The sequence below is a fragment of the Calidris pugnax genome, unplaced genomic scaffold (genome assembly GCF_001431845.1).
Source record: "Calidris pugnax isolate Ruff unplaced genomic scaffold, ASM143184v1 scaffold82, whole genome shotgun sequence".
NCBI lineage: Eukaryota > Metazoa > Chordata > Aves > Charadriiformes > Scolopacidae > Calidris > Calidris pugnax.
The window spans coordinates 2,245,161-2,304,413 of NW_015090833.1; the positions used below are offsets into that span (position 1 = coordinate 2,245,161).

The 59,253-nt window shown below is 45.6% G+C and overlaps 1 protein-coding gene across 1 annotated transcript; it reads left to right on the forward strand.

Moving 5' to 3' along the window:
- Positions 1 to 6,364: 6,364 nt before the first annotated feature.
- On the forward strand, positions 6,365 to 29,514 carry TMEM201 (transmembrane protein 201). Its single transcript, XM_014941436.1, has 10 exons — positions 6,365 to 6,481; positions 7,098 to 7,292; positions 9,123 to 9,299; positions 10,114 to 10,505; positions 11,555 to 11,758; positions 22,788 to 23,005; positions 24,089 to 24,160; positions 25,141 to 25,431; positions 25,929 to 26,060; positions 26,507 to 29,514. Exons 2-10 carry the CDS (start codon positions 7,134 to 7,136, stop codon positions 26,602 to 26,604), a joined length of 1,743 nt encoding a protein of 580 aa, XP_014796922.1. The 5' UTR covers positions 6,365 to 6,481; positions 7,098 to 7,133; the 3' UTR covers positions 26,605 to 29,514.
- The last annotated feature ends 29,739 nt before the right edge of the window (positions 29,515 to 59,253 follow it).

Below are 59,253 nucleotides of genomic sequence, written 5' to 3' on the forward strand. Positions count from 1 at the left end.
TTTGGAGGGGGCGGCGGGAGGGTGCCGTAGGAATAACCCCCCTGTCATGGGGCTCGGGGAGGCGGCGGGCGGGCAGAGCCATCAGCCGCCCAAAGCCTCTGGTCGTTTGTTTCTTAACGGCACAGAGTATTTCTGACCTCAGAACAAATTTAAGCAGGTCAGGTGGACACGAGGTCTGGAAAGCATCGGGAGGGAAGTCAGGATACAGATCTCATAAGAGGAGTGAAGCTTAATTTGGTAGATTTTAATCTAGCGTAGCTTGCAATGAATGCAGGAATATATGGAATAAGAGGTGCTTTAGACTGTAAACCAGAACAGACTTAACGAGTCTGCTCGTCTATCGGTGCTTCTGTTGCAGAAAAAGGCAGTCCCAAGGGCTCGTTGCATTAAGGTTCACTTCAAGTGTGCAGATTGAAATAGAAGCATGTTTCTGCATCTACAGCAAAATATTTAAGGTTTGCTCTAACGCATTTGCTGTTTATTAAGCCATATGAATGGTCTGTGCTATATTAGCCCATATATAAGACTTGGCATTTCTGTGGCATATTTAGGGCAGCTAAGAAATAGTAGTGGCCTGAAGCAATCCCCAGCGTTTCTTTGACCCAGTTGACACTAACGTGTCTTTTGAGGGAAGAGATTGGATTTGTTTTGCTCAAGTACATGGAGAGGTCTCTGGAATGGAAAGCATTTCTTCCCAAGTCCTTGAAAAGTGCTGGTGGGCTGTACATATTTTCAGGACGTGACCTTGATAATTCTTTGGGGCTACATATTTGTGTTTCTCAATAGTATTCTGTAATTACCTGATGTCTTGTTTTGCCTTAGTTAAATGAATCTTCCTCCAAAGTCAGCTTTATAAGGGACTGATCCAAGCACAGAGGTGATACTGCCTTTGCCGTTAATGTTATGGTACAGCTCTGCTTTGCTCCATTTTCAGCATGAGTGCACTTACCTATCTAGCAAGATGCCTCCACCACCACCTATAGAAAAGGAAATAAAATAGAACAACCTAGTGGAAAGTAGTTCTGGAATAACTGTAAATATGTGGGGTTACGTTGCTGTGACTGTGCCAGCATCTAAGACTGTGTGTTTTGTATCAGTGAGAAAAAAATATGATGGCCAGATATGCACGGAAACTCCTTGAATCTTACGAGTATGGGTCAGATAAGAAAACTGGTATTTTGTGATCTTTCTTTGAGATCACAGCTTGGCTGCTTGATTTTTACATTTAGTTGGAAGTCAGGTTGCTGAGCTCAGACCTGCAGCTGTAGCCACATTTCCTGCATCCTCTGTGCCCCTCCTGACTGTTGGCTCTGACTTGTTGTCAGTACTAACACAGGGTACCCCGTGAGGATCTCTCTCAGGACTCTGGGTCGGTGATGGCAGGGGCTGCTCCTTCTACAAGTCAAGTCAAAATAAGCCAGTGCTCTGAAAGAGCCCGGTAGGAATTTGGGAACTGCCATGCAGCCAGTTAATTTAGTTGAGAAGCCTGTCACAGGTACTGAGATGGCAAAAACAGGCACTTTTTTTGGAGGATCCTGACCTGATGGTCAGCATTCTCCAGAGTATTAAAAGCCGCTACCTCCTGTTGGATAGAAGACAGGCTTTGATGGGACAGCACAGGAGATGGTTGTGAGTGTGGATCTGTGCCTAGGTTCACTGCTCACCTTTTTCCCTGTTAAGAGAACTCTAAGACTGGCTCTTGGGAAAGGATAAGCTGCATAATAACCTGTCACACTGTACTAGAAATCCAGTCTTGTGGCTGAATCTTCAACCCCATCTAGAACTGCTAGCTCTGAGCAAATGCATCTGTGATTTAGTTTGCCTGCTGGAATCTAGACAGCTGTAATGTGTTTTTCTCACATTGGAAAATGGGGTTTAGCATTGGGTCTGCACTGGCAGACCCCGTTATTGACAGGTGATGGACATGGGCACAGCTTGGAACTATGAGCTGCCACGCAGGAGCTTCCCTGCCTGTGAGATGAGCAGGTTACCGGGTCCAGTGAGTCCCTGTGAACTCGGACATGCTGACCATGCTGTGCCAGGGGCTCGCTCTAGAGTTTGGAGCTTTGGCAGCTTGGCTATGTCAAACTGCCATCAGATGTGGTTCTGATCACTCTGCAAAAGAGCTCCTCTTCCTGGTGTATTTTTTTCCTTCAGATTTGCTGGCATAGCCATTTGTATAATTGCTTCATAATCCCATTGTGCCAGGATGAAGAGTGTTGCTTTAAATACTCTTAATGGAGAGTTGTTTTTTCTTTTGATCCTTGGCAGAGGATGGGGGAAACCCAGAGAAGAACCATGCATCTAATAGTGGCCTCTTTTAAGAACATGGAAAACCACACATCTTCATCTTCTGACCTAGCAGTAAAGGAGGGAGGGAATAGATGTAAATAAAAATATTTAGAAATCCAGTTTGTTATTATCAGGTAACTGATTTGATCTGCATTTATCAGGGAGACTGTTTTGGCAATACATTAAAAGAGTGGACTTAAGCATGACCTTAAATCTATGTATAAATGGGGAATAGCGGAGAGTGTTGGGAGTTGGAAGGAGCATAAGTTCCTTCTTATGTTACATGAGAGGCACAAACTAGTTGCTAACCAGTGTTTGTCAATGAGTGTACCTGCAGCCTGATTTTTGCAAGCACTGTGTACAGGACAGAAACATTGTTAGGAAAATAAAGGATTCCCAATAACTTCTCACAAAGGAACGTTTTGTCATATTGTCTGAGCAGTATCAGACATTTAGGTGTTGATCTCGTAACTGAGGTTACTCCAGGTGTGTCCCCAGAGTGTTGTCTTAAGCACAGATCTTCTACCTGCAAAATAATGTCTCCAAACCTGGGATTTTTTCCCAGCTTGTTTGGGTGTTCGGGCTCCGTGCTGAGTGAGCAGAGCAAGTCAGCTCCTCATGGAGCCTCTCTCTGCAGTGATTCATTCAGTCACTTCTTGCTGCTCAGGTTTTATTTTGCAGGCTGGTTCTTTGTCCAGTGAAGCTCATTCAAGTTAATACAGTGTTAGATTATAAACTCCTTAGAGATGATTTGCTGAGTATTTTGCAAGGGATTGAGCACATGGCAAATGCTTATATGGGGGTTTGCATTTTCTGTCTCCTCATAACAGAATGTCTGACTTTAGAAGCAATGTGTGCTCTAGCTTCTTATGTTCAGCTGCTACCTGAATTCACTCAAGGTATATGTAGCTCCAAAGTCATTAAAACTGTCTTTCTGAATCCAGTACTTGTTTTTTGTTTTTTAAGTCCTAACCAATTACTAGAAAATTAGCATTCCACATACATGTTCTTGCCTCAAGTGACCTTATTTTTTTCTTTTTCATCCAGCAGGTTGGGAACTTACGATTTTTTTTACACCTATTTCTATGGCAACAGATTATAGGTTCACAAAGGGAAGGATTATTGCTTTTTATCCTGAATAATCCATGACTTTTGCATATGTTGTGAGAATGAAGGGCTGCTATTTAACCCTTGGTAGCGCTTCTTCAGCCTCAGGAGTGAGAAATGGAATCCTGTTTGGAAAAGATGGAAAGGTCTTGAGTATTTGGTTTCTGATATTAGCAAGTTCTCAAATAGCATTTGGCATTGGTTCTTTTTTTGCTGTATACAAATTATAGCTAGTTTTTTGGCCTATGTTTTTCACTTCTGTGTTATCCTTGAAATCAGTCCTTCTACCTACTCTGTCATGACATGGAAGTAAAGAGACTGGCAGTAGATAGAGACTGAAGTGTGGGGTCTCTTATTTCCATGGGTGCCTGACCACGGGGGCATGAAGGTGGGATTGTAGCACTTTCCACAGTACCTGGGGCCTGTGCAATAACCTGCAGCAGAGGATGGAGTTCTGGTTGTGCTCACTGTCAAAGTCTGTGCTCAAGGTGCAGTGGGATTTGTATTTTGGTGGTTAACATGCTGCAGCCCATGCATCATATTTTCATAGCTCTTACACCCTGATAGTGAGATGAAACTAGCACAGGTGTTGCTGTCCATCCTTCCTATGGCTGTTTTGACCTGTGGTTTGCGTGGCTTTTGGACAGGGGTAGCTCATGGATAACTTGGACCAGGGACCTAGATTTGTGTCTGGATTAAACCTTTTTTTTTTTTTGCCTGTCAGTTTCAAAGGTGGTATTTTTAACTCGGCTCACTTACTGTTTTGAGCCCCCTTGGCAATGAAGAAAGTTGAGCAGTGAATATTCATTTTAAGAGGGGTGTGGGCGTATGCATCTATTTTGAGATGAGAATCTGTCACCCTAGAAGCTCCAGCCATTTTCTTTCAGCATCTGGCAGGGAATCCTCTGTGCACTCAGGCTTTTCAGGCTTCTTTCTGGTGCTTCATTTCAAGCTTATCCTCTTCAAGCATCACTTGAGGGGTTGATATTTTATCAACCGAGTTTCAAGACATGGTCTATGGAAATGGGGAAGAATGTTAATTGTAGGCATCCTGCTGCAAAGGTACTCATGCTACTGAGAGAGAAACCAGCTTAACTAAGGGGAGAACCACCCCTTCGCTTGCAGGGTGCATTTCTGCAGCATTCAGAAGATGTTTTGCTATAGAATACTGTAGCAGCAGAGAACTTTTCCTAGAGCAGGAGGAAGAGAAGTTGCTCTCAACTGGTGAGCACTTTGGTTACTGTTATTTGCTTTCCAGGACCTCCCTGAGCCTCCCTGCTCAGCTGCTTTGGCTGCTGCTTGGAAGCTGTCCGGCGGGAGGCTGGTTGCTTGGTGGATTTTGGGAGCAAGCAGGGCTGGTGGCAGCTGGGCCCATCTGTCGGCGTGTCTGCCACAGCCTGTCCCTGCCTGGCTTTGCCCAAACAGCTGCCCTCCCTTGGAGCTGGGACTGGTTCTGATAAACCCAGGCAGCTGGGCTGTGTCGCCTTGACCTGCCAGGAAACTTTCTTAGGGGTATTCCACCAAGTTTCAAGACAAATGCAGCCCTCCTTTAGCAGGCAGGATCAAGGGCTGGGTCACTGAAGTTGTTTGCTCAAACATCTGTCACAACCTGTTGCAGTAGGGCCACCTCACAGCTGTTTCTCTTCTGATGACTCTTATTTTAATAGGATTGTTTTAAAAAACAAGGGGCTCATGGATCCAGGTCATTAGTCTTTGTCTCTTCAGTTCCAGTGCATAAAAACATGTTGATTCCTCAGTTCTTTCTGATGTATCCTAAAGCTGTGAAGAAACAGCTATTTACTGTGCCTGAAACTTGGGATAATTTGATATGACCTTGTCCTTGAAAAAAATTTGTGGAAAGCAGGGCAGACAGAACTGTACATGTGAGCCCATTTCCTAGGTTCTGAGCACCATCATATGCAGTTCTTGTGGGTCGTAACGGCTGTTTTCCAGAATCTTGTGTATTAAGCAGCAACTCTGCTGCACCCTTCGCATATATTAACACTGCTGATTATCTCCCTTGGAGCTGGGACTGGTTCTGATAAACCCAGGCAGCTGGGCTGTGTCGCCTTGACCTGCCCAGAAGCTTCTTTAGGGGCATTCCACCAAGTTTCAAGACAAATGCAGACCTCCTTTAGCAGGCAGGATCAAGGGCTGGGTCACTGAAGTTGTTTGCTCAAACATCTGTCACAACCTGTTGCAGTAGGGCCACCTCACAGCTGTTTCTCTTCTGATGACTCTTATTTTAATAGGATTGTTTTAAAAAACAAGGGGCTCATGGATCCAGGTCATTAGTCTTTGTCTCTTCAGTTCCAGTGCATAAAAACTAGGGAAGACATGTTGATTCCTCAGTTCCTTCTGATGTATCCTAAAGCTGTGAAGAAACAATGTTGATTCCTCAGTTCTTTCTGATGTATCCTAAAGCTGTGAAGAAACAGCTATTTACTGTGCCTGAAACTTGGGATAATTTGATATGACCTTGTCCTTGAAAAAAATTTGTGGAAAGCAGGGCAGACAGAACTGTACATGTGAGCCCATTTCCTAGGTTCTGAGCACCATCATATGCAGTTCTTGTGGGTCGTAACGGCTGTTTTCCAGAATCTTGTGTATTAAGCAGCAACTCTGCTGCACCCTTCGCATATATTAACACTGCTGATTACGGGGAGGACTTCCACGCCCAAATATGCCTCTGAAAAACAGTGAGTTATTCACAAGGTTGATATTAAAGTTCTGGCATGTCCATGCTACTGGCACAAAGAGATACAAGCATCAGGCAGAATTTATTTCTAATTCAATAGCCCATCTTTTCATTGCTAAAATGCCTACTATGAGTCATATGGTTAAATGGGAAGATTGATTGTTATTCCAGCCCCTCTTGCATTTCCCTGTTTGAAAGCCATTGCTTTCCTCTACGTCAGCTGGATTCAGTGTTCATGCCTGCCATGTTTCCTCTCCTTGCAGGAAGAAGCCCACACACGTGACCGTGAACTGCTGGTTCTGCAACCAGGACACGGTGGTGCCGTACGGGAATCGCAACTGCTGGGATTGCCCCAACTGTGAGCAGTACAATGGCTTCCAAGAGGTACGGTGACAAACGGCTGGGAGGGTGCATGCCCCGTGGAACAGGGCTTGCAGGAAAACCCTGCTCCTCATTTCAGATGGTACAGGCCTAGTGCAGAGGAATATCCAGTGGTTTGACAGCTGGCAGCTCACGCTGAGCACCCATGGACTCAGCAGCTGATCAAATTGGAGAAAGAATCCATGAGTACTGGGATGTGCTGACATAGAATGATAGAGACAGATTTTCCTTTCTTCCTTCATAGGGCAAAAAAGGGCCTTGACATTTTCACCAGTATCTCTTAATAATCTTTTTTTAATATATGGAACAATTCTTCTCTGCTTTTGTATTTTGGAAGAGCTGAATTGCTTTATTTAGGGTATTAAATAACACAGTCAGTCTTAAGAAAAAATCCACCACGAACAGCTGCTTGCAATAGGTGTAGAGAAGTAGATGGGGTACAAGGTTTGAAGCATTTTGACTCTTCTTTACTGACTTATTTTGTTACATAGGGGAATGTGTGGAGTACAGAGCTCCTGGCAGAGCTTAGGGAACCTTGTTATCAACCAGAGGATACTCAGCTTTGATTCTATGATCTCACCTTTGCTTTCCCTCCTGCCTCCCTTTTGCTTCTTGTCAGAATGGAGACTACAACAAGCCCATCCCAGCTCAGTACATGGAACACCTCAACCATGTTGTGTCGGGTGCTACGACCTTCTGTGATCCTACCAAACCGCAGCAGTGGGTGAGCAGCCAAATTCTGCTTTGCAAGAAATGCAACAACCATCAAACCATGAAGATCAAACAGCTGGCTTCATTCTCACCGAGGGAGGAGGTAAGCGTTCGTTAGGGACTGGCATCACAGGAGAATGTTTGTCCAGGGCATTCCCATGCCTGTTTGTTATTCCTGCTCTGATTGTTTGCTCTATAATAATATATTTGTCTGGCTTTGCGTATGGTAATGTGCTACAGCCTAATAAGCAGAAAAGATAGGAAACGTTCAGTGCTCCTACAGCCTTCAGAAGCACTATGTGGCACTCCAGTGCAGGGGAGGTTGCTGATTAGTCTTCCAAATTTACCTAATCCTACTCCAAAGGCAGAATGTAATGACCTCTTCTAGATGGATGCTGGAAGTTGAAGCTTGAGCCTGAAACCAAATGTGCACATTGCTGAGATCAGCTGTAGCTCCAGTACTTACCATTGACCCAGCTGAGCTTACAGGATCTGATAGGCACAACAGCCCACTAGTCACCTTGAAGCTTTAATAGACTTTGTTTTTCCTGAGGCCTTGGCGGTGCTGCTCTAGAGAAATGGGAGAGGAATCCTGTGCAGCCACATCATCTCCCTGGTCAGGCATTTGTGCCTAGGGGGGCAAAGGGATTTTATAGTTACAGCAGCAGGAATTCCTGCTGAGCAACTTGTTGGCCTTTGCATTACTTAATATGCACAGAAGATAGAATAGTGGGGTTTCTCCTTCACAGTTCCACGCAGAGAATTTAGTGCTCCATTCATTAGCTTTCAGCCATGGTCAAGCCTTGGGGTCGTAAGACTGCGCTATAGTGGGATGTGTTCGTCTTCTGAGTTGCCTACTCCAGAGTCTGCTTTGTGTAATTGTAATGAGTTTAATCAGGATGACTCCCAGGGAGCAGATTTAAATTTGATCACGCTTAATGAGAACATCTTTGGCTGATTCCCTTTTCTCAGCTTTATTTCTAGTCCCTGCCTCTTGCCAGACCTATTCGCTTGCTCACGTAATGCCAGCCTTTGGCCTCTTTTTAGGCATTCAGTGCACTGCAGGGCCTGTGCCAGCTAAGAAACATGGGACTGTGATCTCCAGCGTGGTTAGATGTGGGTGTCAGTGACAGCAGTGGCCTCTCTCAGCATTGCTGGCCTGTCCACTAAGGGGTGACCCTGCTACTGGTCTCCTCCATGTGATTCCTGCTCAGTCCCGGCAGATGGAGCTTAGGAAGCTGCTGCAGCAAGTCCTCAGGCAACTACAATGCGTCTTTCTGCTCCCCTCTCCCAAAGAAGCTGCAGGCTTTCAGCTGTGTGCTTTTGGTACAAGGATCTTGATAGAGACTGGGAGTGGAAAGAGCCTCAGAAGTCTCTGTGATAAGTGGTGTGTCCACTGTAGTGATGCTGAAAAGCTTTCCTTCGGCCCTACTCACTGTCTCTTTTTATAAGTGCTATTAGTGATTTATGGAGCTCATCTCACCAGGGCCTTCAAACAGTGACAGCCTTCGAGGCTGAGTTTTGGAAGGAGCTTGACTTTTTCTCTATCACATGGTGTGAAGGGACAACAGGTCTTTTGTGTCCCCTCATTTGAGGAGGGGAAGAGCAATTCTCTTTTGTCTCATCTTCTGTGTGAGTTCATAAGGTCTCAACAAAGACAGCAAAATTGGGCCCCACAAATTCAACATTCTGAAATTGGGCCACAGCAGCCTTTTCCAAGGGCTGTTTTGTCTCTCCTGGGACAGGGAGGCTGGGTCAGCTGTGTGTGAAATTGGGTGTACGGTTGGCCTCCAACTTGGTCACTGCTGAGCCCTGGTTTCAGGGGGCTGTTCCTTTGGGGGCTGGAAGCATGACTTGGTAACATCTCAGTAGCAAGCACAGTAACTGGTGAGGGACCTACAGTTCTCACCTACTTTTCCTCTCCTCTCACCAGGGCAAGTATGATGAGGAGATTGAGGTGTATAAGCACCACCTGGAGCAGACCTACAAGCTGTGCCGTCCGTGCCAGGCTGCGGTGGAGTATTACATCAAACATCAGAACCGGCAGCTCCGGGCACTGCTGCTCAGCCACCATTTCAAACGCCGTGAGACAGACAAGACCTACACTCAGGTACGTGGGGAGAGACCACGAGGGAGAAGAGCAGGGAACAAGGTACCTCTGCACCTGGGTTTGCTGCTGGGAAAGGCAGGCAGCGGCCTTGGGGATCTCTAACTGGGAGGCTGGGTGTATGGCAGAAGTTTAGAAGAGCACAGGGTGGTTGCCACAGGTGCTTCTGATGTTAGTTTGAGGTTTTCCTCTTGCTCGTGTCATTTAGTGCAACTGCAAGAAGGTAAGGCTGATGTAGTAATAAGAACAGAGTGGAACCGGCAGAAAAGGGGAGATAGGGTTTTGAATATAGTGAGGAAACTCATTTATAAGTACAGTTCTGGCAGAAAAGACGAGATATGGTTTTGAATGTAGTGAGGAAACTCATTTATAAGTACAGTTCAGGTGAGGTTTTCCTCTTGCTCGTGTCATTTAGTGCAACTGCAAGAAGGTAAGGCTGATGTAGTAATAAGAACAGAGTGGAACCGGCAGAAAAGGGGAGATAGGGTTTTGAATATAGTGAGGAAACTCATTTATAAGTACAGTTCAGGAGTCTACAAAATACGGGGAGGGGGAGAATGGGGGGAAGAAAAATGATGGGAAGTGATTTATGCCCTTCTCTCTGTCTCACTGCCCTCCCTGACCTTGGCTTCTGCTCATAGCTCTGCTGTTGCTCTTTGCTAGTCTACAACATCCCCTGTGGTGTCAGCCCAGTACAGACACTTAAAGGATTTGAGCAGTAAACCATAGAGTCTGGAAGTATTTCATAAAGCACCGTTTCAAAACTTTACTACAGTTCAATCAGCTTCTGACAAGGTGTTTCTCCCTTCCTCTACAGAATTTATGTTCATCCTCCTCTTCTGCTTCCATAACCACACCAGCTCAGGTGATATTTCTGCGGTTCTTGGCCTTCATCAGCTGTGCTTTCCTGGTTCTGATGGCCCTGTATGGGTCAGGCGACCCCTTCTCGCTCAGCGCAGCAGTCCCTGCTCCCGTCCCCTCAGGCCCGGCGTCCCTTCGGAACAGGACTGCCACGAGCTCACGTGCAGACCTGGAAAATGAGACTTCAGTGACCGTGGCAGGTTGGCAGGAGCTGCTCCGCCTGCTCCCGGAACAGATGGTGGAGAACCTGAGCGCCGCGTGGGCCTACGGGAAGAATCACCAGATGGCAGTTGCTGTCCTTGGGCTGTTCACCTGCCTGTTGGCCATGTTCTTAGCTGGGCGGATCAGGTGGGTGTGCTCTTTGCTTCTGGTTCACTTAAAGGAAAACTGCAAGTCGAGAGAGGTGATTCTGCCACTTTGCTCTGCTCTGGTGAGACCTCACCTGGAGGATTGTGTGCAGGTCTGGAGCCCTCAATATAAGAAGGATATAGACCTGATGGAGAGGGTCCAGAGGAGGGCCACAAGGAGGATCAGGGGGATGGAGCACCTCTGCTACAAGGACAGGCTGAGGGAGCTGGGGTTGTTCAGCCTGGAGAAGAGGAGGCTCCGGGGAGACCTAATAGCGGCCTTCCAGTACCTGAGGGGGGCCTACAGGAAGGCTGGGGAGACCCTGTTTAGAAAGGCCTGCAGTGACAGGACGAGGGGAAATGGCTTCAAGCTGGAGGGGAGCAGATTTAGACTGGAGATTAGGAGAGGGTTCTTCACTGTGAGGGTGGTGGAGCACTGGAACAGGTTGCCCAGGGAGGTGATTGAGGCCCCATCCCTGGAGATATTCAAGGAGAGGCTCGACGAGGCCCTGGGCAACCTGGTCTAGTTGGGGGTGTCCCTGCTGACTGCGGGGAGGTGGGACTAGATGGCCTTTGGAGGTCCCTTCCGGCCTGGGCAATTCTGTGATTCTATGATAATGTTGGAGATCTTTTGCCCTGTCTTAACTTAGTGGCCCGGGGGGTAAACATTTGCCAGAATGGCGAAGGTAGTACTGGGTGGCACGGTTCTCCCTGTTCTTTGGGTTGCCAGCCAGCTGGATGGAGACAGCAGAGCTTGCCTTGGGTCTCTGCCTTCATTCATTCAATTTAAGCTTGAATTACTGTGGATGAAAAGCTCCCCCTGCAGCTCTGTAATGTAGAGAGAGAAACTCATTGATTGAGGTACTTAGCACAGCAGTGGGAAGGGCTGCAGATGATATAACTGTAGTGAGATATAGTATATAACCTGCTCCGACTCTGTACCCTCCCCACCTTTTCCCCACCTCCCCTCAGATTGCTCAGGACCAAGGGGCTTCACTGATGATCAAACTCTTACCTTGTGTTTTGTTGGGTTTCTTTTTGGCATTGCAGGCTCCGCAGAATCGATGCGTTTGCTTCAGTCTTGTGGTTCGTAGTGATGAGTCTGCATCTAGCTGAGAGGTACCTGAAGACGGAAACACCCAACTGGCTGGACACAGCCAAATTTGGCACCACGTCCTTGTGCTGCTTGGTGGGCTTCACCGCAGCGGTGGCCACGCGGAAATCAACGGGCCATCGGAGATACCGGCCCCGAAGGTCAGAGCCAGAGCAGTGACGCTGGGGGAAGGAGGAAAAAAAAAAGCCTTGTGAACTCTTTGCGACTGGTGCTTCTCTCTCCTCTTTTTATTTTCCCTTCCTCTTTTTTTTTTTTTTTCTTTTTTCAATTAGATAAGCAGTGAAGATCTCTTCTTCCTTTATATGCATATTTTTTCCTTTTTGTTTTTTTTTTCCCCATCCTTGCTTCCCACTGTGCTAGCTGCTTGGAGCATTTCCACTGCTGGTGCTAGCAAAGGAAGCTACTCCTGCTGCCTCCATTTCTCCCTTCCTCCTGAATCCTACGTCAGCAGTGCAAATACCCAACTTCCCCAAAGCCACTTCTTCCAGCAGCTGCTTCACAAACTGCTCCATAAATGCAGCCACCTCCTCCCCATTCTGCTCCTCCAGCCAAAGAGGTTCTGGCTTCTCCTGTCCATCCTTAGCCAGTCACAGAGGAATACTCTGCCTTGATCCTCCATGGGGCCCAGGCCACCTTCACTTTTCTAATGGTGCTGGTCATTTTAATTTGGAACTGATGGGAACTTGCCTCTGGATTCCGAGTCCTCGTACCGTGTGCTGTAGGAACACTGCATGGTGTACAGGCGTGCGAGGAGGGGATGTGCCTAGCCCATAATAACCTGGTTCTTCTTGCCTTTCACTGTGTGGCATCACTTAACAGCATGCTCTCTTGCTCTGCCATTCTCCTATGACTCCTGTTTTAAATGGAGAGGTGTCCTTAAGTGCTTTTGACTGGAACTTCCATAATTTATTTAAAAGGGTGCTTTAAAAGGTCATGTAGCTCAGGTTGTCTTAATTTGAATATCTGAAAGTGTTCAGCTGTTTTAGGCTAAATTTTCAAATCTGCTGGTGGCTGTTGCTTTCTATGCTGGTTTTCTTCGGGTTCTTACCCACCCACCAACCCCTCCAGGACCATCTGTGTAAAAGCACAAGTAGATAAAAATGCCTACGTTCCACCACTCCTATAGCCTTAGAAAGAGAAGAAATGTGGGAAGAACAACCACATGCTTTTTGGTGTGTGGACAGCTTTCATTGTACATCACTACTTAATTCAGTCACTGTTTTTCCTTATCCTTGAGAACGCAGCTGAGGAGGATGTGCTGTAGGAGGGGGTGGGAGCCTCTGCCGTGGGACCGCCTGGCAAGAGAGATACGTTTCTCTTGTCACTTGAAAGGTTCTTTTTTGAAGTCTGACATCAGCACGAATGCTGCTGCGGGAAGGGGTCTGGAAATGGTGACTTTGAGCTGAGTGCCTGGCAGTCCTCCGCTGCAAGCTGGGATAACTGGGATGTTACTGTGGGGAGGAAGGAGCTTTCAGCTGCTTGGGGTTTTGTGGGATTAACTTGCTGGGGCCTCTAAGGATAAGCGTTCTGATTATCCTGCGCTGGTTTTTGCAAGGCGCTCCACTGCGTTCCTCATCCAGATTTGGGTCTTTTCAAGAGGAAATAGCATTGTTACAGAACATCTGCTGTTTTCTCCTGTTCAGAATAGTGCAATGGAACTTGCCACACTAAGACTCTGATATAACTTAATTGGGTGTCTTGATCTTCCTATGTATGAAGTCTAAAATAATCAGAATGGAGCTCTCACTATAAATTATTTGCAGTTCCTACTGAAAGATCCAGACACTACTGGCTACTGCAGATGCTGGTGAAATTATAGAAGCTTTTAGAAGCTTTTTTAAAGGAAATAAAAGATATTTCGTAGCTTTTCATGGTTATTGTTCTTCAAACCAGTATTCATTGCGAAAGCAGCAAGCTAGCACTAACAAAGGCTCTGATATTGTTAACAATAAGCCAAGCTGAGTGTGTCATGGGAAGGTATAACTCCTGGCTGAAGGACCATGTGCCTATAACTTAACAACCAACATGGGAAGGGGCCACACAAACCTGCTTCCCTGTGGGGCTCTCCTTTGGAACCTTTTTCCAGTGCCTTCTGATAACTGCAATATCCACCTCTGAGCAAACAGAACACCTTTCTCCATTCTGGTGCTTGTGAATGATGCTGTTTTGAGGGCTGTTTTACTTGTCCACAAAAGGAATCCAGCATCTGCAAAGTCTGGTTCCAGTCTTCCATGTTCCCATCATTTACCAATTCTGACCCAAAAGGTTTGTCTTCCAGCTCACAGTCCCAGGTTGTTTCCTGTTCCACTCACAGACTTTCAAAATGCTAAAAAGTACCCATTACATCCCACTTTCCACTAGGACACTTTATTGAATGTAGAGAATTGTCTCAAAGTAACTACTACAGGAACCCACATGACTTTATCAAAACAGTAAAAAAAGCCAGCAGGAGGGTGCAGGGTCCTCAGTGCTGGGTTAGACTTTCACAATTGCTCTGCTCCTCTTCCCTGCTCTCCATCGGGAGATTTAGTAGGAAATGTTCCTTAAACATCCAGTCTTTTTTCTGTACGTGTCAGCCTGCTGGAGCAGGGAGCAGTGCTCAGACAGCCAGCAGTGACCTGCTGAAAGGACAGGAAGGGGCAAGGGTAAGAAACAAATGGGGAGGGGAAGCAAATCCAGTGCCAGCTCTGCCATTCTCTGAACAAGCTGCACAGAAGATCCAGGAAACCTCAAGTTGTTATGTCCATTGAGTGAAATAAGACATCTAGACTTCTTTTTTTTCCCCTTCCTGCTTCAGTACTTTCAAGTTTTCCCCATAAAGTTAAACGTAGGAAAAGACTGGTGTTTCTCTTCAGCTGTGATTGTCTTCTGCACTTACCTATACCAGTTGGATTGAAAGTTCCTGTGAGCTTCTAGTGCATGAACTTGGAACCACCTGGTGTGGCAGAGGTGAGGGGCTCCTCTTGCTGCTCTGCTGTCACGTCTGTCCAGGTGATGGGAGGAATCTCCTGTTCAGAAGGCTGTACTGAGACTGCTAGAAGGAGGGAGGGGTGTGAGCAGCTGACAAACTGTTAAAATGTGTGGGGATGGTCGTGGCGGTGTTGTGCCTGATTTCTAATGGCAATATCCTGTCTTTTTTTAATAAGAATAAAATCAATCTGTCCAAATTTTCTTGCCTAGTAGCAAGGAAACTCCAAGTGGCAGCCTCCTAAGGTGCTTGTCAGCCTCTTCAGATGTTTTCCTTTAAGGACCTGAAAGTCAAGGCTGCGTGAAGTGTCACTTTGTCCTATTTCATGTGGCCTCCTGTACCTTCTGAGCAGCTGGTTTCCCCCTTCTTTTTAGCAGCACTTTCTTTTTTTTTTAATTCAAACATGCCTTATCTTTGGGCCCTCTGGGACCTGGCGCCTTTTAGGATGTTTTGCTGTTAATTGTTATGTTTTTCCCCTGTACTTGATCTCTTCTTTTATTCTCTTTTTCTTTCTTCCTGTGCAGTAGAGTGGTGGGATGGGGATGGTGCGCGGTAGACGGCAGGAACAGGCAGCTGGTGGAACTGTGGGGAGGAGTGGGGTTAACACTGTGAAGCCTGAACAACACTGTTAAGAAGCATTTTAGCTCTGTTTGCACAGCCAGTGCAAAGCTATACTGAACTATACATTCTGAGCAATCTATACATTAGCTGCAGTTGACATGCAAGCAAGAAATCCGTTTGTCTTAGCTTTATGCAGATTGACACAAATGAAGTATATTTACAAGTTGCACTAACATTATGTCAGAACTTCAGAAAGCTACTTTCTTTTATGGCCAAGCTGTGCAGCTGAAGCCCTGCTCTCTGTGGTGCTTTGTCCACAACTTATCATTGAAGAACTTTTGGACTCATAATTGAAAAAAATTCAAAGGCAAAACAAAATAACAAAACGCAGACTGAAGTGTAGTTCAGTTTTAATGCCAAAGAAGCTTTTGTCTTTGCTCAGGTGTCAGCTTGTTTTCCCACTTCTTGGTTGCCTCAGCATGTCTGTGCTGCTGCTTCTAAAAGCAACAAAAAAAACCTCAGAGCCTCAAAATCAAACCTGCAGCAATTCAATTTCTTGTCTTTTAGAGACTCTGATGCTGATAGTCTCCTCTCCTCTGCTTTTCTCACGTGCTTTGTCTCACGTACTTTTGCTGATGGTAGATGGTGATTGATCTTTTGCGGGAGAAGGATAAAAGGAGGAGAAAGGTGTTTTGATTTATGAACTGCTAGCATTTGATCTGTACCAATTGCATCTCCTTAGACAATTGGCCTAAAGAAGATCAGTTATCAGTATTTTACTGTTGACTGTTTCTGGAAAAAAAAATTAGTTAAGCCTTTACTGAGACTGTTCCTGCAATACCTGATTTTGGTGCCAAATAGACTTTTCTAAACGCTGTGCTGTGCTGTAGGTTCTCTAAGGAAGGTGCTTTGCCAACTTTGCATTTTTTTACCTGAGGTTCAGTTAGGAAATAGCTCCGTAGTTAATGTGCTGTCTGACTCTGCCTGGTCGCTTCTCCTGCAGTGAGTTCAGCAGAAGGAAACGTGTGTGCTTCCAGCTCAGGTATTTTGGTGCTAATCCAACATCCGAGCACAGCGCTACCATCTTCATGAAGCTGAGGTGCTATTTTGTACGACACATGGATATATGTTTCCTTCTGCTGAGGGATATAAAAGCTAACGAAGGGCTGGTAACTTAACTAACACAACTGACACAGAAATCATCCAGAACCACTTGATCAGTGCTTTGAGCTTCTTGTTCTCACTTAGCTGGGCTCTTACTTCAGGCCACAGAGGAACACATGGTTACCTGTGGTCACCAGATACAGCTTTATTGTCTAAGGATTCTTCCAGACATGCAGGCCAGAGCATGCAAACATCTTAACACTATTAGAGGATTTTAGCCCAAAACCCTCTAATGTCAGGTGCTACCTTTTTACCCTGGCCATGTGCTGGTGTCTGGACCAGAGGATGGTACTACAGAATGGAGCTGAGATGGGGGGAATTGTTAGTGGGTTTGTGTGTTACTTGAAATCAAATATGCTCCAGCCCAAAGTGGCCAACTCTGGCTCTCACAGCGGCCGTGGCTGATCTGCCAACTCGAAAGCATCTCGTACCCTGCCCCGCAGAGCTGGATGTACCAAGGGGCCAATTTGGGTTCTATAAGTGCCTTTCCCTGGATGAGATTTTTTTTGACATCACTGTGTTACTCTGCTTCAGTGGAACTGAGGCAGCTGCGGCCTGGGACAGCAGTGCCTGTATGTCTGCCAGGCCAGTGCTTTTCTCCTTCCTTGTGAGGCCACCAGTGAGTGTGGCTGGGAATAAGAGGTTCCTTGGGCTGCCCTCCTAAATTTCTGAGCAACTCTGCAGACTATAGGAGGGCTGAGGGAGGACCCAGAGCTAGCAACCAAGTAAGCATCTCTGCTGCTGCTTCTGGTCTTCCTGAAGCCCTGACTGATATCAGTGCATGCTAACTGAAGCCTTTGTGGCCCTTGACAATTCTAAATCCATTATATTTATATCCCATTCTTTCCTTCCTATTAACTTCTCCTTTCCTACATCTGTGCTTTGCATGCCCTAGTGAACGGAGCTTGGGTGTGTCGAACGGTGAGGACACAAGGGGAATATTAAAATGGTGTAGTGGTGTTTTATTTTGGCTTTATGAATATTTTTCAAGTACGCTGAAATTAATGTGAAGCTAATAATCATGCTTAGATGCTATAGAAAGTATGTATTGATGTATTGTGGACAAACTATTTATACTCTTATAAAAATTAATATCATTAATAGCCAGGTGATTGCTCCAGACAGACTCCACTCATGAAAGCAGGGAGCTGTGGTATATGGCTTTGCTTGGGTTTTTCAAGAGATGCTGTTGGAATTGTGTGCTGTCACATATAACCTGCTGGTTCCAGGTGTGCTGTCACCTGCAAGTACACTTGGGGCCTCTTTCAGCAGACACTCTCATGTGAAAAGGGGCAGTACTCAGTCCTGAAGTGTACCTTGAGTCATCCCCTGGAAAGCCTCTTTTGGGACCAAAGCTGGGCAGGGAGAAGGTCCTCTGAACATTTTTGTCATGCCAGCAAATCTGGATTTTTGTAGACCTGGGATGTGTGTATATACACCCCCCTGCCTTCGTGCCAGTAGCTAGAAAGCAAGGCAAGTTGGTGCCAAACACCTGGCTGAACTCTACAAGGTATTAGTGCAGGACCTGGCAGCTGGAGCATTTTCAGCTATAGCTCAACCCTCCTTTTTTATCCAAAGCAGGGCAACACCTAGGAGAAAGGAATTCCTAGTCTTGGCAGCTAAAGTTTCTAGCTCTCAAGTCACATGTCAAAATCTTAATGTGTCTGAGACTTGTGCCCTTTTTGGGCATTATTCTCCCCTTGCCCTTTTTTTATTCACTGTATTGCTCTTTACTCCTGATTCTGACTGGAAGCACAGGTTGTGGCACTGACCCATGTGATGCATCAGACCAGGCAAGTGACTGCAGGTCGGCTCCCAGAAAGTAGTTTTATCTCACAGCCAGCAGAAAGGCAAGAGAGAGCTGCTCCTGCAGTTGGGGCTGCCTGGGGGAAATGCTGCACGTATACATGGATAACTTAGACCTAAATTATGATGAGACCTGAAGTCCAGAGGAACCGTTTTACCCTGTGACTGAGACGTGGTTCCCTGGCTGCCTCCCAGCAGATGAACCTGGGCACATAGAAACTGCCTGGTGGTGACTGCACCTCACCTTCTTCATGTACTCAATCTTCTGATAGTAGGAGTGTGTCCATCTGCAGCCCTGGAATCCATAGGGGGGTGTATATACACACATCCCGCCTTTGTGCCAGCAGCTAGAAGGCAAGGTTAGTTGATGCCAAACACCTGGTTGAACTCTACAAGGTATTAGTGCAGGACCTGGCAGCTGGAGCATTTTCAGCTATAGCTCAACCCTCCTTTTTTATTCAAAGCAGGGCAACACCTAGGAGAAAAGAATTCCTAGTCTTGGCAGCTAAAGTTTCTAGCTCTCAAGTCACATGTCAAAATCTTAATGTGTCTGAGACTTGTGCCCTTTTTTGGCATTATTCTCCCCTCTCCCCTTGCCCTTTTTTTATTTACTGTATTGCTCTTTACTCCTGATTGTGACTGGAGGCACAGGTTGTGGCACTGACTGATGTGATGCATCAGACCAGGCAAGTGACTGCAGGTCGGCTCCCAGAAAGTAGTTTTATCTCACAGCCAGCAGAAAGGCAAGAGAGAGCTGCTCCTGCAGTTGGGGCTGCCTGGGGGAAATGCTGCACGTATACATGGATAACTTAGACCTAAATTATGATGAGACCTGAAGTCCAGAGGAACCGTTTTACCCTGTGACTGAGACGTGGTTCCCTGGCTGCCTCCCAGCAGATGAACCTGGGCACATAGAAACTGCCTGGTGGTGACTGCACCTCACCTTCTTCATGTACTCAATCTTCTGATAGTAGGAGTGTGTCCATCTGCAGCCCTGGAGTCTGACCTGACCTGACACAGGTTCTCCTACATCTCTCTCTAGAGATGTCTCACCCAGGGGTGGTGCAGCATCTCTGGTTAAAATGTGAATTAGAAAGGCACACACACATATAGGGTGTTGTCTCTGAACAAGAGGGAGGTGTTGGGACAGAGGAGGGGAGGCTCTGCTGGCAGGAGGTGTTTCTTCAGGACAGTGTACAGTCCCATACCATGTAATGCTCTTCTTTAACCTTCTCTTTATTTATTTTTAAAGTATCTGTGTAGCAGAGTTGTGCCCAACTGTCTAGTAACGCTGTGATCATTGTAAACACTAATTAAGATACACAATTTTTGATGTTCACAACCAAGTTCTGAAATAAACGGCTTCCGGGCCCTGACTATTTCCACAAACTGTCTGACTCCAGAGCCTTTTTTTTTTCTTTTTCTTTTTTTTTCCCTCCTCCTTTGTTTTTTGATTACTTTTTGTCTCTTACCAGACCCACTGTTATCACATGCACAAATGGCTCGGAGCACTGCGGCAGTCTGAGAGCGCAGACACCGCTGCAGTGCTCCCTTCCAGGCTGTGATGTGGCTGCTTCCTGCTTTACGATCCTCTTGATCTCCTCACCTTTTTTCATCTGCTTCTGAAAGAAGTTTTAGTTCAGCCAACCATTCTCAGGCATGAAGCACGTTCCCGTGACAGCACCCCTGCTTTTTAGCAGTTTCTAGCCCTCTTGATGTGACAGCGGCAAACGCTAAAGAGAAAAGCACATAGAAAAGGAATAGGATTTTGCACGTGTTGCAGGAATTTACTTTGTTAAGAGCAGATCAATATTTAAGCCATTCTTTGGTCAGCACTCAATCCTAAGGCATTAGTATGCTTTTAATATGCTTAAAATTCTTCACTCTTCTTTGCTAACCAGAAAAATTCCTTTTCTGGATGGTGCAAGACAAGTGGTTCCTCAGCTGCCCCGAGGATCTGCCTGCACTAACTTGGTGAGGTTGAGAAGAAGAGGGGCTGTTGAGCAGGAGAGGCCATGGGAGTCCCATCCAAAACAGTTACAATCCCAGGGAAAAGATTGTGGTTGTAAGTGATAAACAATTCTAATATCTTCCAGCCCAGTAAGGGGAAAACTGTCAAAAGCCAATAAGCCAGATAAGCTGTTCTCCAGTGCAGCAAGGAGCTGCGTAAAGTTGGATCCTTTAGCCCAAAGATACAAAAAGGTGCAAAGTTAGGAAAAAAGAGCTGTGTTGTTCACAGGTGGTGCTCTGATTTGGCCCCTCACAGACATGGCACGGTGGGTGGTAGGTATCACCCTTTGGGTACGATTCATATCCTAGTCCTGAGCTGCACTTTTAATTTCCTTTCCCATTCGTTTTCTCTTACAAAGCTGAGATGACCATGCACATCCGCTATTTACCTCTGTATGTGTGGTGGGGCAAATGTGTATCTGTCTGTGCACCCAAGGACTCTGCACGTGTGCCAAGCGTGACACCCTTCCCAGGTCCTCTGGAACCTGAAGAGGTTGGGCAGTTTCTGCTGCGAGACTGAGGAGTTCCTTGCCGCCGCTAAAGGCATGTCCTGCTGGCACGCACCAGGAACCTGGTTGCCTCAGATGTTGTTCAGCCTGATTAAGCTGGTCGGGATTGTTGCTGTCTGCCTCGTACTAGCAGATAAGTAGTTTTATAAGATATTTTGAATTGTAATCTTAACTCTAGGCTGCTTCTTCAGGACATGCTAGCGCTGCATAATATTGCTGCATCACCTCTTTAATCTCCAAGAGAGAAGAGCACGTGCATCAAGCACCGCACGGTGCAAGATTGAGATCCGTGTATTCCTTTGCTCTCTGATTTACTACTGGCTTTCCTCTGCCAAACAAAAAGCCACATTGCTGCTCTCACCTGTCTCTGTTTTTATCAGAAGTGAGATTAAACCTTCAAATATCGCAGCTTGATTACTTGCTGCATAGTCTGATATCTCCATTTTAAAATGTATACACTTCATACTTTGTTAGTGCTTCGTCATGATTTACTTCACAAGACTATTACCTGTTTCTAACTAAACAAAAATCTTACAGGAGATCCTTGGGAGATCTTGTTCATATTCTAGACTTTCTTCCATGTGTTTTATTCAACATCTATTCAAATTTAACAATTTATTAATTGTTAAAAATGTTACAAAATTCCTATACTTTCAGCGTTGCAACCTTCTTAGAATGCTCATTTTGATGGTGAGGACACACGTGAGACTCCAAAGCTGACTCCTCCTTTCTGATGCAATGTAGTCAACTAAACTGTACACACAAGCTAAGATCAGTTTGTCATTGCAAGGAGGGATAGAAAGAAGGTAAAAAGAGGAGGAAATTTTTGACAGGTTGTTCAGCTTAGGTTGATTTTTGGATTTTAAACCACTGCAATGATAGGTGATTAAATGGGGGTATCAGAAATTAATTGCATAGTTTATTTGCATATAGTATTTGAGTGTGAAATACTGTGGCAGTGCTCGCTGCAAAAAGTCTTTGAATTCTAAAGTACTCTCATACAGTTATTTTACCAGTGGAACAGGAGTCAGCTTATGTCTGTAGTACTTAAAAATCAAGCTAATTAGTACAGGTGCCAGTAATATGTTTTGTGTTACCTCTCCTTATGTGTTCAAGCTGGACACGCTGTTTTCAGTTCCCCTCTTTCACTTGGAAAGAACCCGCTGAAAACAACTCACAGACCTGGAAACACAATTGCCATTATTATTGCCACTTCACACTTTTTCCAGGCACTATAACAGAGATTGTTGTGGGTTTTTTTAAGTACTAGGAGCAAGACACTTCCTGGAGGGAATGCTACAGGAGCACAGTTCCCTCTGAATGGCTATGCTGGCACGTATTTGTGGCTAATTATGATATGCAGGGAAAGGAAAACGTAATGGTTTAGATCTCAATTTAGGGCTGGAAAACCCAGGTTTGTGTCTCTCTTCTGTCAGGATTTTTATGTGACCTTCAACAAGTCACTCAGCTTCTTTTTCCTTCTCTTTCCCAACTGTAACCTGAGGGTAGTGAGCCTTCATTACCTCACAGAAGTACAATGAAGGCAAATGTATTAATGAGGTTCAAATGTTAGTTTTAAAACAGAACTCTCGTGCCTAAATCTTTATCTAGGTGCCCATAAAAATACTTTTCTCTATACTGGCATCAGAGGTAAGCTGTTGATTCTGGTTTCTAGAGACAAAATGACTAGTTGATTACTTCCTTCCCACAGTCATGACATTTCTAAGCATGTTGCCTGCATGTGCACATAACAAACATAAGATGTATTCTGTGCTTGGTCCTTTGTGTATCTGGGTTTTGTAAAACGTTCTGGTGGTCTCTGGGTAATTTTCTCATCCAGGGAGAGAACCAAGGCATTATGCCTATTCGTGCCTGAGTTCCTACACTGTCCCACCACGTTTTCCCACCCTGTTTTGTGGGACAGGTTGGTGCACAATAATTTAAGTAATGTTGAGCAGTTCTTCCTTCCCAAGTTTGAAAGGTGTAGGAACATTCCCATAAGCTCTTAAGCATTCTTCAACTTGTGCTCCTGCACTGAAAAATGAGTACAAACCTGGTAACAAAGCAAGTGTTCATGCAAGAAGTACAACTTAGAGAGGGAGTTACTGGAATGAACTTATTGCTCAATGTCTGTCGTGGTGTCATTTGCAGGTACCTTTCTGGGGATTCGATTACTCTCTTCCCTGGTGGCACCGGGACTGGCTTCCCTTCCTCTGCTACGTCTCTCTTTGTCCCAACACCACCCAGTATTCTCCAGCTGACAAACCAACAGCTCTTCAGATCCCCACGCAGAACTTCTTCCTCCTCTCTTCCTGGTCGTCTCAACAGGGCGCTCTCGCTGGGTACCATCCCCTCCTTGGCCAGAGCAGGTAAGTGTGTGGGAAACTTTCTGGCCCAGTGGAAGTGACACTGGAGGGGCACAGGGCTCCAGAAGGAAATGGGCTGTGAGGTATCCACATGTTGTAGTCCTGTTTAGGGATTGCTGCTCCTGTGGCACAGAGGAGTATCCACCATTAGTATGGATTAGTATGGATGCCAATTTGTGAACCTCCATTAAGAATCACAGCATGATATGGGGTTGGAAGGAACCTCTGGAGATCATCTGGTCCAACCCCTGTTCCAAAGCAGGGCCACCCAGAGCAGGCTGCACAGGAACGTGTCCAGGTGGGGTTTGAATGTCTCCAGAGAAGGAGACTCCACCACCTCTCTGCGCAGCCTGTTCCAGGGCTCTGCCACCCTCACAATGAAGAAGTTCCTCCTCATGTTTAGGTGGAACTTCTTACATTCAAGTTTGTGCCCATTTCCTATTGTCCTGTCACTGGGCACCACTGAAAAAAAGACACCTCATCCTCCTGACACCCACCCTTTAAGTATTTATAGGTGTTGATCAGATCCCCCCTCAGCCTTCTCTTCTCCAGACTAAAAAGACCCAAGTCCCTCAGCCCTTCTTTCTAAGAGGGATGTTCTAGTCCCCTAATCATCTTTGTAGCCCTAAAATTATGCAGCACACCATTGCTGAGGTTTCATTTGTATCACTTTGTTTTTCTGACTTCAGTACTTTTCACTGATTTTTTTTTTCCTGCCTCATTATTATGGCTGCTGTGCCTGACAGCTAGATGGGAATTCGTTTCACTCTAGGATCTACAGTTAAAGCTATTTTCATGAGAAAAGGTTACAACCATATCTTTACTTCTTTTCCTTCTAAAGTAGAGGCAAGCCAGGCTGTGATACAGTCACAGGGTTGTTTTTTGGAGCCTGCTGGGCAGATCTGTTCTGCTGCAACTGGAAAAGTGGGTTATTCTGATGCTGGCACATTGCCTACCCAGGAAAACAGGGACATTTTTCCTGCCTGCATTCACACCCGTCCCCTGATGATGCAGTTACATTTCTAAAGGGTGGGCCTCCAGTAGCTGAACCAGCTGGGTTCAAACTGTTTCATTTTTGCTTTTTAGATTCTGGCTACTTGTTCAGTGGCAGTCGACCAGCCTCGCAGTCATCTCAGTCCAAGGAATCTCCTACATCAGGTAATGTGCTGGGCCTTCCAGAGCAGCTGTCTTTGTGGGATTTGCAGTGAAACACATGATCCAAGTTTAATTCTTTCCTCCCTGCTCACGTGCCAGTGAAAAATATCAGTTTTACTGTTAGAAAGGCTGCAGAGAGAGTTCCAACTAAGAGTGGGAGTCCATTAAAATATTGGCTGCCTTTCTCCATGGGAGAGCTCACAGAGAAGCCAGTGAGACAAAGCAAGGAACCCTTCTCTGCTCTAAAGCTGAGTTGAGGTAGCTTTGAGAGGAGACCTTAGACTGTTCCTAAGGCACCTCTTCTGTTTCACTTTTGTTCCCCAGCCCAAGGAACTGCTAATTTGGCTGCCCTGTCTGCTCCTGTGTGACCTGTCTGTTGCCCTCCTGACCCCAAATGGATCCTTTGGCTGCTTGGTGCTGTTTGAGTGCTTGCTGTTGGAATGTGGTCACAGCCTCAGCTACTGCCATTGTGCAAACCTCCTCCCATCCTGATAACGCTTTCCCAGCAGCATCTAAAGGACATGCCAGAAAGGTTAATTTACCTGCAAAACAGCCCGTGTAACGCAGGCTCTCCTGAATGGACACAGCTGAGCAGAAAGAAAGCTCACCTGGCTCCTGAGAAACCCATCTCTAGTCTAAGTCATTCTTGAGTGCACCAAAGCACGTGTGGAGTTTCTCCACGTTTTGCAGTCTGGGAACCAGGATCAATAAAGAATTTTAATACAAGATATGTTGGACAGTTGCAACTCCTGTTCCCGTTCCTTGTAGAATTGTTACAGTCATTCTTGAGTGCACCAAAGTGTGTGGAGTTTCCCCACGTTTTGCAGTCTGGGAACCGGGATCGATAAAGGATTTTAGTACAAGATATGTTGGACAGTTGCCACTCCTGTTCCCGTTCCTTGTAGAATTGTTAAAGAAAACTGTGCCTATTGTGTTGGGATTATGATCTCATGATTTTCTCTCTGGGGATGTTTCCATTTCAGACCACTTCTCCCTGCTGTCAGGCAGCTGTGCTCCCTCCCGCATCCCCTCTCCGGCACCCTCGGTGGCTGGCTCCGTGACCTCCAGCTCGGGTTCCCTGCGGTACCGCCGGCCGCTCATCAGCCCTGCCCGCCTCAACCTGAAAGGACAGAAGCTGCTGCTTTTCCCTTCTCAGAATGAGGGGCTGCTCACCCCAACCAGCTCAGAGGAGCACACCCACTCAGACAGCAACATCTTTGCCACCGAGTTGTCCTCCTTTCCAAAGAAGAACCTCAGCGAGCGGGGAATGCACGGTACGCTGGCAGCCTGCTGCACAACTGAAAATGCATTTGTAGGAAGGAGTTGGCTTGCAAGCCAAGCCACGTGTCATCTAGGCCACACAATAGATGGGAAACCTTCAGGAGACACCCAGGTGGTGATGTCAGTTAGGCTACCAAAGCTCCCTTGAGAGTCCACTGGCCTGGAGAGCCTTTTGTCTGCCAAACTAAATGTCGTTTTCTCACTTAGTGGTGCCCCAGGGATACTGCTGCCACTCCTCACCTGTGTTTGGGTAACTCCTTTAACTATGGATGTGGTGATGCTGATATGGACAGCATTTGAGACAAACATGCAGGCAACTTCCACAGCACAGCAGTGAAATTTGCCTTTTGTTCCTGCTCCTGTCCTCAATCCTTTCATGATTTAACAAGTCAACCATTCATTACTCATGTCTAGCTTTAGTCTGGTAACTTCTGCTACTTTTGACTTCTACTGGTGCTTTCTGAAATTTCATGTCTTTTTCTCCTTGCAGATATGAGATCTGCGATGGAAGGAGGGAGTATTTGCAGTGACAATTCCATCAGAAAGGAGGATCGCTCATCACACTCATCTACCTGTGTGGTAGACACAACTACCAAAGGGGAAGATTTGGCAGGCTGGAGAGGTAGGTGAAGTCATGTGAGTGCTTCATGTACGTGTGAGCATTTCTGTGAGGGTCACTGAGGTCTTCCCTGTGCTGTAGTAGTGATCTGATCTGGACATCAAATAAATAAGTGGTAGTAAAGTGGATGTTCTGGCTGCTATTCTAGGACTTTAATTATTGTTCTTTGGACTTTCTGGAGAATACTAAGAGCGTGCTAAACTGAGGCAGAAGGAAAGGGGTGGGGATGCGGGTGTTGAGTAGAGCAATGAGATGAAAACAGAACCAAAGGGAGCAGTGGAATCTTTCCTGATAGGAAAAGTGCTTCAGCAGCTGTTGCTTATAGTGGAAACGCTGGGCAAAGAGAGAGGAAGAGCACAGCATATGTTCACTGTTATTTATCTCATCAATTCTTTAATATCTCTTTCTACTATTCCCTTTTTTTCTTTGTGTTGTCCTCTTCTACCAAGGTCATTTTGGTAACTCCGCTCTCCGAGGTCTGCTGGCCGTGAGCCTGACTCTCAATGCTGTCTTCACATCGGCCTATGTCTACCGGAGCCTGCGCTGATCTGTGCCAACACTCCCTTTCTCTCTGGTTCCACCTGCTTCCGAGGAGACAAGAAGAATTCAACCACGGCTTCACATCTAATGGCTGTGCCATTGGTGCATGCTGTTTTTTTAAAAAAAAACTACTGTGTGCTCAACCGTCATGACAAGGAACCTAGATAGCTGCTGCCACCACTTCCAGGTAGAACATATCACAGGATTGTCCCTGGAGGTGGCAGGCAGAATTCCCAGAAAGCTCCATTTCAAAGAAGAGGCCAGTCAAATGGCCCATGCACTTTTCTTCCAAAGGAACTGACCTGAGACACAAGTCTGAACATGTGTAAGCTATGGGTTTAGGAACCTATCCCCAGCTCTTCTTTCTGACATATTAAACCTCATGCTGATGGTGCTGGTAAAATAAGGAGACTTAGAACAAATCAGATGGAGAAAAGGGATGGCTCAGTAGCTGGTGCTGAGCTTTGGCTACTGTAACAGCGTTCCCAGCCTCTTTGCCCAGTGGTTCCTCTTCTCTCTTCCCTTTGGCACTCTCCTCTAAATTATCAGTGAATTTTCTTTAGTTGCCTTAAGCTTGCCTAAAGCGTGTGGGTGACCTTGGCTGCTCTGTCATATTCTTGCATCTTATATGTCCATGTGCTTCCACCTGGGCTGTGCCCTGAGGCTGCTGTCACCAGTTGCCCTTCTGGTCATGCTGGTTCTCAGAAACTACTGTCTGTACATACCTCCAGCCAGCACAGTTGCTGTAGGTGTGCACCAACCCCAGACAGACATCCTTTTGTGGTTTGCGTTAGAAAGAGGAAGCCTGAGCTTTGCTTTACCCAGGAGGCATTAATTCTGTTACAATTAATGCTGTAATGAAGAAAGGATCCCTCTGTGATTTGCACCATAGTCAAAGGGCTTCAACTTGCAGCTTCAACACCAGCAACTCTGCTGGTGTTTTCACTGGGGCAGCGAGTGGCACAGCTTTGTTCTTGCTGTAAATCGCACAAATCTACTCTATTAGAAGGTAGGTGAGGAGCTGTGTGATTGTATGCATTTATCCAGAAACCTGATGCCTCGATCTGGTATTAGGATTTGTTAAGTAACCATTTAAGATATTTCTTACTCGGTTAAATGCCAAGGTGCTCTCAGTGAGAAATGTCAAACCTGCTTCTGGGTAGATTCTTCTTTTCTAACCAAAAGCAAATAGCCCTAGATTTTCAAAAGCATCGTATGATTTGGACACTTTTTGCTTTAGGGTGAGCCTTCAGCATTGCTTTAGAATTCAGGGGCCATTTAGAGTATTGTGAAATCATTTAGTACACATTAGGAAAAAAAAAAATCTTGATCTTTATGTTTTGATTCTTAAATCCCAAGTGCAGAGAGATGATTTACCAGCGTATCAAGGATACCTGGTGAAAAGGGAGCCATCTGCCATTAGCTATGTATTTCCTTAAGCAGGACTGACTCTATTAAGAGTTTTTTCTATTGTCTCTTCCTTTGGGCTCCTTTACCTCAAACTTCTTTCCTCCCCTTCACCCCATTGTCCTGTGTTTGCATCTTGAATTACAGCGTCAGGCTTACTGTGTTTCTTCCTCCCTTTCAGTTTTGCTGCTGTTCCCTCTGTTGCACTCTTGTACGTGCCCAGAAATAAAGCCTATTTCTGCTGGTAATTCCCTGCTCTGAACCAAAATTCACACCTCGGAGTGATGATCACCCTTCCTTTCACTTCATTTATTATTTTTTCTTGCATGTTTTAATTGAGTTCCTACCACAGCCTCACTGAATACATCCTGTGGGTGATAGCCAGCCTCTAATCAGCACGCTGTATGGCACATTAAAGGGGGCTTTACTGCTGGTGATTCAAGCACTGAAAAATTCAGTCTCTTCTGTCGCTTCCATTTCTTCCTGCTCTGTTTCAGCAGCTTGCTTCCAGCTGCTGCTCCTCATCCTCCCTGGTTAGTGAGGCCTGCTCCTCACCTGCCCTGCGTCTCACAGGCAGGGGACAGAACATCTCACAGGCAGGGGACAGAGCTGCACCCACGCCTGTGACCCGAGAGGTGTCATTCCTGACTCTGCATCGCTCTCTTGGCCCCTTCCAAGCGTTGGCAAAGGCTGCACAGCCAGCACCTCCTGTACAAAGGCCTAGACCCGGGATGGAGACCCGCAGCAGAAAGGTGTGGATGCTACAGGTTGATCTTTCATTATTTTGCATGAATTGCTCCTTGTAGCCAAACCTGACCCATAGCGTTGCTCTTAAGAGATTTTTATCCCTTTTATAGACTTCTGCAGGCTTGCTCGAGCATGTGTATAGGCAAAATGCCTAGCAGGCCAATTTACAAGCTTCTATTTAGACCTCTGCTGTTTGAATTTGGTGATGTCCTGGTGCAGGGTGTGACATCCCATTCGTGGATCCTTGTCCTGACTTCCAGCATACCCAGGGGCCTCCTATGCAGAGACAAGCTTTGCCAGAGAATACTGTGGGTTTGCTTGTCTTTATTATGCCAACAGATGTGCACTGTGACTTCATGTATGCAAACTTTCCACTTTCACCTCCCAGTTTTACCATCGCACTCACCTGGAGTCCGAGTTGGTCTCTGTCTCTACCAGATTGCAATACAAATTTTCTCCTCCTTCCCAGCAACCAAGGAGCTGCAGCCTCTCAACACACCTCTTCTTGCCCATGTTCCAGATCAGGAAGGCTTTAACCTGTCACCGCACTTCTGAGTCTGCTCACTGAAACTCTTCTCGGAAGGGTGGTTGGTGACCTTGTCCAAAGCAATAGAAAGACTTTGGATTTTATTGCTGAAGAGGGAAGACAACCAACTTTTTCATTCTGGTGCTAGAACACTCTCCAGTGGTGCTTTCACAGTTGTGAAGCCTTCGCTTGACCAGTACACACAAGTGTACGTGTGTGTGTGTGTGTGCATGCATATGTATATGCTTGACCAGTACACACGAGTGTACGTGTGTGTGTGTGTGTGTGCATGCATATGTATAAAAATGTTTGGAGGGTTTCTTCATTTCAAAAGATCTGAGCCCATGTTTGTCTCTATCTTGTTGGCCTTAATCTAGCTCTTAGATACTGTGTCTATCTTGCTGCTGTTTTCTATATCAGGCTGGTTTGGAGGAAACAAAAGATTATCTGGTCCCCCCGTAAAAACCTTTGTGACTGATGATGTTGATCTTCATACAGTGTTGTTCAGGGGTGAGATTTTATTTTTCTAATCTTTTTCCTACTGTAAAAACTATCGGAGTGTATGGAATGGAAAAGATGTTTACAAAATGGTCTGATAAAGATTTGAGTATCACTTAAAAATACCAACAATTAATGATCCGGTGGCATATAAACGAGCTCCATTTCCAGACCTTTTCCATTACCTACCTTCCCTTGAAAATGCCTGTGTGCTTTCTCCTTGGGTGTGGGTTTATTGGGCATTTTCTGAGACCTTGTAGAGACTTTTGATGATTTTTGGTGTTCTGAATTAGAAAGAAATTGGATTTTAGAGTCTGGTTCCAGTTCCGCAGTCTGTGTGCTTTGGCAGATGTGACAAATATTATACACATATCTATTGATGGGACAGAGAGAACTGCTAGAAGGAGTTGCTGATTTCTGAAGGTCATCGTATCTTTCTACATAAAATCTTAGGCACGAAATAGGTCACTGTGGCAATGTGGGGAAAAAACTCATTGCTGGCATATGTAGGCCAGATTCACTGAATTTTGGGGCTGTCTGCTTAAGCAACAAATTTGGCTTGTGAATGTTTTATTCCCACTCCCTCTTCTTGGGTGATGGGAACGTCTGTAAAACACTGCTGAACTGACTGGGTTCCTTCAAACAGGGCAGCTGGAATTAAGGGCTTGTGTTGCTTGTGGATGCTGCTATATTTTTTCTTCCAAGCACCATTCCTGGAAATAATTATGGTCTTAACCTCTCTCACAAACATTTGTTAGAAGGCTAGAAAGGGCCGGATTGGCCAATACTTTATTTTTTTTTTTATTTTTAAATATACGTTGCATCCAGAAATTACCATCACTGTGTCCTGTGGTGGGAGTAAGGGACAGAGTACTTTTGGATGGAGTGGGTATCTAGAGAGGGTGAGGAGGACGATTTTGAGTCCTAAACCTTATTTCCTGTGAAAGAAATACTGTATGTCATGTGTGTATACTTGTATGGGGAGCTCTGACACTGTACAGTTTAGTTAAATGCGCTCCAAGGGAGGAGAAACTGTTCCTCAGAGGTTTTTAGTTCATGCTTTGTGTTTAAAGAGGAATATTTTTCTTTAAAAAATAAAAACGGATAAGTTTTCACCTCAGTGTGATTCTGTTTCTTGGGGAGCTGAATATTTTGGGGGGAAAGGGAGGTGGCATTTGTGCTTGTGCGTGTGTTTGGTCAAATTAACTTGGATCTCTTCACTCTTTTAAAGCTGACAAGAACTAAGAGAAAGCACAAAGCTTTGTGAGCTTCCCCAAAGCCAGGAGAAGCTCGTGACCATGATTTAGAAGTGGAGGGGGAAGTACATTGTTACGTTTTGAAGGCTTTCCATCAATTAAATGGGAAACAACCTGCTATTATCTGATGTTCTGAGCTTCTCCCCAGATGGAGCTGTGCCCACATAGGACCGTGCTGAACTCCTGTAGGATAGGGACCATCATTTACATATCTGTTTCCAGAGAAACCTGACCTGAGCTGATGACTCCAGGGTGGCCTGGCAACACCAGGACTATTTCATTTTGTCTGGATTTTCAGTACTTTGGAAGGCGGGGTGTAAGGGAGGTACCGAATGCAGGTACCTTGGCCCCCATCCAGCCACCTTCCAAACGTGCATGTGTCAGCAAGAAAGCCAAGAGGATTATTGAGATGGGTAAGGATGGGGTACATGATGTTTGGTGAAGCCCCAGAATTTGTCCCAAGAACACAGTCACAGTGTCAGAGTGGTCCAGTTGTATGCACACCTTACCACTTGTGTTCATTTAGCACTTAAGAGTTTTTCTTCCTCTGTGAGATCTTTCCAAGATTTTGCTTTTATGTATGTATTATTTTATGGTCTTTAGTTTATGGTTTTATTTTGTAATGTAAATTAAGAGACAGGTGGCATAAGCTTTTAGACATAGGCTTTCTAACCACAGGCTTCAAAGGCTGTAGTTTTCCTCCATTTTTACTTTTATGACTCAGGTTTCACTTTGTGTGTTGCTAATTTGTTTTAAGACCCATAAATGTATTTGGATTTGTCTTTAAAACCCTGGAGAAGTTCTGGGTATCACTGGGTGCAGGAAGGGATGCACTTCTCAGGCGCTCTTCCCTTCTCCCCCTCTTCTTTCAGTGGTAGAGACCTCTTTGGTTCTGCAGCCTGTTTTTATTTTCAGCAGTGGTGTTCTGTTTACTTTCTTTTCCATTACACAGGGCTAGCCGAAAAACAACTAAACTGGGGTCAATACAGGTGAGTCTTCCTGTGCTCCATCAAAGAGCTTCCTTCGCCTGCCGCTGGCAGATTTGTTATAACCTGTAGGGATGTTGCATTCTTAATAATTCAAATATTTCCATCTAGCCTGGTGAAGGTTTTCTGTTGAAAGACCTATACAGTATTTTTCAAACAGGAGACCTGACAGCATTGTTTGACCCAACACTATTCAGCTGCTGTTGATTGTTTTTTAGAGAACAACAGCCTGATGGTCATCAGTGCTTTCCTTTTGTTTCTTAGCTCTGTACAACTTCTGGATGAGAGTTTCTGATTCCTTTCAGAAAGGATAAGAGTTCCTGATTCCTTCCAGACTAGTGAGTCATGATTTTTTTTTTTTTAACGAAGGGCTGTTAGTGGTTTTTTGGTCGTTTTTTTTTTAAATAATAGTGATCAAATGAACACTTTTCAAAGGAGGACGTGTGTTTTAATTAAATTACTGGCACCATCCCACTAATAATCCTCTACATACGGACGTGTTTTGAAGCATTTGGTGAAGTGTGGTGCTTGCTCGACTGCGACAGTGGTAAAACCGAGGCTGCTGCAGCAGAGAGCTCTGCCTGCTCCTCCGCCGTCCCCCCCGGTACCTGCCAGCATCCACCGAGCTGCCGCGGTCCTGGGGTCCCCGCCGGGACCGGGACGCTGCTGCGCGGCCCCTGAGTGCCAGATGTGTTCGCACCTGTACGAGATGTGCAGCTGAGCACCCCATCTCACCGAAACGGTAAGATTTCGATACATTTCGCCCGGTTTTACTGCAGGTAACCTACCGTCCAGCGCCCAACTTTGCCGGGGGTGCCCCCGCCGCGGCCTTTCAAAGCCCTTGCCCCCCGGCTCCCCGCCGTCCGAGGGGCCGCTCCCCTCCCGTAACCCCCCATCCCCCGGGCGCCTCCTTTGACCCCTCGGTATTTGGGTTTGCCAACCCAAAGCGACGTCCTGACCCACCCGCGACCCCAAACAGCCCCCAAACGTGGCGGGGTGGGGGGGAGAGGGTTTAGAGGGGGCAGCGGCGGGGCCCGGAGCGCGGCGGGACCATGGGGGACGCGGACACCGGAGAGGAGGCGGCGGCGGCGGGGAGCCCGGGGGCGGCGGAACCGCTGCAGAAACCTCCTTACTCCTACGTGGCGCTGATCGCCATGGCCATCCGGGCCAGCCCCGAGCAGCGGCTGCCCCTCAGCGGCATCTACGCCTACATCGCCGGCCGCTTCCCCTACTACCGCGGCGGCCCCAAGGGCTGGCAGAACAGCGTCCGCCACAACCTCAGCCTCAACCCCTGCTTCCGCCGCCTGCCCCGCCGCCCCGGACCCGCCGCCTTCTCCTCCCGCGGCGGAGACTGGGCTCTGGACCCCGCTTTCCAGGACATGTTCCCGGGGGGCGACTATCGCCGACGCCGCCGACCGCGCCGACCGACCCCCGCCTCCCCTCCGCCTCCGCCGCCTCACGCTCCCGCCGCCGCCCCCGCACCCTGGCCGCTACCGCTGCCCCCGCCGCCGCTCCCCGGCGGTCCCCCGCACGGTGCCTGGCAGCTGCCGCTGTCCCGGGGATGCCGCTGCATGGAGCTGCCCGGTTGGGGCCCGCACGCCTTCCTGGGACCCCCCGCCTGGCCGCTTGCCGGGGGGGCGAGGGTAGCGGTGTGCCCGGGAGAGCGGGACCCCTCGGTGACCTGCGAGTGGGGGGGGGAGAAGCCGCCCTCCTCCTTCAAATGAAGCCCCCGAGGGGAGATGCGCTGCCCTGGGACGGGGTGCTCTCTGCTTGGCAGAGCTTGAGGTGTTGGGGGTTTCGGGGGGGACTTGTGCATCTGGACTGAATTCCTGAGAAAGTGCCTTAAAATCGCGGAGTTATGCTGAAATGCCTGAAGGAGGACTGGTCTGAGAAGGTCCCGTTGCAGTTACTGAGATGTCCCACCTCGTTTCTCTCCTCCGTGCTGTGAGGAGTGTGAGTTGTGCTCCTGCACTGCTTCATCGCTTGGATTTGGGGACGGGGGGTTAAATTCTGTTGGTGGATCCTTCAGGCTGCAGGGACCCACTGAACTTGAGCGAGCCATCATCAGCATCTTGTCTTCTGCACTCTGAAAGTGCATGAAGAGTCACGTAGATGCTGGTCCTTGCAAAAGTGAAGCTTGGTCCGTGCAGGGAAATTACTTTTTCCAAGTGTCCTTAAACTCATCTTGAATCTTTTCTTTTAAGTCTCCTGAAAAAAGCAATGCCTGTATTTTTTGGTTTGGGGAAAAAAAAAAGCACCAACCCAACAGCAAATGACACACCTCAAAGATCTTTGGAGTAGTACTGGGAATATTGTGGGTTTATATTTGAAGTGAATCTATATGGGATTTTTCATGGAGTAAAGGGTTATTTTATATTGTTACTTGTTATCTATGTTTATATATGTTCATTGTTAACATGTTTCTTATAAATGATGCAATAATTACTATGTAAGGATCTTTTCCCCTTTCAATTTTAGAGGGAGTAGTTTCTATGCTTTTCCCTCAGAATAAGGGTTCAGAGGCAAAATATGCTTTCAGTAAGAACTGTGGTTTAAGGGAGAGAAGAGTTCAAGTGCTCTTAGGTGAAGAGCAGCACTTGTTGAATGTTGTATTTTATGACTTGTTTAATAAATAGTACTTCCTAAGAGTTGTGGCTTCAGAAAGTACTTAAACTTGATGCTTTCTTGATGATCCTTGAAAGAAGGTGCCACTTAAATCCAGTTTTATAGCTGTTATTTTATACTTTGTTACACTTTCAAAATGATTCTGAATGTCATCTTTAAATTCTAGCAATGTGATAAAATAGAGCTGGAAATACCCTTGGGTTTAGCTGGGGCAACAACTTTGCGGTTGCTCTTGCAGGATGCCAACATATTAAAGATGCTGCAGTTTTATGATTTTTCAGGTTGCTTTTTGTTTTCTTTTGGTCTCATTTTTCATGTAGGTGCTGCTAATGATGAATACTAAACCACTTGCTATAGTTTGAAAACCTGTATTTGAGCTTTGGTTATAAAATCAGTTCAGTGCCCAAAGTGGAATGCAAGTACATAAGAATTGTTGTGTTTTGAAGCTGGTGGTAAGTCTGTGTGCATTTGAAACAAATTCATCTATTCTCCTAGGGTTTTTGTTTTAAATAATATATGGTTCTTTTCTAGTTTTGGCAAAGCTCTTAACTCCCTGCTTTGGGACACAATATATATGAACAATATATCTATGTAAAACTGCAGGTGCTGAATTTTGGGTATTAAGTTAGACCTCTGCACTCTCATTAACTACTTTCTCCTTAATTCAATTTATTGCCAGTTCAACTTCTGGTCACTTATTTAGGTACTGTGAAGAAAAAAAAAAAAAAAAGCATAAACAAGCATACACTTGGGGAAACACCTTTCCTCCCCCTTCCCCAGTTTAAGCAAACACCTATCTTTTTTCCTAGGTTCACCATCCCTTGTTTTGGCCAAAATTTGTCCTCAACCCATCCCAGTTCCTCCGGGGAGGGGACAAGTGCTGTGGGAGGTTGGTTACGTGTGTAAGGGTTTCTGTATGCTACTTTTGGGGCTTCTCACTGGTTTTCAATCACCTGTGGGCTCTCATCAGGGTGACTGGGTCCCAGTCTGGGCCATCTTAATTGTGCTAATTGTGCCTTCCTGAGTGAACACAGTAAAGGCTGCAAAGCCAGGCCCTAAGAGGGGGCTTTTGAGGCAGTTTATCTGGGGTTTTTTTATGTGGAAAACCCTCTCTTGGAGAGAGGCAACAGCTGCTCTGTTTTCTGAAGGGCCAATTAGTCCTTTTTTGGAGGTAACCTGATGTTACCCAAAGGTGTGGGGCTGGCTGGGGGTTGCAGCCTCCTCCCCTCAGCCTGCCCAGGTGCCCTGGAGTGGACACAGCTGCAGCTCGTTTCTGCTAACGAGGGCCAGAAGCTTCTCTTCAGGCACCACCAGCCTCAGAGAGTCATGGTGGGCTTGAGGGGCTCTCCCTGCCTTGGGGTGTCCATTGCTCCTCGCCAGCTTGAGATTTCTGCAAGGTGTGTGTACTTCTGTGTGGAAACTTAGCCTTTCTGGACCAAAAATGCCTGGTGGATGGTGGATTGAGGTAAGTGGTGGCAATTTCTTACTTCCATAATGGCCTGTTTTATGACTGGGCTCCCTCACAGCGGGCTGCCTGAGGGGAGCTCTCTGCCGTCTCCGTTGTGGCCACTCTCTTGGTTGTACTCCCACCAAATCCACACAAAAAGCTGCTTTTATGTGCCCTTAAGTAAAGATCACTCCTACCCCCGTTATTCCCCTGGAAAATAAGAGGTTATAAGGACTGTATAAAGCGAATTTTATAGGCCAAAGAAGAGAGTCCAGGTGGTTTGTGTGCCCGTGGCTCATGAGGCACTCGGCAGCGTTGGCTTTGTGTGGTTTGGAGTGAGTGGGCTTTCTCACAGCGGGCTGCCTGAGGGGAGCTCTCTGCCATCTCCGTTGTGGCCACTCTCTTGGTTGTACTCCCACCAAATCCACACAAAAAGCTGCTTTTATGTGCCCTTAAGTAAAGATCACTCCTACCCCCGTTATTCCCCTGGAAAATAAGAGGTTATAAGGACTGTATAAAGCGAATTTTATAGGCCAAAGAAGAGAGTCCAGGTGGTTTGTGTGCCCGTGGCTCATGAGGCACTCGGCAGCGTTGGCTTTGTGTGGTTTGGAGTGAGGTATTTTTTTACTAATTTCTGCTTGTTCTGTGTTGTGGTAGCAGCTACAGGCTTCAGTCTTGGGCCTGAACCCAGCTGAGATGGGCAGAACAAAAAAATAATCATTTATATTTATAACTGTTTGCAGCAGCTTACAACTAAGTAAAGGCCTCAGTGTATGCGTCGTGCAGCTCATGTAATCCTGCATGTAGCAAGACATAGACATGTCATACTCAGAAGTGGACTTTATTGTTGGGTTTTTGTGGTTTGGTGGTTTTTTGGTTGTTTTTTCCTGTTTTAATTTTAAGATGACTCTGTGACTCTAGTGTCTGAGGCGTCCATTCTCAGATAAGGGAAGAGCACAGTGGAAATTATTAGCTACATCAAAACTAACTAGGGAATTTGGAATGGATCCTGGACATGTGATAGTCTAAGATTTTTGAATATCAAGCATTTAAAAGTGTTTCAGTTTGGACTTTTACAGTTGCACTTTAAATTTGGGAGCAGCTAATTTTAATATTAATCCCCATTTTTGCAGTTGGAAGTTCTTTTGTATGCCTGAAAGCCTTCAAAGACTGTCTTATCCTTCATCTTTGTGTATGATTCTCTGAGTAAATAAATGGTCTTCACCACTAACTTTGGCTTTTAAAGGGGCTGGGGGAGGGATTTGTTCGTGGTGTTTGGGGGCGGGGTATTCTGGGTTGGTTTGTTTAGTTTGGAGTTTTTTTGTTAAGTCTTCAGGATTTCCTGAAGCAGTTCTAGTTTTTAATTTTTCTGGATGTATTTAATTATAACTGTTGTTTACCAATAGATTTGTGTGTAATAATCTTCACAGCTACAGCATTCAGGCCCCTGATGCTTCTATCCAAAAAATGTTTACTGTCTAGAAAAGGAAATTGTGGTCAGTACACGAGCCTCTGTTTTATTCAGCAATTGCAGTAGAGACACTAGAAACCACATTTCATGTTTTATATAATTATAAAGACATAGCAAGAACTCTGGTTATATGTTAGTTTTCTGAAGAACAGGAAATAGACATGGATGGGGCTCAATCCTGAAAGGCAGCACTGTGTATTAGAAATTGGACTTCCAAGTCCTAAGATATTATATATTTTTTTTTTTCCCCCTGATCTTTGAGCACTGCTTCTTGTTGAAAAGATGGATTTCTTAGGATTAAGTGGCAAAAGTCGGAAGGGATAGTGGCAGTTGCCAGGGGTAGAGCTACTTGATTCTGTGAGGTTGATTCTGTGAGGTTCTGGTTGCACAGTAGCTGCTGCAGGATCATGAGATCAGCACACCACTGAATTCAGTTTTACCTGTGCTTTTGGGCAATGGATAAAATGTTGTATGTGATATTTGAAATGTTGAATGTCTTGTAGGCAGTCGGGGCTGTGAAGCGCAATACAGTCTCTCAGGCACAGCATAAGAAAGTTTTCTCAAGTTGTCAGTTAAATCCTATTTTAAGATGAAGGTTGAAAACAAATGGGCTCGGGAGTTCTGTGCACCAAGAAATACTTACTAATGTTGTCAAGTTATAAAAGATAACTATAAATGCAGGATTTTTTTGTCTGTACAGCTATTTATTTTAATCTCTGTTAAAAAAATAAACAAGTCTATCAAGCTTTTGAGGACACGTGGAAGAGGAAAGAGCTTTGTCTTCTCTCTCTCCAGTGGGTACGTGTGTCGTGTTGGCCCTTCATTACTTTTAGCAGCCTGTTAAAATTGGTAATAGTGATTTATTTTGCAGCACTGTACTGGTTGCACAGCTTTTCTTGTGATTGCCACTAGGGGGTGCGTTTGTGCCAGCCCTGGGGATCGTTATTAATGAGGCTGAAACGGGTCTTTAGTGAAAGACTTCTGCATCTCCATCCCCACTGCAAAATGAAACAATGAATAGATATTGGACAATGTCAAAGGCTTCTAAAGGCCTGCAAATGGAGATGGGAATATGAATTCAACAGCCGTTTTCACCTGCAGTTGTTTCTGTTGCTCACCACCTCCCAGGAGCATCCCCCATCATTCTGGGATCAATTAATTTTTCTTAAGGTGATAGAGCCTTTGGGAAGTTCCAATGGGATGTAGGTGGAATTTATTGTATTCCTTGTAGGAATGGTAGGGATGCACATGGCTGAGCTATCTGTGGACCGAGTATATGCATCGCAGACCATATTGTAGGGGACCTTGTTCTTCCTGCTCTTGTGCTCCTTTTTTTGAGCAGGTTTGGATAATAAGGCACAGTCCCAATAGCAAATAGGTAGGTCTCTTACATGGGTATGTTGATGTGAACACCGCAAAAGAATTAATCATCTCTTCTAGCTGTGTGCCTTCTCCAGAGGCTCCTTCAATTGTCAGCAGAGATGGTCTCTTCCAAAGAATGATTCAGAGCATTTAGATGAAGGCCCTGCTCTGAATCACTCTGTGTAGGAGCATCTCTCTTTATCAGTTATTTAAAAAGACAAAACAGAAAACCTAAGAGCCCTGGAAGGCTATCTGGGCAGTTTTGCCAGCGAAGGGAGGTGCTGGGAATCCCCCTCAGTCTCATTCAGGCACTCTCACCCCCCACACTCCCTGCTTTACTTCTGTGGCAGGAACAGAAAACTGCAGTGCTGGCTGCATTTAAACCAGGAGGATTGTTCGTGGTTTGCATGGCTTTTTTAGCAGCTCAGAAGTACTGGGGCCTCTCCTGTGTTTTGCATCCCTCTAACAGCAGAGGGTCTTATTGGTAAGCCTCTTTCTCTTGGGTTTGTGACTGCGTTCAGAAAACTTGACCTCTGCTTATTTTTCTTCAAGTTATAGCCTTGGGTCAGCATTCTTATAGGTTTTATAAATAAACCGCAGCACAGCTTATCCCTTTGCAAGCAATACAGGGGCTTTGAAAGTGACTGAGGAAATACTGCGTTTCCCTTTCCCACCAGTAGATATCAGACTCTTTAGTTCTTTTCCGTTGTGTTGCCTCGCATCTATCTTCACTCCTTTCCCTTTTGGTTTTAGCAATTAAAAAACTTGGTTTTATGTGTTATTAACAGTAGAAAAGAGGGACAATTCTCCTGTGTACAGTGGTGAATTTGTACAGATGTTAAAGACTTTTGATGGCCAAAATCTGATATAAGTACAGCGCAGGGAGATGCCGTGCTGATGTCTTAATGTGTGACAGCCTATAAGTGATCCTGAGCTGTCACTCACTATGGGATGTGCCAGGTCCTTTTGTGGTTTCATGTCATGAATTGTCACCCACTATGGCTCAGGCTGTGCACGCTTATCCCACCTGCATTCACTTTAAATGTCGAGCCCCAGTCTCCAGGAGCAGTAGCCAAGCTGTGTTCTGTGTTTTAGCTTTTTCCCTTGCTTTCAACATCACCAGGATTCCTGTGACACTGCTTCTTTTCCTTTTTGTTTTATCCAGTTAGTTGGCTGACATAAAAATAGATGTGGTTACATGCAGAGATAAAGTTGGGAATACTTTATATGAAATGGAAGCCAGAGTGTTTGCTCACTTACCAGGGGTTTGCTTGGCCTCTCTGTCCCTTACTGGTGTTTTTGCCCCCAACTGTTGTTTCCTCATCTCCACCCTTTTAATCTCTCGGCCTTATATAGAAGACTAAAAAGATAAGGGGATAAGGGTGTGAGCAATGAAAACTGGTGCAAAATAGAAACCTTTCTGTCAGAAGTTGCCAACAGAGGGTGAGAGAAACTGATCCACTGTCCCTCTTCCTTAGATAGATGCGACTCAGAATCCTTATTCTTAAACAGGTTATATACGGGTGTAAAAATGGTGCTAAGAGCTGTTTGCATGTAGCAGGTCGTAGATAAACTCAAATAGTCTGTAGAATAGTCTTCAGTAGATATTCGAATCTGCAAATCTGAACTCTTGGGGATAAGGGGGTTACATACTTTCCCTTGAAGTTTAGAGCGTAACATGGATGTAGAGCTGCCTATGGAGTAGTGTCTGTTTTGACCTGTTCCTTTTACTCCTTCAGAGTAGGAATTAGTTTGTGTTACCTCCCAAATCTAGTCTGGCTTTAGGACTTTTCCTATGCACAAGGGACCAAGAATGTCCTGTCCAAGCTACAGGAGAGCAGTGCTTTAAAAAGCAAACTAACAGCTACGAGTGGCCCATTGCAGTGGCTGCAAAAGGGACAAATGCACAACAACTCAGCCTTGTGTCTCCCTTCAAAAATCCCTCCTTGGCCTACAAAAATGGCAGCAAAATTTGTTGAACTTCTTGAACCTAGTGTGTTCAAAGTGGTGGCTGGCAATGGGGGTGGAAAGGCTGGCTGCATTAGCAAGGGATAAGTAACACAGAAGAAAAGGGGAGGTAAGGAGCAATCCCAATTCTGAGTGAGAGCAGGAAGGGAGCTCCAAGAGGGAGAGGTCTGGGAAATGATGCTTCATGCATTGTCTGGAGGGAGGTAAGGCACAGCTTCCATGCCCCCAGATGTTCTGGGTGTGCTGCACCCTCTCCAGTTCTGCTGTGCCCTCTCCAGAGTCCCTTGGTCATTATTCTTTGCAGTAGAGGGCAGATGCTGGTGTCAGTCTGGTATCTCTCCGAGCGTGGCCAGGAAGCTGCAGACCCCACGTAGATCTGGAACAGGTCCTCAGCCTTGCTCCTGTAGCATTTCCAGAGCTTGGCTGCAAGACACAGGGCTCCTGCGTGGTCAGAGGCTGCACCCAGCCGTCCCCAACAGCACAGCCTCCTAAAGATGAGAGCTCTTTGCCTTCAGTCCTGCCTCTTCCACCACACGGAAGTGGACAGTGTGTGCTAAGGGCTTACAGTGAAGCACAGCAGGCACTCCAGGAACCTCTGACATCTGTGGGTTTAATCTGCCTTTCTTAGTATCAGCTGCACTCCCACCTTTCCCACCAAGACCAGCAAAGTCTAGTGAGATGTGTTTCCCTTCGTGCTGCTGGATTTCCCCTCCCTCAGTGGCTCTCTGGCCACGCAGCTCCGTAACCAGTTTCCCGTCAAGAGCAAGAGCAGCGTTTCTCACCCAGAACGTGGCCTGTGGTAAGGGGGTGGGAAGGGAAGAGGGGGTGGGGTGCGTCTTGGGGGAGCTGTTGCTGCTGCAGTTTCGTGCCTCAATCTGTATTCTCTCTCTCCTCTGCATGGCTTCCTGTTTTTTCACACCACTGCTCTTTGAAACAACAAGCTGCGAGGAGGACGTGGGGTGGAGGTTGATAGGCTGGAAGAAGCCTCTGGCGACACTTGCAGAAGGTTTGGGTGCAGGCTCTGGAAAAGGCCTAGGTGTTCCTCATTCCAGGGTATGATCCTGCCGTTGTGCACCACAGAAGGGCTCTCAGAGGAGGTGGTGCTGGTTTACACCTGTGCACCACAGAAATGCGTTACTCGGTGCTGTGTGATTGCAGAAGAAATGTCCATTGATGTTCCTCTCTGGCAGTTTTCTGCCTTGGCTGCTCCTGAACAGGCAAAACTAGAATTTGCCCTATACTTTGGCATCTTGTGATAATTAGTCAGGTGTAGCCAGTGTCAGAATAAAGCTGAAAGATGAACCACCACCAAATTCCGGCAGAATTTGGGATTGTATGGTTTAAAAGGAAGCGATGCAGTCCAGGTTTGTTCAGTGTGTGATGGTTTGAAGTGCCACAGCCAAGAACTGCCCTACCTTCCCCTGACCTCGGGCAGCTGGCAGCCTGTACAAACCCCGGGCCATGGCAAGCGGCTCCGAGGAGCGATTCCCAGACTGCGAGCCAGACAGCACTTCCTAATGGTTAGCAAAGAACAGAAAATTCTTGAGAACTATGACTTCTGTTTTTCAGATGCCTGACAGCATTCATAGAAAACAAAGAAGTTGCAGTAGGAACTCTACTGTCAGGGTAATTCCTGTATTTACTACTATGTTTTCTCCCCTCTGTTTTGAGAGGGGGAAATGTTCTGTTTGATCATCAGCAGAAGGCAAAATGTGAAGAAAGCTGTTTCTAGGATAACATCGGGATGAGGGAGCTGCACCGTGAGGTGTTCTGCTGGAGTCAAGCCTCTAGCAGAGTCCTCTCCCGAACAGGACTTGTTAACAATGTCACTTGAAAACATATGTTTTTTTTCCTGTCTTCCACGGACTTAACACGACTGGGTCTCTAGTTAAACCCATAATTCATCTTCAGTAGATGAATAACGTGGAGGGTTGAGGGAGCTGCTCTACCGTGTAGGACCAGTATTGTGTTCACTTCAGCATCTGATCTGTCCTCTTGTTCAATACCAGGCGCTTTGGAGAGAGGCACGAGGAGTCCTGTACTCCCAGTCAGCATGATTGTTGCAAAATGGGAGATTATTTCTAATCTGAAATCGCTGTGTTGCTGCCTTGTCTGCCAGTGAGTCAAAGATAAATTCACTAGAAGCAAAAATTTTTGAGGAATGGAGCTAGATGGTTACAGATAACTTTGGTTTGAGGCATGAGACAAACGGGTGTTTCTGAGATGCTATTTTTATGGGTGACATCAGAGCCTTGGTTTGCTGACATGTTGCTAAGTGACTTCAAAAGCTGCTCCTCTGAATAAGATTTGCTGGGTCCAGAGAAAGGTAAATAGAGGATTAGGTTGCAAAGTCTTGTTCTGGCAATGGTTCCTCTCCGCAGGAGGTGGACGGGCAGCCAACTGAGCACAGCTGCTTGTGGGGTTCCTTGCTTGCCAGACAGAGCTGTAGGAAGGAGATGAAAAATGGGAAAGATTGCATCAATTATTGAGCCTTGTAAAAATAATTAGCAAGACAACAGCAGGCAAATGGGCAGGGAGGAGGAGAAAAACAGCTGCCAAAGCATGGAAAGATAGGACTTCACTGGAGATAGAAAGGGAAGGGGGATTGGGTAAGGCGCCCCTTTAATCAGTGGCTGGGGAGAGAGATGAAAAATTAATGTATGAGCTCTGTGTGCATATTAGAGCAGGGCAAGGAGGGAGGGAACATCTCATTGCAGTTGCCCTCTCTTGGCTTTCCACCAAGGGCTCCTGCAGATTAAATGCCATTTTTGTGGTACTTCAATAAATGCTACCAGTGGTACCAGGTATGACCAGTGATATAAGGAGAGACAAGAACACCTTGTGCAAATCTTTGTCGAGAAGGATTTCCTGGCTTTTCCGCATAGGAATTGGTACCAGGGTTGTAAAGGAACTGGCCAGAATGCTGGTTACTCCACGTTCCCAAGTGACAGGAACAGGCATCCATTAGGATTCAGTTTTCTCCTTCATTTTACTGTTCCCTCCAGAGCCACCAGCAAGCGTATGAATGATTTTTGCATTGTAATGCTGTGGTCTCTGATTTGTGGGCAGAGCTGTCTGCTGTGACACAAGGATGTAGTTAATAAGATTTAACAGTGAGTGCCTACTGTGTGCTGAATGTCACTTTGTCATTGGTGATTTCGTGGTGATGCTCCTTCATGTCTTCCAGATTAGTTCCTGGGGTCATTTTCTGTCTGGATTTGCTCCCTGTGACAAGTCTTCCAGGCACTTCTGTGCAGAATTTAGCAGATGTTCTCTCCTCCTGGAGACTTGTCTCTGACTGGTCTCTCACCTGGCTCTATGCAATTTCTTGCAGAGATTTTTTTCTGTATTACCTAAGCAGGTGGTTGTTTCTGTAAACCCGTGTGATGTGTGCAGGTAGAATAAAAGCTACAACTCTCCTGTACATTAAAGGAAACATCCTGTCAGTTGGCAGTTCCCAGCCCCCCCACCAGAACATTGTTCTTCACTGAAGGCAACCAGCTGAAAAGGGGAGGAAAGCACTGCAGGGAGAAGCCCCGTTGTGGCCAGGGGACTTCTGAGCACTTGCAATCTGATGTGCTCCTTTCCTTCAGGGAGAGTCAACTACACACATGTAGTACAGGGTGATTCACTCACCCGTGATAAGATCTTAACAGATATCTTAATTGAAGTAAAAAAACAAGTATCAGTATAAACTTAATGGCTGTCTTTACTAGAGCCCAGTTGCCTCTCTGTAATGGAAAGTTTCAGGGAAACTTTGGGGGAATTTGCACACGTGCAATCAGAGCTGCTGACTCCTCATTCAGAGCAGAGAAAAACATTGTTTTCAGAATCAGTTATGCTGCCTTTTTTTTTTTTTTTTTAAATTCTCTCATGGCCTCTTCCTCTATTTTTTGCAACATAAGAGAAGCAGTGTGACTGGTTTCAATTTTCTGCAAAAAGACTGATCCCGAGGGAATAAGGGGGAGTACTGCTGGACAATTCACACTCGGTGATTTCTCCTGACGCTGGCAGCATGGAGGAAGACCACTTTCCCCTGGATCCAGATGATGGGAGCACTGCTTACTGGGCTTATTCAGTCTTTGCTAATGCCCTTGTGGGTAGAACCACCAGGATATGTGTTTACCCGTGTCAGCTTGTAGCTACAAGGTCTCTGAAGTACAGCCAAGGTAGCAGGCACAATGATGAGCTGGGAACACCAATCATCAAGGTGATTAAAAAAAATTAATCAGGGTTTGATTGTCCCACAGCTGTCATTTTGTGATCTAAAATGCCTGAAGAGGAAGACTTTGCTCCGTGAGCTTGGTGTCCTGTGCAAGTTTCTCTGGTGTCCTCATCTTCACTTATTTGCAACATTGGAGGATTTTACATGCTATTTTTTGTCATTTGTAAATTGAGTAGACATTTGGCTGCCTTCCCTCCTGTGGTCAGGTGGACCTCACAGAAGAGGTTCAGGAAGATGAGTACGGAAAAATGCTGTGATGCTCTGTTTTGAGCAATTCCCAGTGCCAAGTAATCTGTTACCAACAAACATGCTGTGGTGTCTGTTATTGAAGATAAGGGAAGACAAAGGTTCAGTAAAGACAGGAGCTGTGAGGGACAAGAGCTCAGCCCTTCTGGTAAACGAGATCAGATGCCTGTACTTGTGCATTTCTTGTCTTGGCAAAATACACTTCAAATCTCTGCAGACTTTTGCTAGTTCTGATTCAGCAGTGAAAAAAAAAAAATCCAGTGTGTGTTTTGAGGGCTTGGTTGGTTTGGGTTTTGTCATTTGCTAATCAGAGGGAGCTATTCCATTCTTAAAGTTCTCTATGCGGATATTTGTGCGACCACAGGGAAGAGACCGTCTGGTGTTTCAGGAACAGAAAGCAGGGCTGGCCTCTGCTCCCCCACGGCCACGTACAACCTCCCAACACACACAGAGTGCAGGGGAGTAAGCAGCAGCAATCAATAAAGCATTGACGGAAGAGAAGAATGGTAAATAAATAATGTGCGCGGAGGAATAGCCAGGGCATGACCTGTTAGGGCTGAATGGTCTCTAAGTGAGTGCTGGGGCTTGGGTTGTAACGGCGGGACATTAAAAGCCCATATGGCATCATCAGGAGCTCTGTCTTCTCAGAGGGCATTCGTCTGGCTCCGGGGTGGGAGGTAGTAAGAGACAAATGTGACAGGCTGGGAAATGGCACAGAAAGAGAAATGCTTCTGTGAAAGGAGAAGTCTGAGGAGGAGGAAGGATGTATTTTTAGCGTCAGAGGGCTTGTGAATTTCTTTTGTGTTTGCCACCGAAGGAATCACGTGTGCGGTAGCTAGGTATATCTTTGTTGGGGGCTTTTGGAGTGTGGAGGAAATGTCTTTAAAGGCCCCTTTTCTTTGCAAACTTTTCTTTAGAGAGTTGAGTGAGCATCTTTGGCTCCCCAGAGCGTCCCAAAGGAACCTGAGGGGTGAGCAGGTGGGGGGTGTGCGGTCACCAGAGAAGCAGACGGGAAACACTGCCATTCGGGGTTCACTGGCCACGTGTTGGCAGGCAGCTGGGTAACCTGTTGGGCATCTAACTGGTGAGCCACACACCTGGCAACCAGATAACCACTGCAAGAGGCATTGCCAGCCATGTCTTACTTTTACCCCCCCACACCTTCTCCAGCCTGCGCAGCCCAAGACAGTTGCTGATACAGTTTGCAATTGTGCAGGCCATGTGCATCCGCACTGTGGTGACAATCCCGGGATGGCCCAGCTTCCAAAGCACAGCAGGCTTCATCCTACAGGCAGTTCAGTGCCCATAAGCTCTTTGGAGAGTGGTGAAGCCAGTGCTTCCCTGCAAAATGTCTACCTGATGGCATCTCTGACCTCCCAGAGCAAAGCAAGCAAAGCTTCCTGCTCTTCCTCATCATGAGAGCACTGCTCTCTGGCTGAGAAAATAGCAGTTTGGGATGGTAAAGAGAGACTTTTTGCTGACAGTAATGTAAATGGAATAGTTCCCTTTTCTGGTGCCTTGTTTCTTGTTGCTAATTCTTTCAAAACTTTCTAGAAGTAGGGTTTTATGGTCAGGTCACTGGAAACAAGCTACATCCCTTCTTGTCGTATTCTAGCAAAGGGCTGTTTTCGGTCTATGTTTTCAAGTGGTTTCCATGTTTCTTGGTATCTCCAATGGGGACTCCAGACCATTTCTTCTCAAAGTCATGCAAAGTAGCACGGCTTGGCAGCGTGCTTTGGCAATATTACTGTGCAGTACATAATAGCACATGCCTTTGAAGCTGGTGCTTGTTTATGGAAGGAGGCTGCACAGATTTCACTCAATTTTTCCATTAAATTTCCAAGCCTAATTCTCAAAGCCTCACTGCCAAAGTTGTGCGTGAACTCAGGGGCACAATCCACCTCCTTTTTGATAGTGGTGTGCCCCTGGTTTCTTCCTGTAGGCATCTAAGCATCACACCTCCTGCTGCCCAGGAGCTCTACTGCCTACACTTGTTTGTTACTGTCCTTTCCTTACCCCTGTTATTTTCTCATTTTATCCAGGAGACTTTGCTTTGTGTCTTTCTACCCAGGGCCTTTGGAAAAAGGGCAAGTTGAAAATCTGGCACCTGACTGTAGCTACTTTACACCAGTCACTCAAAACACTAAACTGAAAGTGGGTAGGAGGAAGGAAATGAGAAGTTGAGGTTTTTCCTGTTGCAGGTAATAAGGAAATAAATTAGGAAATTCAACGCCAAGTTGTCATCGTGCTGAGCCCCCACCAGCACCAAAGGCTGCGGGTGTTTATGGCTGCAATTGTTTGTTCAATTATTCCTCTTAGTGTGAGGGTAAATCTGGACTTAAGGTCTTCATGATGGTGCAGAACAGGCTTACAGTAGAGACAATTTAGAAAAAGGACTTCCAGGAACTCTGGATAAGACCAAAATTTTTCCTGTTTAAAAGAGGGGCGGGGGAGGGAGTGAGTTGCTGTGTTCTTGTCACACTAATAGGAAAGCTGGCTATTGAGGACCTAGTGAAAATAAAGTCAGTTTCACATTTACAACTTTCCAACCAAGTGAGTGCGCAATTGTATATGCAAGGGGGTGTGTGCTGTGGTAATTTGTGTTACATTGCTGTCCTTCTGTTAAAATGGAAAAATCACTTGGGTGAAGCCTCAGCCACAGCATTACTCAGGGCTGTAAAATGTACACGTGAAGATAGACTGTAAGCTCTTCTAGTAAGCAATTAAGACTGCACATGAAAATTGCCATCATTCAATTGATTTAATAATTGAATTAATATTCAGTGTTGTTTACCAATATGGACAGTTTTATTATCTGTTTAGGAGTAGGTGACTACTTTAATGTGCTAGAATCAGCTAAAACACTGGTTAAATAAGTGGAACTTCTATGGGAAGCTTATCCCAAAAAGTTGTTTTCAGGAATAAGGATAAAGGAGGTTGTTAAGCCCCTTTTTAGGGCCCAAGAGCCAGAGGGCTCTGGAATGTGCATTGTGAGGAAGGTCAGCACAGTGTTTTGTGTGCTAGCTTTGTGCTGGGCAGATCTGGGAGCACATTTGCTGCTCTGGTCCAGACTCTGCGTATCTCCATGGGGGAGAGTTGTTTGGTCTTTCTGGGCCTTAATTCAGCAATCAAGGACGAAAAAAACAGCACTGAACTATGAGGAAAAAAATGCAGAAGAGTATAAAATTTCATTGTAACAGACTGCCCAGGTGTCGTAGAAAATGTTATTGTGACTCTGTTTTTCACCAACCCAAGTTAATAATATGAGTCTCTGCATCACTGGGTGGCAGATCTGTAAGTATCATACAAATCAGTTTGGTCCAGTATCGGTTGTAATTTGCAAATCACATTGCAAACACTAATCTCTTAAGTGATCCAAGACCAAACACAGCTGTTTCCGTTGTCCTGAAAGGGAAACTGAGGCAGAGAGTTTGTAGCGTGGCCAGTGCTGTGGAAATTTAGCCACCTAAGTGCATCCTGCTGATGTGAGGGGAGACCCAACCTCACTCAAATCCTGGCTGCTGCCATATTTTAAATGATGATACAGTAATAATAAACAGTGAAGCTTTTTATTTTATTTTCAGAGGCACACTCACCCCTGTAGCACATAGTGTAAGTGCTTAACCTAGTTAATACTTGGCTGGTGCAGTTTCCCAGTCCTAGTTCTGTTTAGGCTGGCTGGAATGTTTGCTTCTGTGGAATACATCTTCTTTTCTTTGTAAGTATTTTTAAAGACTTAATGAAAACAAACGTTATCTATTTCTGGATCAAAATTTGAGGACAAAAATTTTGCACTTTCCTGCTACTGAAAAAAGTTTGTTTTTCCTTCGACACTGTTCCCAGGGTAAAAGTTGTAGTTTTACCTCCAGCTATGTAAATGATTCTTCACCAATATGTCTCAAGTGGAAATTCCCCTATTCACAAATGGAAATTTTACTCTGGTAACAGTAAAAAATAATAATTTTCTTTCAGCCAAAGCCATGTATCATTTTAGAAAAAAAAAATCCCTTCACATTCCTTTTCTCCTTGTTGTCATTGATGACTCATGCAATGGCCTTTGCTACTTATTTCTCTCTTAAGTGATTTTTCAGGTGGCTCCTAAAAAATTCTTAAAGCATTTGTCATTGGCATCTGCCTCATTTTGTAACATGATACATATATTCTGTTTTTTATGCAGAGAGTGTGTTTGTTTGGGTTCTGAATGTTGCTTAGTTTGGAATATACACTTTAAACATCAAATAAAGCTAAGCAAACAAAAACCACCCAAATATAACAAACTCATGAGTTTGTGCAAAATATTTAGTGCAGGCAGGCACCTGCATCTGTCTGTCTTCAGTGTGCAGACAGCCACCCACACAAGTTTGCAAGATCCGGTCTTACTGGAAACAATTAATAAGGACCCCCAAAATTCCCAAACTGGATGAAGGGCTTTTTTGGTTTTTTTTAGTGCTCTGACTTTATCACTGAGATCTAGTTTTAAATTTTTTGAGAACCCAAGGCTCGTGTGAACTTAAATTGTACTTCTGAGTGTGGGAAGGTTGGGTACTGCTTTTCTTCTGGTAGCAAAGAAAAGGATTCAGAATCCCCTAACAGTAATTTCAAGATTAAATAGCGTGGTTTAGTTAAACAGGCAGTTACAACTCATAATGGAAATTTAGGGTTTTATAGATCACTCACTTTCTGCAAAAAATACTCCCAAGAAATGGTACTGAAAAAAAAAATGAGAGGAAAGTTGTTTATCGCTCCTGAAGAACCGATAGTCATAAAGGAGATGTAGCTTCTGTCCATTTGTATTTGAAATTCTTTGGTTTTGTATCAAAAAAAACCATCTTCAACACAAGTGAGTTCTTGAGAGGCATTCCTTGGGGGTGTGGAAATGCTGTGTGTATGCATTGCAGTTACGTTTTGAAGTGCTAAAGAAGTAAACAATATTTTGTGTTGAAGCACTGATGCTTTGAACTTCAGTAGCACCACCAACCAGTTCAAGACCTCAGATGACTTGTACAGACAGCAAAGCTTCACAAAATACCCCGTGAAACACGGAAGTAATATTATCTGTATTCCGCATGCAGAGAAACAGGTGAAACGACTTATTAAAGGCCAGGGCATCAGTGCCATTACGAGGAGTAGAATGTGAGTACCTTACTCCATGTCCTGTCCTTGAAAGCATTAAGGGTTTTCGGAGCAGTGTGTGTAATTTTGGTGGGGGATTTTGTTGGTATTGGTTTGCTTTCTGTGTTTTTTTTCCCCAAAACCGTTTTGTCTTATGTTTTTGCAGTCAACAACTCAACCTGTATCCCTGACATAGCTGTAGCTTCACGTATCTTGCAGAACTGGGTCAGCAGCGGGTTTTCGGAGCAGTGTGTGTAATTTTGGTGGGGGATTTTGTTGGTATTGGTTTGCTTTCTGTGTTTTTTTTCCCCAAAACCGTTTTGTCTTATGTTTTTGCAGTCAACAACTCAACCTGTATCCCTGACATAGCTGTAGCTTCACGTATCTTGCAGAACTGGGTCAGCAGCATCTCCTCCCATCTGCCATTTGACTAATACCTTCCACTCCGTTCTCTGGGATGTCGTGCTGTTTGCAACACCAATAATTAAGAGAACTTGCTTTTTCCTTAACGCAATACTTTGGCACGGGCAAGGGTTGTAACTTTGAAATTCTGATAAAGAAACAACCAAGGAGGTATCAAACGACTGTTTCTGGTTCATTTTGATAACCTCCTAAGGAGAACTGCCTCTAGGGATTTTTCTCCTTTAGAAGTCCTGTGGTGTTGCTGATGATCAAGATAGGAATCTCAGCTGCTTGCTGCAGCTAACTCAGGTCAGTTCTTGTTACTTATTTTTTTTCCTCTGCAAACATTTATGGTGAAATTGTGGAGAAATGCATTGTTCTCAAGACTGCGATATCCTTCATTTAAATGCATAGTCACACAAATAAAACAGCATTTTTATCTGGGCAAGGACACCCGTGCCCAGAATTCCGGCCTTCAGCAAAAGAACTGAGTATCTTTGTCATCATTCTCCCTTCTCTCTGTCGTGCAGGGGTCCCAGGCTTGACATTATTTCAGTGGCTCCTTGAACCAACAGGCTGCTCAGGTCCTTGAATCTCACCTCCTAATAATTCACCATCAGCCCCTATACAGTTTGTGGAAATATTTCACTTAACAAGGTTTTTTGTTTGAATGCATGTCCATCAGACAAAGAGAAAAATGTGCTGAGGCTGTGTCATGGTTTTCTTCTCTGAAATATCTCTTGTGACAACATCAACAAGCAAACTGTGGCCTTGTTCTTGAAAGAAAAACAATTCCTGTTGTAACCACTGTGCACTCAGCTGTCCCAAAGTCCAAGCTATGAAATAACTGCCACGTTTTTCTTCAGAGAAATATCCTCCTTCTGGGAAGGTTGCTTGAGTGTAGATGAAGAATAGGACAAAAGCAACGTGAAACAGCCTTAACAGCCGGTTAAGGACGTGTGCTTGGGGATGTGACAAGTGAGCAGCAGGGAGGTGGTGGGCAGCCCAGAGCTGGGTGCTGCTGTGTCTGTGGTCTCCCCAGGGTAACGCAACCCATGCTGGGTAAAGCTGGTAAACGTGCCCCTGATCCTTTGGGGTTTGTTCCCCAAAAATCCTCGCCTGGTGTTTGCTCCTTGCCTTGTCCTTAGCAAGGGATGTGCCGTTTCTGTGGGACTTGCGCAGGGAGAAAGTGGAACCTGAGACTCGTGAGAGTGACCTCTTGAGAGAGGTGGTAGTTTTAGTCTTCGTTTTAAGAAGGTGTTGTGGTGAATTTCTCCTCTCAGTTTTATTCAACACAGCCTTTTGCAAGTTTCTGTTCTCTCCTGAGAGCTGTGTCAGGGGCTACTGCCCTGCAATCCTTGCACCGCTGCCTGCAGCAAATCCGTGTCTAGATGTTCTACAAGAATATTTATGTTACCCTAAGAAAACAAGTCCTTTTGCAAGGACTCCAGAGATGTAACCTGATTTTTTTCCACCATCCCCCTGTGTAACTTTTGGCCAATTCATTTCTGTGCCTTGGTTTTCTTGCATGTCAAGAAAAAAGGAGGAAACGCTTGGGCATGCAGATTTTTACAGTACGTACTATTTAAGCTTTTAAAGCAGTACAAATGAAAATGCATGTATTCTGAATATATTAACAAAATTTACTATTTATTATTTAGTAGTAGTAGTGCTATATTCCTATCAAACAGGAATTTATGTCAAATTAGGTTGGTGCTGACGCATTCCCAGTGCTAGATCAGAGCTGGGTTTCCCTGGGATGAGTGTTTGCTTTGGTAGCCCTTCTGGCTAGTTGAGCAGTTGGTGCATGTTATCTCTAATGTCCTACCATACCTCTGGCCACTTGTATCGTGTGGGGCTTGACATTAAAATTATGAATTCATATCTCAATTTCCCCTGACACAGTTTAGGAGGTTTTGGATCTGCAGTTGGTTTAGATTGGTCAATGCTTTCCTTAGCACACTAGCACTGCTTTTCAAAGTGATGAAGGTCTAGTCTTTCCCTCCTCTATTATGTTGTGTCCTGCTTGAATAAACCTCTGTAAAATACAGCAGTATTAAGCTGTTTTTTTTCCCAAAACCATTTTGTCTTATGTTTTTGCAGTCAGCAACTCAACCTGTATCCCTGACATAGCTGTAGCTTCACGTATCTTGCAGAACTGGGTCAGCATCTCCTCCCATCTGCCATTTGACTAATACCTTCCACTCCGTTCTCTGGGATGTCGTGCCGTTTGCAACACCAATAATTAAGAGAACTTGCTTTTTCCTTAACGCAATACTTTGGCACGGGCAAGGGTTGTAACTTTGAAATTCTGATAAAGAAACAACCAAGGAGGTATCAAACGACTGTTTCTGGTTCATTTTGATAACCTCCTAAGGAGAACTGCCTCTAGGGATTTTTCTCCTTTAGAAGTCCTGTGGTGTTGCTGATGATCAAGATAGGAATCTCAGCTGCTTGCTGCAGCTAACTCAGGTCAGTTCTTGTTACTTATTTTTCCTCTGCAAACATTTATGGTGAAATTGTGGAGAAATGCATTGTTCTCAAGACTGCGATATCCTTCATTTAAATGCATAGTCACACAAATAAAACAGCATTTTTATCTGGGCAAGGACACCCGTGCCCAGAATTCCGGCCTTCAGCAAAAGAACTGAGTATCTTTGTCATCATTCTCCCTTCTCTCTGTCGTGCAGGGGTCCCAGGCTTGACATTATTTCAGTGGCTCCTTGAACCAACAGGCTGCTCAGGTCCTTGAATCTCACCTCCTAATAATTCACCATCAGCTCCTATACAGTTGGTGGAAATATTTCACTTAACAAGGTTTTTTGTTTGAATGCATGTCCATCAGACAAAGAGAAAAATGTGCTGAGGCTGTGTCATGGTTTTCTTCTCTGAAATATCTCTTGTGACAACATCAACAAGCAAACTGTGGCCTTGTTCTTGAAAGAAAAACAATTCCTGTTGTAACCACTGTGCACTCAGCTGTCCCAAAGTCCAAGCTATGAAATAACTGCCACGTTTTTCTTCAGAGAAATATCCTCCTTCTGGGAAGGTTGCTTGAGTGTAGATGAAGAATAGGACAAAAGCAACGTGAAACAGCCTTAACAGCCGGTTAAGGACGTGTGCTTGGGGATGTGACAAGTGAGCAGCAGGGAGGTGGTGGGCAGCCCAGAGCTGGGTGCTGCTGTGTCTGTGGTCTCCCCAGGGTAACGCAACCCATGCTGGGTAAAGCTGGTAAACGTGCCCCTGATCCTTTGGGGTTTGTTCCCCAAAAATCCTCGCCTGGTGTTTGCTCCTTGCCTTGTCCTTAGCAAGGGATGTGCCGTTTCTGTGGGACTTGCGCAGGGAGAAAGTGGAACCTGAGACTCGTGAGAGTGACCTCTTGAGAGAGGTGGTAGTTTTAGTCTTCGTTTTAAGAAGGTGTTGTGGTGAATTTCTCCTCTCAGTTTTATTCAACACAGCCTTTTGCAAGTTTCTGTTCTCTCCTGAGAGCTGTGTCAGGGGCTACTGCCCTGCAATCCTTGCACCGCTGCCTGCAGCAAATCCGTGTCTAGATGTTCTACAAGAATATTTATGTTACCCTAAGAAAACAAGTCCTTTTGCAAGGACTCCAGAGATGTAACCTGATTTTTTTCCACCATCCCCCTGTGTAACTTTTGGCCAATTCATTTCTGTGCCTTGGTTTTCTTGCATGTCAAGAAAAAAGGAGGAAACGCTTGGGCATGCAGATTTTTACAGTACGTACTATTTAAGCTTTTAAAGCAGTACAAATGAAAATGCATGTATTCTGAATATATTAACAAAATTTACTATTTATTATTTAGTAGTAGTAGTGCTATATTCCTATCAAACAGGAATTTATGTCAAATTAGGTTGGTGCTGACGCATTCCCAGTGCTAGATCAGAGCTGGGTTTCCCTGGGATGAGTGTTTGCTTTGGTAGCCCTTCTGGCTAGTTGAGCAGTTGGTGCATGTTATCTCTAATGTCCTACCATACCTCTGGCCACTTGTATCGTGTGGGGCTTGACATTAAAATTATGAATTCATATCTCAATTTCCCCTGACACAGTTTAGGAGGTTTTGGATCTGCAGTTGGTTTAGATTGGTCAATGCTTTCCTTAGCACACTAGCACTGCTTTTCAAAGTGATGAAGGTCTAGTCTTTCCCTCCTCTATTATGTTGTGTCCTGCTTGAATAAACCTCTGTAAAATACAGCAGTATTAAGCTGTTTATGAAGTTCCTCATAATTGGTAAGTCTGTGGCAGCTCTGGCTGTTTGAAGGTGGAGAATTGGAAATTTCAAAATATGGAAATGAGTGTGTACAGCAGTTGGAGGCTGTAAGGTGCAGTTAAAATCCTTAGTACGGTTTATCCTAATATCCTGACTTCCCTTCAGTGTGCACATTGCTTGCTTGCAAGAGAGCATAGGTGTCCCAAATATGTATATTTATGTGTTTGAAAAAATACCAACCAATAATGAAAATGCAGCAGTACAGCATTGTGCTATAGCATAGAGACCCTTCATCGTGTAAGATGCAAAAGGAAAATCAGAGATTTTCAAATCTTGAAATACTCCTTGGTTTGGCCATAGGCATTTCTTAGCAAAGGGTGTACCCTGGGGCTGTACTTAGAGATGAGCTCTGCTGCTCACCTCTGCCATAGCTGCTGTGGACCAGAGTCGTACACTTCACACGGCAGGGATCCTATTTCAGATCTTGTTGCCAAAAAAAACTCTTTTGACTTTTAAATAAGAGCGAGTTACCAGCCGTATTTGCAGACCAACTGCATAGCTGAAGCAAAAATGCGGTTTCCCGCCTGTTGGGTAGTGTTAACCACATGGAGCAAATAATTTAAACTCTCCAAAAACTGCTCTGGCTTCCTGTTTTCTTTGTGGTGCAATTAAATGTGGTGAGTTTGGGGGTGGTTTTTTTATTTGTTTGTTTATTTACCCCATGCCCCAGTAAGTGGAGGATAAGTGAGGCTACTTCTAGCCTTGTCTGTAGAGGTGGTGAATACAGCTTCACAAATGTTATCATTTAGTAAAATTGCCAACATCTGTGTGGCTTGTAACCCAGGAGGGCAGGCATGGTGTTTTTCTCTCCCAGTGCCCCACTGGCAGTTGAAAGTGTTCTTGCCAGACAATCCTGTAAGGTGCTGTGCTTAAGTTACTCGCTTGTTTTCATCCTCTTCCTCTTTCTCCCCATGTTCCTTTTTCCTCCAAAAGCTGACCAGCCGTCTCATCTGGGCTATGAACATCGGCTACGTTTCTCATGCAGCAAATTGGTGCAGGGAAGGGATTTGGGAAGCAGACAGTTGGGAGCTCTACAGCCGGGGTTTCCAGCCGTGTCCATTGTGTAAAGGGGTGCCCAGGCAGTGAGCAGCAGATGAGCAAGGATGGTACCCAGGGCAGGGAAGAGAGGAAACTACCTGAATAAAGATGTGAGGATAAATACCAAGTGGCGGAGCTATGAAAGACTGATAATTAAGACTAAGGGCTCCAAAAAAACCTTTGTTGAAGAAAAGGGATATAAAAAGGAGGTATTCATGTGAGCAGTCATTGTAACTGAGGTACAGCCAAAAGATGAAAAGAAAATCGTACTTTTGTACGCCTTTGGTAATCATATCAAAGATGACAGCCCTTAACCCCAGCCAAGCAGTGCAGGAATTTCATCCCCACCTGCAGGAAGTCTCCCTTCTCTCCTGTGAGCTCTGGGCACTCCTTGTCCTGCAAAGACTTGTACCCTGAGCCAGCACATGTGTGACACAGAATGTCTGAAAAATCATCATCCCTTTCCTCCTGTCCATTTGTCTTTCTACAGTTGGTTTTCAGTTGCTTTTTCCCTTCCCTACAATTTCTGTTGTCCAATTTCTCACAGGCCGTGTGGGCAAATGTCCTCTAAGTGTTCAGTACAGTCCTATATGTGAAACTTGGAGATGATAAATAGAAAAGCTGTTAAAAAGGAAAAAAAAAATAGCAGAACAGAAACCAGAATTCCTGTAAACAATCTGTTAAAAATATCTTCAACACATGTCAGGGCCGATGATTTAAAATAGACGGTTCTGAGCTTTAAAAGGTCACATTAAGACGTGATAGTAGATTCAAATGGAGTTGAAGAACGAATGTTTCAACAGTCACATTTTGTACTGATGGTAAGATATCCATGTTGCCAACTAGTAATGTTCAGGGAAAAAAACATGAGTCAGATTGCAAGAATAATGAGCTTTTCTTGGATTATAACACGGAAAAAAAGAGAATTTATACCTTTAATCACATGCCTCCAGCAGTAGAAGCTTTAGGAAAAATGGTGATTCTGGGAGTTGTAAAATGGCAGGACTGGTTGGGTACCATGTCCTGCACCAAGACTGTTTGTTTCCATGTGTGGGAGTGAAATAATGAAAAGCACAAATCCAAGTTTACAGTCTCTCATTATTATTCATGACCCAAAGTGTGGTGGGTACTTCTCTAGTGCAAGAGGAGATGTGTGAAAAGACAGAGGTTTTTCAAATGGGTAAATGGTCTTTGGGTATCTAATTGCTGCTGAAAATTTAATGAGACAGATGAGAGCGATTGTCTTTGAACACGGGAAACATTTCTTATCCCCATCTGCTGCTGCTTTGGAAGCCCTAATTTCCTGTGACAAGTCAGAGTGATGCTCTGTGCAAAAGGGTGGTAGCAGCTCCATGGGGTGTCTGAGAAGTGTCTGGCCCTTGGGGTGCTGGTGGGACGATGGACCCTGGCACAAAGATTTGGTGCCAGGTTGGGTTTCCCGGTCACCACAGGTCAGGGGAGGAAAAAAATAAGGGTAGATAGCCTGTATGTCCTGGGTATCCAGCACCTAAAGGTGTGAGCTTGGTTCCTCTCTCCCCATTGTTAGCAGGCACTAGTGAAACACCAGGTGTGTTACCACCTATTGAAACCCTGCTGCTACCGTGGGCACCTCACCTGCCTTGGAGGCACTTCTTTTTGTCCCCCGACTCTCCTTTGGGATCTGGGGTCCTCCCCATCCTTATGGCACGGAAGTTTTCCAGATGAAGAAAGGACAATTGCATGACCAAGGTTGCCCTTTCCAGGGAAGGTGTGAATCCCAAACCATTTTGAATCTCCTGTGTGGGTAGTTTTGCACACACACGTGGATTTAGGACCTACCTTCAGCATTGGGTCCTATAGTTCATCCCTCAATTCTGTTGTCTGGTGTTACCAGCAGCATGTCCCCACTGCGTGCACCATGTCAGCTGTGTTGGGATGGTGGCAGGATGCTTTGGACATCCTCTGTGCTTGGCTGCCAGGACTGATTTCTCCTGGGGGGGCTGCATTCCCTCTTGTGCAGCTTCTTGTGCACGAGGGCTGCACCAACGGGTGCTCTGTGGGTTACTGGTGTGGCACACACAGCCAGAGTCACCTGTGTGTGACAGAGGGGGGACAGCTGGGCAGTGATGGGTTACTGGGGCACAACACAAGGTGTCTGCTGCAGCGTCACTGGTGTGTGACACACAACTGCAGCTGTAGCTACTGGGCCCAGTGCAGAAGGGCTGGCTGAGGACCACTGGTGCCCAGTGTGAGGTAACTGGTGGGCAGGGTGTTACCCTTCGAAGAACCCACAACAATTTATTGTCGTTTAGGCAATTATTCTATGGCCTGGTGACTCCTCCCCACCCAAGGATGGGGAATCACGGGAAAAACCAAGGAAATCTAAAGGTTGAAATATAAACAGATCTGATGGAATGAGACAAAATAATTAATATTACGGAATCATGGAATTGTCAGAGTTGGAAGGGACCTCTAGAGATCATCCAGTCCAACTCCCCTGCTAAAGCAGGAACGCCCAGAGCACATCACTCAGCATGGCATCCAGGTGGGGCTTGAAGGTCTCCAGAGAAGGGGACTCCACAGGGCAGCCTCTTCCAGGGCTTTAATACTAAAGAATCAATACTGATCCCGTTACACATATAAACCACACAAGACCATCCTCAGGCCATCCCATCACAGGAAGCTGGTGTGTGTGTCAATGTGCCAATGGGGCGGGGACAGCCGGTGTGGCTAGCGATGTGCCAGTGTGGCTAGCGCTGCGGCTTGGGAAGGGAAGGGCTCAGGACTCCGGCACCAGGGCAAGGAGTCCTGGGGATCGCAGGGGGAGAACTTCTCAGGACACTTTCTAAGTTATATTCGCGGTCTGAAACGCCCCCGTTGCCCACCCTGGGGCGGGTGCCCGGGTCTCGCTGCTCCTCGTCCCCGCCGGAACACACGGAGACGTTGGCGCCCGCTCCCCAGCGCTGGCTGGAAAGCCGACATTTCTCACACGTTCAGACTCTGGAGTCTTCTAAAAGCGCGTTTTTCCCCGCCGTTAGAAGACGAGACACGAACCCCTTCTCGCCCGGGACACGG

Excerpts from the sequence above, each read along its gene's own strand:
- TMEM201 (XM_014941436.1), top strand. The coding sequence starts at position 7,134 with ATGGAACACCTCAACCATGTTGTGTCGGGTGCTACGACCTTCTGTGAT. Across the intron at positions 7,293-9,122 it reads CATTCTCACCGAGGGAGGAG|GGCAAGTATGATGAGGAGAT; the intron begins GTAAGCGTTCGT and ends TCCTCTCACCAG. Across the intron at positions 11,759-22,787 it reads CGGAGATACCGGCCCCGAAG|GTACCTTTCTGGGGATTCGA; the intron begins GTCAGAGCCAGA and ends TGTCATTTGCAG.